This window comes from Schistocerca nitens, chromosome 1 (assembly GCF_023898315.1).
Source record: "Schistocerca nitens isolate TAMUIC-IGC-003100 chromosome 1, iqSchNite1.1, whole genome shotgun sequence".
NCBI lineage: Eukaryota > Metazoa > Arthropoda > Insecta > Orthoptera > Acrididae > Schistocerca > Schistocerca nitens.
Window position 1 is genome coordinate 116,961,705 of NC_064614.1, and position 72,089 is coordinate 117,033,793.

General features: G+C 42.9%; 1 protein-coding gene across 1 annotated transcript; it reads left to right on the forward strand.

Annotated features, from left to right (window-relative positions):
- Positions 1-4,765: 4,765 nt before the first annotated feature.
- On the forward strand, positions 4,766-48,316 carry LOC126191594 (mite allergen Eur m 3-like). Its single transcript, XM_049932579.1, has 5 exons — positions 4,766-4,836; positions 26,942-27,077; positions 32,667-32,783; positions 36,623-36,778; positions 48,170-48,316. Exons 1-5 carry the CDS (start codon positions 4,766-4,768, stop codon positions 48,314-48,316), a joined length of 627 nt encoding a protein of 208 aa, XP_049788536.1.
- Positions 48,317-72,089: the final 23,773 nt, after the last annotated feature.

The window sequence follows — 72,089 nt, forward strand, 5'->3', positions numbered from 1 at the left end:
ACATTTTCGGGCGTTGACATTACTGCAGGTAGGTTGGACTGTTCGTGCAGTGTGTACAGAGCTTAATGTGGCTTCATACATTGTTGGGGGAGGGGGGTTTGGAAACGATATTGTGAAACTGGTACGTACAAATGAAAGCCAGGGCAAGGAAAAAACCGGAAAATATTTGCCAGAGACGCCCGACATTAAACTTTTCACTGCGCTAACTCACTGCGACTGTCCGTGACCTATAAGATGATCTAAGAGCAGCAACTGGTTGCAGTGTCAGTAACAACAATACGCAACAGGCTCCGAAAAGACGGTTTAAGACCAAGAAGACCTCATCACGTCCCTCGATTAACTGCTCGGCACAAGAAAGATCGACTCCGAGTTTCTGAGGAACATAGGGTCTGGCAGCTACATCACTGGCGCAACGTATTGTCTGCAGACGAGTCGCGCTTTCGTCTAACACGGTGTGACGGACGTCTATATCTATATTATTGCGGTGGCGAACGTTATGACGAAGCAGCTGTCCACGAAATGAACAGATCTGGCTGCGGCTCATTCGTGGTGTGGTGTGGTATCACAATTGATCGGACTTTCTAATACTCAGAGGCCGACTTGATGCTCAGAGGTACATCAACGAGATTCTACTGGGTCATGTTATGCCCGTTGCACCTCAGACTTGAATAACTTGCAGAGGTCATTATTGAGGGGTGGGAAAAAATTTCACACGAAAATGTTCGTATACGTCTCAGGAGAATCCCTCGAAGATGCAAGGCAGTAGTACAGGCGCATGGAGGGCCTATCACATACTTATATGTTTCTTTCTGTGCCTTATGTGACTTGAGTGATGGCATTCGACTTTAGTTTATGACATTGTGTTGATTTACTGGTTGTAGCACCAACATGTATGGTGAGAATGGAACAGGATTACTGTTAAATGAAGGTTTGTTTCCCGGAACAAAAGTCTGTTACACTCCATACGTTCCTGAAAAAATAATGTAGGTGTTTAGAATGTCGTTCCTCTAATTTTTTCGGACAGTGTGTGAAAGTAAACAGCCTGACTCATCCACATCATTGCCCAGCCGAAACCTCTGAAGACAGAAACTTGCAATTAGGAGAGGGTGTTGATCTTATACTGTAGGCATCGTTTAAGAAGTGTGAAGTGGAAGATTGTAAGTTTTATGAAAATATTTCATTATGAAAGCTTTTTTTGAATCTAAATCAATGAAAATTTGTATTTTGATTCTCGCTTGGAAATTAAAAAAATATTCGTTTCAGTGTTTTTGAAAATTCAACCTCTAAGGGGGGGTGGGGGTATAATAGGGGCTCCAAACAGTACAACCACCAATATGGTGTACGAAGAAATGCTTTAATAAACTCCAACTTCCTGTCTGCAGTTTTTAACATGAAGAATGTGTGTAAGATTATGTAAATTCAATGATATTTTTAAGAATATGTGTAAATCTTATACGAATTGCTTTATCAAATGTTAATACCCGGTTTACAGCTCAGTTTTCGTAGGCTAGATACACTGTGTGTAGATTTACACATGAGCAACCGGCATAACAACATAAAAATCGTGCTACCTAGGCATCAAAATAACCCATGGCGAAAGGAGTAAGGGGGACGTAAAATGAAGACTAATATTGGCAAAAGGCATTCCTGACCAAGAGAAGTCTGTTAGTATCAAACATAGGCCTGAATTTGAGGGATAAATATCTGAGAATGTACGGTTAGAGCACAGCGTTGTATGGTAGTTAAACATGGAAGGCAATCGAAGCATCTGAGATGGGTGGCACAGAGGAATGTTGAAAATTTGGTAGACTGACAAAGTAAGGAATGAGGAGGTTCTCTGGAGAATCGGTAAGGAAAACAAAATGGGGGAAACACTTACAAAAAGAAGGAATAGGGTGGTAGGATATCTGTTAAGACATCACGGTACTAGAGGGACCTGTAGAGGATAAAAATTGTAGAGGAAAACAGAGATTGGAATATATCCACCAAATAATTCTACCGACAACCAGAAATCTAGGGGATTCAGAACAGGTGCTAGTGGAGCCCCTCGACCAGCCTGTCATTCATTAAACGTTTGTGTTATGCACTGTCGCACGAGACCTTTAGTGCTCTCAGCAGCTTCAGTTGTTTTCAGACTTGTTTCTGGATAATCTTTTTCTCGTTCCAACACTCCCTTTTACATATCCGGAATAAGAACTGTGCGAGTACTACCGCGATCGCTTGCGCTTTTTGATCAAATGACAAGAGTCCCTATAAATTAAACAGTGGTTTGTTGTTTGTAGGAAACGGGCAATAGGCGTATTAATTTGACCAGCGCTAGGTCTAGATCTGCGAAAATTTTGTAATCGTTTGAAGAGAATTAGAATAAATGACAATAACAGTATTTGCGATTTGAAGGAAAATTGAAACATTTCACGAAGACTTGGTACTAGCCATGTCAGCCAAAAGCTCATCTCTTTAAGATCGAGCTATTAAGTAACAAAAAGTAACATTGGTCTGATATGTAGCTCTCAAGAACGCTTTCTTGGTTCAAATGGCTCTGAGCACTATGGGACTCAACATCTTTGGTCATCAGTCCCCTAGAACTTAGAACTACTTAAACCTAACTAACCTAAGGACGTCACACAACACACGAGGCAGAGAAAATCCCTGACCCCGCCGGGAATCGAACCCGGGAACCCGGGCGCGGGAAGCGAGAACGCTACCGCACGACCACGAGCCGCGAATCAAGTACTACATTTAGAATATTTGAAGGACAGAAGACTCTAGGTAGGCTAATGAGATGTCAAGAGGTTCATATCTTTAAGGCGTAGCTCTTTTGTGTACAAAAAGTTGCATTAATGAGATATTTGATTTTTAAAATGGCTTCTTTCAAATCAAGTATTGAATTTAAGACATTTAGAGAACAGCAGACGCTGGGAAGACAAATGATGTTTATCTTTTCAAGGTGTAGTCATGTTGTGCATAAAAAGTTACACTGCAAAAATGATTTCCTCCGAACGAAGGAATAAATTCAGGACATTTCGAAAACATAAGACGCTAGGAAAGCAAATGTTGTGTCACTAGGGACAGGCTGTCACAACTTGAAAATAAAGAAAAGTTGAAAAACCGGTCAAATCCTTATTGAAATGATTTATCTAAAAGTAAGACGTAAAATAAATTAAAGAAACATTTGACGCGCCTTTGAATGGTGCTCGAAATAGTGATGTGCGTCAAACGTTTGTCTGATCTATTTCAAGTCACTAAACATTTGACGGATTTTTCTTCAGTTTTTTTTTTTTTTAATATTAAGAGTGATTTCATGTCTGCAAGTCACTGGAGCGACCAGCGGAAGTTTTATTCAGTTGGAACGCAGATTGCGGATGTCATTCTGTGCAAAAGGCACATGCCTCTCGGTAAACGGCTTTGGTCAAACATTGCATAATACCATTTCTGTCACTTACAGAGTGGAATCATAGGACTCCCATCTCACTTTTTCTCATTGTTCCCACTCCACAGAATCCCTAGCCTTATTTTGATACCAACGTCACTGCGGCATCTAGAGAATGACTGATGTAGGCGAGAGTGTCATATCTGATAATTGCATCACTGTTAGAGAAGTAATTACAGAACAATAACACATGAGCAATGAACGTCAACTGGAAAATAATCTACAACACAGAATACTGATCGTTCTCGACACAAATCAAATGTCCCATAACGTTGCATGTATCTGTTTCCAGATATGCAGTAATAGGTCTTGTTTTCTAGTTCTGACCACAACCATTCCCTGAAGAACATGACGCATTTTGTTTTAAACATTCCGTCTACGCGGAGTTCCTTGTGTGTCTTGTATTGTTCAAGACATCGAAACGAGGTTTTTCACAATATGATAGTACGCAGAGGGGCACGTAATTGTGTTCATATGGGTAATGCTTTTTACTGTCGCATCCACGGAGCTATTGAAAATTTTTTTAATGGAAAGGTGTACTTTTGTTAACGGCATGAAAAAATTTTGAAAATCAATAGCAGCGACATATTGCTTGATAAGTTGTTGATTGTTGAAACTTCTCGCAAGATAACAGCGAAAACTGATATGGATGGAAGTATACGATACGAGCCAGTAAGCATGGTCGTAAAGTAAGAATTCGCTTCAGTTCTAATAAAAATGTATTTGTTTAACTGCATGATCTTTTTAAGGGCTTTGGATCTCCATCTTCAGGTGCTACCAAGTGAAAGACAGAGGGCAAAGCTGCCTGTAAAGTTCATGCAAGGAGTTACGAAAACTAGGTAATCCGCAGAAAGCTATCTAAAGCATTCCCTTGTGGGTGGTGCTCACAGAAGATGAGAAAGGTGCTCAGATAGCGAAAAAGAACAGAACGTTATTATTATAGAGAAATACACAATAATGTGAGCAGCAGAAAAAAAAACGATGCCAAGAAAAAACAATGTAAAGATCGTAATGATCCCATGAAAGAAAGTAACGAATACAATAGATGAGCACTCAGTCGGTCACTACCGAAAAACATTGCCACAAACACGGTAGGTGTAGGCTGCACTGTCGATGTTCATGGTATCGATAACATGGACTGCACTTGGAGGAATACGCTCGCAGCACTTCTCTGAAATGAAGCGTCAGTGTCCAGGCTGTGACTCACACTGGCTGGTGGTCGCAGGCCGCCCGGCGGAGGAGTTCCGGGAAGATGTCTCGTGTGTAGACGCAAGCTGTTACTGGCTATAGCCGGTGAATGTCACGCCCTCAGTACAGCAGCGGTTGTCGTAGGCAATGACGGGCCGCGCGGGCTTACAGGAGCCTGATAGGGCGGCGACCCGCAGCACTCCGTTGCGTGGCGTGTGGTACGATCAGGAGGCAACAGCCGTACGCTATACTAAATTGACGTGACACAATCATGGGATACGTCCAAATATCGCGTCGGACCTCTTTTACCCGGCATACTGCGGCAACTCGACGTGGCATAGGCTCAACAAGTCGTTGAAAGGCCCCTGGAGAAATACCGAGGCATGCTGCCTCTAGAGCCGTTGATAACTGCGAAGGTTTTGCTGGTGCAGGATGTTTTACACTGACTGACCTCTCGCCCATGTTCCATAAACGTTCGAAAGGATTCATGCCGGGCGATCTGTGTAGCCAAGTCATTCGCTCTAACTGTCCAGAATGTTCTTCAAATCAGTCGCGAACATTTGTGGCCCAATGACATGGTGCAGTGTCATCCATAAAAATTCCATCGTTATTTGGGAACATTAAGTCCATGAATGGTTGCAAACAATCTCCAAGTAGCCGAACATAACCAATCAGTGATCAGTTCCATTTGATCAGAGGACACAGTTCATTCCATAAAAACACAGCCCACGTCATTATGGAGCGACCACCAGCTTACGCAGTGCTTAGTTGACACTTTGGGTCCATAGTTTCTAGTGGCCAGCGTCACGCTCCAACCCTACATCAGTTCTTGCCAAATCTTGACCTGTCTCTCCAGGCCATGGATTTCCAGTCGTCTAAGGTCAAACCGATGTGGTCACAAGCCCAGCGTCGGTCGTCTGCTGCCGTAGCCTTTTAGAGCCGAATTTCACCGTTCTATCGTAACGAATACGTTCGCCGTACGTCCCACATTGATTTCTGCCGGTATTTCACGCAGTGTTGCTTGTATTTTAGCACTGAATACTCTACGGAAACGTCGATGCCCTGGGTCGCTCAGTGAAGGCCGTTGGCCACTGCGTTGTCCATGGCGACAGGTAAAGCCTGAAATTTGGTATTCTCGACACACTCTTGACACTGTGGATCTCGGAATATTGAAATGCCTAAAGATTTCCGAATGTCGCACGCGTCTAGTCCAAGTACCATTTCACCTTCCGAGACGGATGATTGCCGTTGTGCGACCTTAATCACGTTGGAAACCTTTTCACTGAGTACAAATGACAGCTCCGCCAATGGACTGCCCTTTTACACCTTGTGTACGTGATATTGCCAGCATCTGTGTATGTGCATATCGCTGTCCCACGATTTTTGCACCCTCAGAGTATCGTACTTAATGAAAAACAATCATACATGCACTGCGGTCATGTCGGTAAATAACTGAAAAATTTGAGGTTATGAGCCGCAGCTGAATTCAATTGTATATCAAATGCAAGCTTTTCCGTTAGTTCGACATCTACTGCGCAAATATAGTCCAAGAAGACCTCCAGATCCTAATCCCAATGACCTGGGTTTTTCTGTCTAGTGTTATCTCAAAAGCGAAATGTACAGCACTCTCGTTTATAGAATGGGGAACTTCATTGGTGATTTCTGTTGCCAACATTTACGAGATCATGAAGGGGTGTTTGAAAGAATTCATAGCTGACTGCAGGGACGAGAACAGTAGTGTATCCAAATGTGAGGACGACAGTTAGCGGATCTCCTTTAAGAAGAAATTGTGTACAGCATACTGTAAACACGTAAAGTGGTAACAAAGTACTGTAATTCTATTTTAAGTAGGCTATGGATGAAATTTGAGCCACATTGTATGTGGACTTAATGGAAAAGTTTACATTTGAAATATTACGTTGGAACATAACTTCATATCGTTTTTCCATACGTTTAATAGACACAAACATGACAGGGACTTCAGTCATCAATAAAACACACATAAAAAAGTTTTGCGTCACCCCGGTTCCTAGAACTCCTGAAGATATACGTTGACTGTGGATATTGTATCACAGACACAGTCCCTTTGACTGTTCAGAGATGTCACTAAACCCGCCCAAAGATGTAAACATGAGCAGCACCTATTGGACGGAGGGGTCCGACGGCCGATCAGTTCCACATTCCACCAGGAAGAAGGTACACGGCTCGTGTTGTCTGTAGTTCAGCCATGCCTAAACGGTCAATACCGCGGTTCGATCGCGTCCGCACTGCTACTTTGTGCCAGGAAGGGTTCTCAAAAAGGGAAGTGTACAGGCGTCTCGGAGTGTACCAAAACGATGTTGTTCGGATGTGGAGGAGAGACAGACAGACAGAAACTGTCGATGACATGCTCCGCTGAGGCCACCCAAGGGCTACTACTGCAGTGGATGACCGCTACCTACGAATTATGCCTCGGAGGAACCCTAACAGCAACGCCACCATGTTGAATAATGCTTATCGTGCAGCCACAGGACGTCGTGTTACGACCCAAACTGTGCACAATACGCTTCGTGATGCGCAACTACACTCCCGACGTTCATGGCGGGGCCCATCTTTGCAACGACGACGACATCCAGTTTGGTACAGATGGGCCCAACAACATTCCGAACGGACCGCTCAGGATTGGCATCACGTTCTCTTCACCGATGAGTGTCGCATATGCCTTCAACCAGACAATCGTCGGAGACGTGTTTGGAGGCAACCCGGTCAGGCTGAACGCCTTAGACACATTGTCCACCAAGTGGAGCAAGGTGGAGATTCCCTGCTATTTTGGTGTGGCATAATGTGGGGCCGACATACGCCGCTGGTGGTCTTGGAAGGCGCCTTAACGGTGTAAGATATGTGAATGCCATCCTCCGACCGATAGTGAAACCATATCGGCAGCATATTGGCGAGGTAGTCGCCTTCATGGACGACAATTCGCATCCACATCGTGCACATCTTGTGAATGACTCCTTCAGGATAAAGACATCGTTCGACTAGAGTGGCCATCATGTTCTCCTGACATGAACCCTATCGAACATGCTTAGGATACACAGAAAAGGGCTGTTTATGGACGACGTGACTCACCAACCACTCTGGGAGATCTACACCGAATGGCCGTTGAGGAGTGAGACAATCTGGATCAGCAGTGCCTTGATAAAGTTGTGGATAGTGTGCCACGACGAATACAGGCATGCATCAAAGCAAGAGGACATGCTACTTGGTTTTAAAGGTACTTGTGTATACAGCAGTCTGGACCACGACCTCTGAAGGCCTCGCTGTATGGTGGTACAACATGCAATGTGTGGTTTTCATGAGCAATAAAAAGGGCGGAAATGATATTTATGTTTATCTCTATTCCAATTTTCTGTACAGGTTCTGTAACTCTCGGAACCGAGATGATAAAAACTTTTTTTGATGTGTGTATTTTCTCATTCATGACAACTTTTCGAATCCTATAGTAATCACGTGGTTTTTAGGAAGATAACTCGTCAGACCATGTTCGGAGTGCATTTTCATCTGGAAAGGAAGTTCCTACAGGTTGTTCTATAGAGAGTGGAAAAGGAGAAAATCTGAGCAAGATCTGGTGAAGAAGCTGTGCGCGGAATAACATCCCAGTCAACTCCTGTATAGTGTTTTTGACAATGTAGCAGAAAGTGTGCGAGCGTTATCGTGGAGTAGCATCAGTTCATGCATTCTTCCTGGTCGTTGTCCTTGGACTTCGTCTGCAACACGGCTCAGTTGTTGACAATAAATATCAGCAGTGATGGTTACATCTCAACGAAGCAATTCGTAATACTGCACACCGTCGCTGTTCCACCAAATGCATAACACTATCTATTGTTGATGCGTACAGGTCTTTGTATGGGAGTTGCTGCTTTGTTTGGGCGCAACCATTCCCTCCTTTTTCTTGTGTTAGCATAAAGACACCATTTATCGCCACCAATGAAGATACAGCATAGGAATACTCAATGTTGTTCACGAGCCAAATGATGACGAGCTAGCGGATATGCACATATTACCACCCACTGGTTTGAGTGATTTTGTCTTATAGCACCCGCGTTTTGAACCTTTCCCATTGCCTGCAAATGTCCTACGATGGTGGAGTGTTCAGATTTCATCACATCTGCAAGTTATCGAGTACAATGTGTGGGTGATAATGGATTAGTACGTTCAAACGATCTTCAAGAAATCCTGAAGGTTTTCCTATATGTGGAGAGTCACTAACGCCAAAGCGATACTCATTAAAGCGAGAAGACGATTTTCTTGCCGTACTGTGTCCAGTGACATTATCTGAATACACGGCGCAAGTGTTTCTGGCTGCTTCCGCTGCTGTCACCCCTCTACTGTACTCATACAGTAGAATATTTCAGAAATGTTTCGTTTCTCCACTTTGCACTCCATTTTCAGGCGTCCACAGATCCAGTCACTATCTGCAGCTACAAAACGACAATATGTGAACTCAAGTAGCAAGACTGAACTAAAAACAAAAAAAAAATCACAGTCGGTTATCAAACCCATAGCAACCGGAATACCAACATGCAGAACAAAATCGCCTCGAACTTATCCACCAACCTAAGCACATTCCTACTATGACAACACTTTGTACTTAAGCCATTGGTGACTAGCGGCCATACACTCGTAATTATCTTACAAATGGCTCCTCTGTGGATCAATATCTACTTGAAACATTTTGCGCTTATAAAAAAAACTGTTCGAAAACTACAAGACATGAGGAAAATAGACACATTTCAGTGAATGGGGCACTCAAGTTTCCAGCAGGTATTTCAGGTGCTCAATATGGGCACAGTCTGTGAGCTGGCGAACGTCAATACGTGTATGCAACCCAAAAAAGTCACTGCTGTTCGAGAGGGCGCAACGGCAGCAGCCCGCTTTGGGACTCTGTTCACTGGCTTGCCTATCTGTACACACGAATTAATATACAGGGTGAGCACAAAGTCTTGCCCTGATTATATAACCTTACAACAGAATAACCATTTGACATAATAAGTTACATTTGATGCCGTTACATAGGTTAGTGTTACTGGCTTTTTTAAGACCACTTAGGTTAGTAAACCTCAACGTGTGCTCCCTTGGTAGCTCGGAGAACGTCGAGGCGGTATTACAGTTCCCGCCAGGTGTTTCGTAACGTGTGTTCTGTCACAGCACCCACAGTATCTTCTATCCTAGCCTTCAGTTCGTCGGCGTCAGCAACTGGTGTGACGAAGACTCTGTCCTTGATGTAGCCCCAGAAAAAGAAGTCAAGGGGCGCAATGTCTGGAGAGCTGGGTGGCCAGGGTGTTCGACCGTTCCTTCCAATTCACCGATTGGACATTACTCCCCTCTCCAGACGTTACGTCCCTTGACTTTTTTTCTGGGGCTATATCAAGGACAGTGTCTTCGTCACACCAGTTGATGACGTCGACGAACTGAAGGTTAGGATACAAGCTGGTGTGGGTACTGTGACAGAACACATGTTACGAAACACCTGGCGGGAACTGGAATACCGCCTCGACGTTCTCCGAGCTACCAAGGGAGCACACGTTGAGGTTTACTAACCTAAGTGGTCTTAAAAAAACCAGTAACACTAACCTATGTAACGGCATCAAATGTAACTTATTATGTCAAATGGTTATTCTGTTGTAAGGTTATATAATCAGGGCAAGACTTTGTGCTCCAAATACAAGTACAGGCGGTTGCAACACACCGAAATAACTTGTACATGGACAATCTCCAGTGATCGTGCCGACATAGAATATCATGTAACCTGTTCCGACTAAATTTCCAAATGGAGCAGCGAGCCGAGTATTTTACAAGACACGGCGTCACGGCGCTTAATACTGACGTCGCCACACAATACGCTAGACACCCGATCACTGAGAGAGTGAGAGATAGAGCAATCGTCCCCATTGTTGCGCTTAAATCGATATAAACGTCACTGCGCTTCCCTCTGACGGTGGAAAATCGCCCTGACTCTGCCACCGCCAGTGATGCTGCCAACCGGGATCTATCGATACTGAATCGCGTCAGGTTATAGCCGCATGGCACAGACAGCAAAACAGTTCCCAAGCGGAGAAAAAGTAATCTCCATCAGGGCTGGGAATCGAACACTTCATTGAGCAATCCGCCGCGCCAACCGCGCAGCTACTGAGACGATTGTAGGACCTAATTATACGCGACAGTAAGGAGCGGATAATTTATGTGTTGTTCAGACACGCCTGCCTCCTATACCCGGGCCGCTGAAACATTGCACTTGACGTTTGAGTCTGAAGTTGGCAGTGTAACAGAGTAACAAGTGAAGAACGAGAGGTGCTAGGCGTTCAGCGTGGGGCGCCAGCCAATCACAGCGCAGTGAGCACTGCTGTTACTCACGTGCTGTGACGTCAAAGTTCCCGCGTTGCCGGCTTTGTTTAGTGAATGTGTATACAACGTGAATTGTGTGTTGTTTACCGCGTGTTTTCGTTGTACTGTGTGCTATATCGTTGTGACTTTTGTTACTTTGTGAGTGTATATACTTGGAAAATGCCACCGAAAAGACTTCGTTCACCTAGTGACAATCCTTTGCGTCAAGGGGTGCCGCTAAACAGCCAGGCACTGGAGTTACTACGCAGAACTCGTGAGTTTTACGAGCAGGAGAAAAACTACGTAAGCATTCATGGACAGCCATCAATTCCTGCCGACAAAGTGGTGGAACGTACGTCGAAAACTCTTGGTATTAGTGCAAGAACTGTAGTAAGTAAGGGAGTCTTACTACAAAACTTGGAAGATACTGAAGTGAGCCGTAATGATTCCGAGCTGTCTGGATCAAATAATACATTTTTATCAACCCCTGGAAAGAAGAAAAAGCGGCCTAGTCCTATCACAGATTCTGATTATTTCCAGACTGATGCAATTCGTAGGCATATTTATGCTTACTACAGCAGAAAAGAGTATCCGACTGTAGCTAAGTTATTAATCTCTTTAAAAGAAAGTGAACTCTTCATGGGTGGTAAAACGTCACTAAAAAGTGTGCTAAAAATATGGGTTTCCGTTACAAAAAGCTAGACGGACGCAAAGTACTGTTAGAGAGGGCACATATTGTTACCGCTGTAGCATTTTCTTGCACAAAATTGAGGGCAGAGACATTCATTCCATAATTTGGCTAGACGAAACGTGGGTTAATGCCGGGGAAGCTGTCAGTAAATGTTGGACGGATAACACACCCAGCAGAAGCGGCCATCAGCCGACGGGAAGAGGAGCTAGATTAATTGTGGTCCATGCAGGCTCCCCCAGTGGTTTTGTCCCTGACGCACTTTTAGTTTTTAGATCAAAAAAGACTGGTGATTACCATGAAGATATGGATCACACACGATTTGTTGAGTGGTTCAGCAACCTTTTAAAACAATTTCCTGTCCCTACAACAATTCTAATGGACAATGCTCCATATCATTCGGTGATACAGAACAAAGCCCCAACCACAAATGATCGGAAAGAAGTTATGGTGCAGTGGTTACAGGCTCGAAATATTGCAGCGGATATGAGTATGACAAAGGTTCTGTTATATTCTCTTGTTAAAGAAAAAGCCTACGACACCTACATATGTAGTAGACGAAATTGCCAAGGAGCAGGGTCATACTGTAATAAAGGCTGCCACCATATCACTGCCATTTCAACCCTATCGAGTTAATATGGAGTGATGTAAAAATGTATGTAAAGAACAACAACAAGTCCTTACCATAACAGAGGTGGAAAAGCTGTTGCGTGAAGCTCTTGTGACTGTGGATGCAGCCTCATGGAGAAAAAAAGTAGAGCACGTCGAGAAGCTTATACGAGCAGCACAGACAATAGAAGGCATTATCAGTGACCGTGAACAATTAATGATTTGTCTTGCTGATGACAACGATGAAGACGGTTTTGGCGATGAATCGCACAACAGTGACGATGGCGAGCTGGATGGAATTGCGCCATTATCGCTGTAAATTGGTGAGTGAAATATTACTAATATTGGTTATTTATTGCAATCTCGGTTATTATTTATTTTGTAAACTACGTACATTATTGATTTTAAAGTACCAGTCGTCAGATGCTTGTTTTTTGTATTTCTTTGCCCCGTTATCGAAAGGGTGCGCATTGTTATGCTTTTACATGCATTATTATGCGGTTGTCTACTTCCTGTCATTGTAGTACAACTAAAAACGAGTTTTTATATACACTGTAATTGCTCAATCGCTTGCATTTACGAGACGGGACGGAAAACTGTATCGTCTGCTGCGTGTATAGAGGCTGCTGTTGCAACATCGCTATTACAGTATAGCCAACCTAACTAGACAAAAAGCGAACTGTCAAGTGCAATGTTTCGCCGGCGGGGGTATAGTGGTGCTTTCTGCAACTATGCCAAGCGGCGCACTACGAATCGAAGGGAGTGATCCTCCACCCACTTATGTGTATGCCTTGTAGTTCTCGAAAAGTAGTCTTCTGAAACCTCAGAGGTACTTGAGGATAACCCTGTATATGCATTATGTGATCAAAAGTATCCGGACATTGAGCTGCCACCTACTGCCACGTTTTTCATATCAGCGACCACAGTAGTCATTAGACATCGTGAGAGAGCAGAATGGGGCGCTCCACGGAACTCACGCACTTCGAACGTGGTCAGGTGATTGGATGTCACTTGTGTCATACGTCTGTACGCGAGATTTCCACACTCCTAAACATCCCTAGGTCCACTGGTTCCGATGTGATAGTGAAGTGGAAACGTGAAGGGACACGTACAGCACACAAGCGTACAGGCCGACCTCGGCTGTTGACTGACAGAGACGCCGACAGTTGAAGAGGGTGACACGTCCCCTTAGAAGAATTATACATGACTGTGCTTAAACTGACACACAGTATTTTTAGCGCAACGCAATCTGACTTTCAATAATCCCTAAAAAAGAATGGCCCTGACTAACATTAACCTATACCTTTCACAAATCACTTACCTCACAAAAATCTTCGTTACTCGAACTACTGCAATACAGCGAGCGCCACTACTGCCAGCTAAATAAAAGATTCAAACTACGGAAGGCACTAACTACTAATAGGCATAGTTAGCAAATGAAAGATTTTGATAGAGAACAAACAATGTATTTACCTCAATAGTGTTCAAAAGTCATAATGTATATAGCAGTTCATGATATCCAGTGTTACAAATTTCAAAACTCCGCCATCTCTCTCCCCACATCCACCACTGCTGGCGGCTCACCTCCAACTGCGCAACGCTACGCGCTGTTCACATCCAGCTGCCCAACACTACAATGGCAGACAACAATGCAAACTAGCCACAGATTGCACACAGCACATACAGAGCGCTACGTGGCATTACCAATGTAAAAACTTAAACAGCCTACTTACATAGCCCCCATGCTCCCCACAAAAAATTTTACAAATTTTTTTGGGCACTGGCCAATACAGATTTGAAAAAAAATTCATAATTACAATAACAAAGAAATCAAATGGACACACTTATTGATACAATGTTGGTCAAAAGCTAAAATTTTCTCACAGTCCATGAAGACAGTCCTGATCGTTCATCACAGTAAAATAGCAGTGTTTTTCTCAAAGTCTGAGCAGTAAAAGAAAATGCACACGGAAGTAGTGGATTTCCATGCGGTCTTGAAGAAGTAGTGTTGTCCTTCCAACGGAAAGACAGTGCTGACTCTTGACATGCAGACAGGGAATGGGCCACAACAGAGCAAACCCACCGCAGAGTCAGTCGAAGTTTTGAAGAATATTGGTAGGTAGGTCATCACAGAGTAGACCCACTGTAGTCCTGGTAGAGAGTATGGTGTTGGTGGGCCACCAGAGGTGCAGACCCACTGCAGTCCTTGTAGAAATAATGGTACTGGTGAGTCAGCAAAGGTGTAGACCCACTGTAGTCCTTGTAGAAATAATGGTATTGGTGGGCCATCAAAGATGCAGACCCACTGTAGTCCTTGTAGAGATGGCCAGCAGCCATCTATTTGACTGTGCAGGTGCACAATCACCATTGAAGAGTCTTGCGGATAATATAGCAAGTCCATAACCACCACTTGTGCACTTACAAAGTTTTTGGAATTGTCCTTAGAACCAGCAATGCTGTTATCCAGTCCCTTGCTGAATTATTAACACACGTGCAAACACTATCAGTCCCTACTTCTCACATATTGTCCATATACTATGACCAACAGAAACGTGTGCAGTGAAATGGAACTTACAAGTTACTTAATTTGATGAACTGCTGTCAATTACAATTTTATAACATAAGAATACAATAAGAAAGGTACAAAATACATCATTAAAGAACATAACAATACAGATAACATTTGTAGTAATATGGGCTTTACAAAGGAATCGAAATAACATATACATCAGTGTTACAAGAATTATGACATAAGTACATATATAAAATAATGAGAATAGTTTTCGAAACATTAATTTCACACATGAGCATTAAAACAAAACAGAATAAATAATGTCTAAACATCTTTACAAAGTAAATAACATATTATCAGTAAAATTCTACAACGTAACTCTCATCAGATAAACACATAAAGACAGGAAAAACACAAATATACAAGAGTACACAAACACATAGCAGAATAACACAAGAGAAAAGGGCAGGGTTTGTTTTCAGTGTAACACTTGGTACTGCAGTCCAACCTAAAAACTTCATTCCATAGATCTTTCGTCTTATTTCAACATTTGTTTCCACCAAAAAAATCCTATCCAAGCATGCTTTCTGTATTTATATGTTCACATATTTCTTACCTCATTATTTATTTTCCATTATCTTACCTCATCATTTATTTCCAAGAAAATCCTACCTAAACCTGTTGTCCCTAAACCCTACTTTTTTGGTTCATATCTTCTTTCAAAATACTTTTTTGGCCAAACCATTTTCATACAGCTTCTCGATGCATTTCTTCCAATTCACCACAACTCGTTCTCTCATATAGCCTACCCCATCTTAAGCTAACTTAAATCTACTGAGCTCAGATGCTAAACTAAGGAACTAGGCAATGCAGCAGCACAAAACAATTAACACAAACAGCAATGATAAAAAAAAAAATGGCAAAGCAAGCAGCATAAATTAGCAAAGCAAATGCAATATTACAATTAATATAAGGCAATGCACAGCAAACAAGAAAAATAAATTCGTAGTAAAACTGGCTTAACAGAGTAATGTAAAGTGAAATTTAGTAGCACTATGCCTGGTAAACAGCAGCAGCAAATGCAATAACTTATATCTAAACATGACATAGCTCAAGCAGAAAAAATATTACACTAAAAATTGCCATGTCTAATACCTATGTCACATCTTAACACTAGAGTGATGCATCACTGGAACTTGCTCTAGCAGACAAGTTACCAAGTCACTGACAAAAATTATGTATGCAATTCCTGTGAAGTGAAAACGTCTTTTTGTGCTCCCTCATTTTTTGGGAGTACATCCATCATAAAGTTATTTTTTTTACTGGATCTGTAGGCATAAAATATTTATATTAGTACATCTACAAAATTTTATTTTAACCAATGCTGCATTGCAGCTAGGAACTAGATATTAAACAAAATAGGCAAAGCAAGGCGTGAAACGTCATTCACTAGCCATATGGCATTTCATAATGCAGTAAACAATCTTTCAACTAGCAAGACAATAGACATGAAATGTTTCTCATCATTTCATTTCAGTCAATAACATAAATTAAGAACACTACAGTGTAATCATGTTTTCAAGTTTGAGGGTGTCATATTTACGATGCTTTCTACAAAGGAATGTCAATAGCGAGGATAATGGCCACCCTTTTTTTTTCTTCTTCACCTGTGCCTCTGAAAGGCACACGCTAATGGCTTTTTTCCAGGCGTCTGTCATGCAGCTGGGTGCCCACGACACATTACGTGAAGGTGGTCACTTAACTTTCTTACCAAAATATTTATGACAGCAGTTTCCGCTACAGTGACAGTCTCATATAAAAATATTTCACAGGTCAAGAATTTGCGTTACAAATCTGTAGAAACAAAATCCTATTGATATCACAGTGTCCAAAAAATTTTCGTCAGCATTGTAATACATTCACGCATTTACATACATTTCATAACTCTTAAAGTACGATTCTTGGTTTCCAACAACCTTTTTCACAAACCAAAGTCCCTAACCACTACTCATTATTCCTTACCTTATTACACGTATACATATTCGTCGACACTTCTTCAATATTTCATCATAACAGATACGTAGCATAATCAAATAACTCATATAGCATCAGCTTATTAATCATAAACATACCTCAGCAGCATAGTACACATCGTCGTCGTAATAATATCATCATAACACCTCAGTCAAATCTCAAAAACGTCGTAGCTTTCTGCAATAATTTCAAAACCTAAAGAAAATTCTCTGCTCATTTCAATAGTGTCATCTACCTCAAACGTACTTTAAAAATCATGATCTCATACCAAATACATCATTCAAAGCTCTCATAGTATCGCAATGGTTCCGAAAAAATATGAACAGTTCACACAGCACAGACAAAATACAATTTCGTAAGTGTGAAGTTACCCAACTGTGTAATTGCGTAAACATGTGTCACTGATGTAGTAAAAAAATGTTTGTTTCTCTGTTAAATAATCAGGTAGCTGTGTAATTATGTGTTGGAGAAATATGGTACCGATGTGTAAAGTTGTATAAGCACATACCATATTAGCTAGGGCTCCTTGTGGTTGCCACACACATGGTACACAAAGTAAGCGTGTACCCCCCTGAGGATTAATGTAATTATGCACTCAGGTGTTCCAGATTAGTCGCAGGTTCGAATCCTGCCTCAGGCATGGATGTGTGTGATGTATTTAGGTTAGTTAGGTTTAAGTAGTTCTAAGTTCTAGGGGACTGATGACCACAGATGTTAAGTCCCATAGTGCTCAGAACCATTTGAACCATTTTTTTGTTACAGATTACAACAATGGAATGAAATGTATCACGGAAAACCTTTGTATCATTGTACTTCAAAAATCTTTAAAAATAAATGTTTTAAGTACAAAATTAATCACTCAAATACGTGTACTGTAGCGCTAAACTGTTCATCTTGTTGTAAGATAATCTCTGTGGAAGTGTCGTAGTTATCGTCCTCCGAAAGCTAAGTTCTGCAGAAGCCAATGTACTTACCTCATGATAAACAAAAGTGAAATGCTTTGCGTATAGATATCTTAGTTATTACGCATATTGCCGTGATGAAGATAGTACTGGTGCTGTAACGTATTGTTGTGCTACGGAAAAAGCTGTCTCATTGTAGCTATACCACAAAGTTACTACTAAAACATGTTTTACTTTCCAGAATAATACAGAAAAACTGTGCAGATTTAAAACAGAAACACTGCAAAGGCAACATTGTAAATTGTCACTCATTAGTAGCGTCGTGATAAAATCGTGTAGCTGTCACATAAACTAACCATCTGGTAGCTCACAGAAAGTACTTTAAATCCAGAATGTATTTTCAAGTAAACCAAAATGTTACATTAAAATCACATTAGCAGTACCAGTATATGTTCTAAGTATGTGAGCCTTATAATCGTTACATAATCATGCAACTAACAAGCAAGAATGTACACACACAATAACACTGTGTCGTCTGTTCACTATAACAATGCATTTGTAATTACTGTTTAAATAAGTTCTCTTGGTTCTTGATTGGATATTTAACTTCAAACATTGTTGCATGGTAACAGTTTCTAAGTCTGACAATGCATACTAGAAATGCGAAGTGAAAAGTTTTATGGCAAAGACAAAGTTAAAAAGCAGATTATCTTTCAATAAACGGTTTTACATGTGCAATGTGGTGTAAACCTTTACTCTTCCTAGTACGCAGAGTTTCAACTTCAACGCAATTATCATGTGGTATACGTCGGATCCTGTAAGGTCCAGTGTAAACTAGAAAGAATTTGTGACTCAAGTGTTTCTTCTTATGTGACAATGAATGAGCTTTAATGAGAACTTTCTGACCAATATACAATTTCTTTGCATTTGCTTTACCGTGTAGTTTTCTCCTTTTGTCTGCTGCAGATTTTATATTTATAATAGCCAAATCAATTATGTCTTTGTGTCGACGTTTACGTGTATTCGGGAAAGGTACAAGCTCTCTGATTCTGTTCGGTGGTTCTTCATTCTTCAGTACAAGATTAGGTGGTAAAGCAGTGGAGTCATGAGGCATTTCATTCAGCACGTTTTGAAATAAGTGTAAATATCTGTCCCAATGCTGATGCTTTCTGTGACAATAATGTCTGGAAAGCTTATTGATTTCTTTCATAATCCGTTCAGACGGGTTACAGTGTGGTGAGTACAATGAAATAAAAACAGGTTTGATTTTATGATTCCGAAGCATGTGTGACCAAACAGTAGATCTGAATTGCGGCCCGTTATCTGAAATGACTTTACTAACGTGTCCAACTTCACGTAAGAAATTTTTAACAAAGGCGTTGGATACAGACCGTCCAGTGGCTTTACGTAACGGTGTGAAAGAAACAAATTTTGAAGCAAGTTCGACAGCGACTAGAACGTACGAAAATCCATTAGATGTTCTGACAAGCGGTCCCAAGAGATCAACAGCAGCAAATTCTTTTAATTTAGAAGGAATAATAGGAAACAATGGAGCACGATGTGAGATAGTAGATGGTTTCGCCTTTTGAGATTCTTCGAATTCTCTTTTCCATATTGTTAAAATAACAAGTCGTTCGAAGAATATGATAACATTTTCGTGGACCAAAATGTGCGTAGCTGAAATGAATGTACCAAATGAGCTTATTAACAAAATCGTCTGGAATGCAAAGTACCCATAGCTTGTCATCAACAGCGCAGCGTTTGAAGAGTATGTTGTTTCTAACCAGGTAATGATGCCGAATCTGAGTGTGTGTCTTTTCATGCCATTTACTTTTGATGTCTTTCCAAATCGGATCTTTATCTTGTTCATGAGCAATGTCCTTTAAAGATGTGGAGGTGAAGTTTTCAAAGGCGACTTTCTGAATGTAAAGAATACTGAAATTTTTCTCGATGTTGCCTTCAGTGTTACTTTTCTCAAGCCCAGCCGGTGCGCGTGACAGTGCGTCCGCAACAATGTTCTCCTTGCCGGGAATGTAGACTATTGTGAAGTGGAATTCTTGCAGAAATAATGCCCAACGTTTTAACCTGTCATGATTTAATTTTGAAGACATAAGAAATTGTAATGCACGATGATCACTGTATACTTTTACGTGCTTACCAGTAAGAAAGAAACGGAATTTGTTAAATGCCCAAACGATAGCTAAAGCTTCTAATTCAGTAACGGAATAATTTTTTTCAGATTTTGTTAGCACTCGGCTAGCAAAAGCAATGGTTTTCTGAACGGTAGTGTCATTTTCTATGGCTTCTTGAAATAAATGGGCACCAAGACCGACTTTAGAAGAATCCGTACTAAGGCAGAAATCTTGTGACAGATCTGGATAAGCTAGTATTGGCGCGTTAAGTAGCGATTCTTTCAAAGAATTGAATTTCAACTGTGCTTGTTCGTCCCAGTTCCAAATAATATTTTTTCCAGTGAGAGAACAAAGTTTTGGTGTAACAAGAATTTGCATATTCAGAAAACGACGGTAAAAATTTACGAGACCTAGAAAACTGTGGACTTGTTTTTTTGTGGATGGAACTGGAATGGCTCTGATTGCTTCTAACTTTTCAGGATCCGGCTGAATGCCTTCAGAAGAAATAATATGTCCCAAAAACTTCACCTTTGTCCTACCGAATTCAGACTTTTCCAAGTTAACTGTAATTCCAGATTCTGCAAAAATATGTAACACGCTGTTGAGGATGCGATTGTGTTGTTCCCATGAGGCTTCTGCTATCGAATATCGTCCACATATAAGGTGATGTGACGTTTTAAGAACTCAGGTAATATGGAATTTAGCCCGCGAATGAATGCTGCCGAAGAAATGTTCAAACCAAAAGGAAGTTTCCGAAACTGATAACAAACGCTGAAACAAAGGAAAGCTGTGTATTTTCTACATTCTGGATGAAGTTCGATCTGATAAAAGCTGGATCTGAGATCAGTAGAAGACAACACATTTACGCCATTAAAATTTTGAAGACGTTCTTCCATCGTTTGCGGCCTGTCTGTTTCAGGAATGATGATAGTATTGATTTGTCTCGAATCTAAGACAAGTCTGATCGACCCATTTTTCTTCTCAACAACATGTAATGGATTGTTGTATGAGCTTACTGCAGGCTCAATAATGCCTTCGTCAAGCATAGATTGTATTTCTGTTCTAACACGGTCCCTATAATGTGCTGGAATTACGTATGGTCTAACACAAAATTTAGTATGCTCACGAACACGAAATTGGTATTGAAATCCCTTGATTGTTCCTGTTTTGTGAGTAAAAACTGTGGAATGTGCTTGTAAAATCTCAAAAAGGTCCTGCCTATCAATGTCATTACAGTTCTCAGTTGTTTGAATTTTATTCTGAATTAACTCATCAGTATCAAATACGCCGTCGATATCATCCCTGTCAGTAATTGCAGAGTGATTGTTAGTGTCAAGTTTCGTCGAAAATTCCGAACTGTTGTCTAGCAGAAGGTAAAGCCGATTAATTTCCTCGTCATGGTTTGAGAGCCGATCTTCAAATTTCAAACCAATTGACTTACCTTCTTTCTCTAAACTTATTTCAGCATCGTGAAAGCTTAAGATTGCTTTGTATTCATTCAAAAAGTCTACTCCCAGTATAATTTCCGTCGACAATAATGGAACAATAAGAAAGTTCATAGAGAAGCTGTGGCTTTGACAAAAGAATTCTAAGTGGGTTTGTTGGCGTACATCTAAACTTTTTCCAAAGATTGCACCTTGTAATTTAATCCTACGTAACGGAAGTGTGGGACAATCGTTCGATTTATTGCATTTGCTAAAAGCTGTTTCACTAATTACTGAAATGGGACTACCAGAGTCAAGTACTGCCGTAAATTTTAAGTCATTTACAGTAATGTGAATCACAGGATATGCAATGTTGTTATGTTTTACATCGTGCTCCTGGAGTAAGATGTCCCTAATGTCTTCCATTTTTACGTAATTACTAGCTACGGCAGCTGCGTCGTCTGTTTCAGAAGTACGTTTTGTGGCTGCCAGCGGTATGAGCCATTGCCTATTGTCTCTTTGTTGGCGCGCGTCGTTATTGGGATTTGGAGACCTAACTTCTACAAATTCACCTTGTCGAGAGGGCCCTGCTCTGTTTGAATCCCGCCAGTTCTGATGCAATTCAGGTCTGCCGTTACGATCATATCGTCTGTTGTCGTGTCGGTAGATTCCATAGTTTCTTTCTTGTCGGTCACGTGGTGGAGGATTTCTCCCTGAATCGTAACTGCGCGCTGGACCGTTGCGTCTAAAGTTATTCTGTCTCCCTTGATAATTATTTTGGTTCCCAAATTGTCTGTTTCTCTGATTGTCTCTGTGATAGTTACTACCACGGAGAGGTGATCTTTCCCTATAATTATTACTACTCTACCAACGGTTGTCATACGGGTGGTGTTTGTTTTGGTCACGATTTACGTTGTAAGAATAGCCTTGTCGTGTATTATTTCTGTCATCGCGGAATTGCGACGGATGTGACCTGTAATTGTTGTGTTCCTGTTTTCGCATTCCGCGATTGTCAGTGTCAATTTCCAGTTCTTGTAACAGTCCCTGAAAAGCTTCAATGTCGTCTTTGCAACGTCCTGCCAAAATAATATTTCTTAAATGTTCAGGCAATTTCATTAAGCAAATGCGGATGAGTTCTGAAGGGCTGTATGGGTTTGAAAGATATTGATTCTTATGCAACATGTCTTCAAAATATTTGACAAGACTGGAAAATTCAGATTGTTCAAAGTGTTTCATCATCATGATGCTATGTTTTACTCGGTCTTGTGTAGCTTGAGACCAATATGCTGAGAGGAAGGCATGATAAAATTCTCCTTCACTGTGGCAATCGTGAATGACCGATCGCATTCTTACAGCTGGTTCATCCTCTAAATAGCCACACATAAATTCTAATCTGTGCTCTAATGACCAGTTGGGAGGAAAACAATGAGAGAATTGATGGAGCCACGCTTGTGAATGAATGTCGTTGCCAGAATTCTTAAATGTTTTAAATTTACGTGTAGTAATGAACAGCTTATAGTCAAAATCATGGTGTCGGTGAGTCACACATCGCTCATTGTTACTTCGTTTCGGCGGTTCCATCTCAAAATCCAATGCGCCTTGCCAATTTCTTTCATAATTTCCGAAGTGTCCTGTGTTATTATTTTGTGGTTGTTCCGTATTTCTATGTCCCTCTTCCCGTACTGGAGCGCGAGTGTCCTCTGAAATACGTAATTCTTGTATTACTTGTGCCAACTGATCTTGTACTTCCCGGATTTCTCTTTTATACTGTGTATTGATTTGATTTTGATTTTGTTTGAATTTTCTAATTTGTTCATACTCTTCAGTGTCAGTGAAGGCTACAGGTCTTGTGTCATTCAGATCATCATCTACCTTTGTAGATAAGTTAGTGAACTGATCTGAAAGTTCGGCTACTTTATCCGATAGTGAAATTATTTCCTCTGTGTGTTTTTCTGAACCAAGTTTCAGAGTGTACATTTGTGTTGAAATCGTATCTACTGTGTCCTTTAAGTTTTCCTGAGTTTTTGCAAGTTGCGTAACCGAATCGGTAGATGCAACTGAGTCAATTTTAGCTTGCAAGGTATCGTGATTTTCATGAACAATAGTTTGCAGTTCTTTTATGGCTGCTTCGTGATTCTGTAATGCATTTTCATGACGCGAAAAGATAGGTTGGAAATGCTCACAAATTTGTGTTTTTACGTCATTACAGACTTTTTGACATTTCGATTCGATGTTATGTAACTCAGTAGTTAAATCTTCACGTGTTTGTTCAAGCGTGGTGTCTAACTTTTGAAGATTTTGTTCCATTGTGTCTAACTTTTTAAGATTTTGTTCCACTGTGTATAACTTTTGAAGATTTTGTTCCATTGTGTCTAACTTTTTAAGATTTTGTTCCACTGTGTCTAAATTTTGAAGATTTTGTTCCATTGTGTCTAACTGTTGCTGTGTTTGTCTCTGATTTTGTTTCATTTGTTGCATTAATTGCAATAATAATGTATTTGTGTCTGGAATCTGTTCCTCTATGCTTTTCGGCAGTGAATTTGCACCGGCAACATTCACATTTTGACAAGCGGAAAATGTGTCTTGACTCATTTGAGAAAACGGTGAGAACCCAAAACCTGGGTCTACAGTATTTGCAATATTGTGTTCTGTCATTCCCGATTCCTGAGGCGAGCTGTTGCCGACCGATCGATCTATAATGCTTCCCTGTTCACTACCTGTTTCACTGTCTACACCATTATTTGACGCCGGTCCATTTCCCTACGCACAGTTACCAAATTACTACTTTGAATGTCTGTTAATTCATTACACAGTGGTACTGGTAAGCTACGCTCGTCGTCACTATTATTTCTCTGTTTACTTTGGAGCCTAGTGTTACGTTTTTCACACGCCATTATTGTCACACTATTTCACACGATAACACAGAAAAGCACAATTTGAAGAGCAAAAATAAGGAAACACATTAACATAGCACTGAAAATAATATCTAGTTAATTGCAAGCGCAGCTGCGAAATACTTGGTGCAAATTTACATACGTGCCACATCTGTTTTACTGTACAACAATGAAAGACTGCAACTACAAAGGAGATTCTCCCTACAATTACGCACTAGCAATAAACAAAATCTACACTAATCACACAAACTACAAGAAAAAATCAGAAGATTCCAGTGAGGTATCCTCGGCTAAGGGTCGACATATGGAACGTCCCCTTTGAACAATTCTACATGACTGTGCTTAAACTGACACACAATATTTTTAGCGCAACTCAATCTGACTTTCAATAATCCCTACAAAAGAATGGCCCTGACTAACATTAACCTATATCTTTCACAAATCACTTACCTCACAAAAATCTTCGTTACTCGAACTACTGCAATACAGCGAGCGCCACTACTGCCAGCTAAATAAAAGATTCAAACTACGGAAGGCACTAACTACTAATAGGCATAGTTAGCAAATGAAAGATTTTGATAGAGAACAAACAATGTATTTACCTCAATAGTGTTCAAAAGTCATAATGTATATAGCAGTTCATGATATCCAGTGTTACAAATTTCAAAACTCCGCCATCTCTCTCCCCACATCCACCACTGCTGGCGGCTCACCTCCAACTGCGCAACGCTACGCGCTGTTCACATCCAGCTGCCCAACACTACAATGGCAGACAACAATGCAAACTAGCCACAGACTGCACACAGCACATACAGAGCGCTACGTGGCATTACCAATGTAAAAAATTAAACAGCCTACTTACAAGGGTCGTAATGTGTAATGGCCAGGCAACTATCCAGACCATTACACAGGAATCCCAAACTGGATCTGGATCCACTGCAAGTACTATGACAGTTAGGCGGGATGGGTCATGGTCGAGCGGGTCCTCATAATCGACACATCACGCCGGTAAGTGCCAAAAGAGTACTCGCTCGGTGTAAGGAGCGTAAACATTGGATGATTGAACAATGGAAAAACGTTGCACTGAGTGACGAATCACTGTGCACAATGTGGCGATCCGATGGCACGGTGTGGATATGGCCAATGCCTGGTGAACGTCATCTGCCAGTGTATGTTGTAGTGCCAACAGTAAAATTCGGAGGCGGTGGTGTTATGGCGTGGTCGTGTTTTCATGGAGGGGGATTGTACCTCTTGTTGTTTTGCGTGGCACTACCACAGCTCAGGGCTACATTCATGTTTAAAGCACCTTCTTGCTTCCCACTGTTGAAGAGCAATTCGGGGATGGCGATTGCATCTTTCAACACGATCGAGCACCTGTTCATAATGCACGGCCTGTGGCAGAGTGCTTACACGACAGTATTGTCTCTGTAATGGACTGGCCTGCACAGAGTCCTGACCTGAACCCTATAGAACACCTTTGGGATGTATTGGAACGCCGACTTCGTGCCAGGCCTCACACACCGACACCGATACCTCTCCTCAGTGCAGCACTCCGTGAAGAATGGGCTGCCATCTCCCAAGAAACGTTCCAGCACTTGATTGAACGTATGCCTGTGATAGTGGAAGCTGTCATCAAGGCTAGTGTGGGCCAACACTATATTGAATTCCGCATTACCGATGGAGGGCGGATACTTTTGATCACGTAGCGTACGTGTTGTGTCACGTAAGACGAAACAATCCTTTTATTTCATGAGGAGGTCAAGATATCGAAACGAGGTTTTCGGCAAGTAATAATTCATAGTGAGGCGCGTAAGTTTAGTCCTGACTTCCGTATGAATCGAGATATTGAGGCAGTTATGGGTTTTTTGTGGAAAGATGTATTATTTTTAGCTGTATGTGAAAGCTCTTGAAAGGTCGAGTACAGTGACATAACGTAATGTTGATTATTCATGAAAGCCAAAGCACCCAGAACGGCTGTAATTACCGTCAAGAGCCGTTCCGCCGTTATCTGTAGCGAGGAGATAAGCTTACGCTACTGAGATAAACTGTTATTTCCCCTTGGTCCTTCTATATACGACATCGATATGGGTTAGTTACGATTTTTGTAAATGGAGCTATACGCTAACTTGAAGTTTACGCAAACCGTTTCAGATATGTGGAAGCTCTCCTGTTTAATAGAGCAACTGTTGTGGAAATGATTAAAAAGATAAAACGATGGAATTGGTATCAGATCCGCACTTGCCGGTATATAAACAGCCTTGTAACTTCAACACGATTCTCCGCTAATTTTGGAAATGGTTGCAATCGTGCCATTATATGCCACTGTATTCTTTACAAGCGCTTTCCTCTACCGGCGTATTGTCACAACTTGCCTACGGCAACGAGCACTATAAAGCTGGAGTACTGGTTATTATTCGTGTTTTACTCCCCCAATTAACAAATATCGATAAAACGAATAGCGATCTAGAAAAATATGGAACATCTCTATCGAATGGACACTTAAAATTTCGATTTAAAAATAATTTTGCTTCTAATGGGACACCAAACGACGCTATCCGCCGACGCTCGGTGTCCTATAAAATTCTTCATGAACGGGATTTGTTTGGAGCTAACTCCAGCTACACCTTGTGAAAATGAAATTCCGAATATCTGCCGAAACACCAGAAAAGATTCGTCTGACGGCCCATAGGAGAGAGCCTTCGCAGGCTTCTCCGTGTTTGCACCGTAACTTTACGTACAATGTTACTGCATTTTTTTGCCTGCAGTGGCACCGTTCTGGAGTTGCTATCAGGCACCATCACTCTGGACGAGGGAGGCACCCGCCACTCCGGAACGTCCATCGTCATCCACCCGCAGTACGATGAGTCCGACTCCTGGGTCAACGATGTCGCAGTGCTTAGGGTGAGTATCTAGTAGATCAATATGTCGAAAAGAAACCTAAAAATCAGGGGTTACGGCTCCGCAATCTTGAGCCAATGTTATCACATCTAAAGTTGTAAAGTGAAACTTATACCGAACGCCCCATAGCATTGTTACAAACACCAGCTACCATCAGCATTAATTTCAGATATAGACCAACTTTAGACTTTTCCATACATTACGATGTTTTGTTGCTGCGTGTTTCCTGATATAATCTATCCACCTTCCTCTAAGTTGCCATAGTGATTTTTTTTCTTTTCTTGTCTTTTGGAAGCTAGTTAAGAATTTAGTTGTTCCACCTATCTTTTATTCGCGTTCTTTCCTGTCCAACTCCAATTTCAACACAGCTAACAGATTATATTAGATGCACTTTTCGTTCCAATAAATCTATAGTGACGAGACCATCCAGGATGTAGAACATGTAAGGAAAACAAGAATACACAGTAAATATTTACAAATAAAAATAAATATTCTAATGTAGCTTCGACAAATGCCAAGAGAAATGGTCCTCATACGTCAAAATAAACCTAAACAAATTCTCTTTCAGAAGGTAGTAAATAAGTTGTCACAAAGCGTTTGAGGTTCTAACTCATCGCAAAGCTGTTCATTTGTTTCCGTTTCGGAACCCTGGGCAGGTCCCTACATTCCAGGAATGTTACTCTCCACTGCGCCTGCTTTGTGACAGGGTGCATTGTGCTGCTGATACGACCAACCATCGTTGGTCATCCAGGATGTAGAAGCTTACGGTACTGAGATAAACTGTTATTTACCCTTGGTCCTTCTATATACGACATCCATATGGGTCAGTTACGATTTTTGTAAATGGAGCTATACGCTAACTTGAAGCTTACGCAAACCGTTTCAGATATTCAGAGAAAAAGAAATCTCCGGCATGGCTGGGAATCGAACACTTCACTGAGCAATCCGCCGCACCCACCGCGCAGCTACTGAGGCGATTGTACGAACTAATTATACGCGACAGTAAGGAGCGGGTAACTCATGTGCTGTTCAGACACGCCTGCATGCTAGTGGTGCTTTCTGCAACTACGCCAAGCGGCGCATTACGAATCGAAGGGAGTGATCCTCCATCCACTTATGTGTATGCCTTGTAGTTCTCGAAAAGTAGTCTTCTGAAACCTCAGAGGTACTTGAGGATAACCCTGTATATACATTTTGTGATCAAAAGTATCCGGACATCGAGCTGCCACCTACTGCCACAGTAGTCATTAGACACCGTGAGAGAGCAGAATACGCAGTACACATTCCTGTAAAATGTGTTCGTATCCTTTCACATTAATCGTCTTCCTAATGGTACCACACCCTAACCACGAAAAACAATCCCATTATCCTAGCACTACATCTTCCGTATTGGTACTTCAAAAACTGGTTTAAATGGCTCTCAGCACTATGGGACTTAACATCTGTGGTCATCAGTCCCTTGACTTAGAGAACGACTTAAACCTAACTAACCTAAGGATATCACACACAGCCATGCCCGAGGGAGGATTCGAACCTTCGACCGCAGCAGCAGCGCGGTTCCGGACTAAAGCGCCTAGAACCGCTCGACCGCAGCGGCCGGCGCTGGTATCTTACTGCTAGCATTACACATGATGGTAGGTAACACTTCGATCGGATTGGTGGCCAGCCGGTGTGGCCGAGCGGTTCTAGGCGCTTCAGTCTGGAACCGCGCGACCGCTACGGTCTCAGGTTCGAATCCTGCCTCGGGCATGGATGTGTGTGATGTCCGTAGGTTACTAGGTTTAAGTAGTTCTAAGTTACAGGGGACTGATGACCACAGATGTTACGTCACATAGTGCTGAGAGCCATTTAAACCATTTTTTTCGGATTGGATGGCGGGACAGTGTGTATCATCACTCTGTATCACTCGTCTCGAGTCATTCAGCGTCCAGTGGCATCGCTCTTTACACAACCTCAGGTACTGCTCAGCTTTGACGACAGAAGTGTGCGGCTTAGGAGGTGGTACTGGAGCATTGCACACCATTCTTTTTAACATCTTATACACAGTTATTTTGGATTGCTGATAGCGCTATGGAACTCACCAGACTTACTAGCTTTCCTTCCGTTAATTTCAACCGATTTTTTATAACCCCCCCTCCGGAATGTCGGTGGATCTTCTCCATCTGAGCATGATGTCTGCCTGCTCTAGGTTCAGCTACGATTCCTCGTTACCTTTTCCACTTCACAAGCACTTCACCGGCAGTCGACTTCGACATTTTTAGAAGGGTTGGAATTCCCGCGGTGAATTTGTTACCAAGGTAAGATCCAATGACAAGTCCGTATGTGAAGTCACTGAGCTCTCTTGTCTGATCCACTCTGCTGTTACTGCTTATCTACTGGTAACACAATATTCTCCGCCTCCTTTTATACCGGCGGTTCCGTTTCTTGTGACATCTGGTGCTCACATCCGTATTACATAATGATGTCCAGATGTTTATGGTTGAATAATAATAATGTTCCGATATTGTGACAATGCGAAAAAGAGAAAAAAATATACCACTCAGAATTAGCAATTTCTTCACACTGTTAAGGGGACTTTGTATGTCCTATGCCGCCAATGTTAAGTTATCGAATTATTTGACCCATTAGCTTGGAAACTTTTTAAGAGACCAACTTACAATTCTCCTTAATTATTGAATGTACCTTTCTACACACACTGAACTAGGATTATTATAAAAATTGTATAGTGGGACATGTTATCTTTTTTTTTTTCAAACACTCAATTGCTTGACAGAATTTTGTAAATAAATGAACATAAAAACAAAACAACTTGGGATATTTTAACTATTCTAGTGCCATATGTGTTGAGTCTCACATTTGGCATGCTATGAAAATTTCATGTCTCTACCATTAGTACTTCTTTGGAAAATTTGTCATTTATTGCAAATAATGTTGTTCAGAGATATTGAGGTTTAAAACTTTTTTTATTACAAATTCTTATACAGACTTACATTTCTGCGTCTCTTATGCACTAGAATTGCCCTGGCCCATAGTCTGTGTCTTCTTCCGTGTCACAACGGCCCAGTGCTTGCCTCCTCCTTTTCTTTCTTGCTTCTTTTGTCATTTGCTGAGCAGCTAACTCTGCTTCGTGTACCCGAAGCTCATCCACTTCCCGCAGTCCTTTAGCTGTGTTATGTCTAAATCTTATCCCTTAACTTCTCCCACCATTTAAAGTTATTACAGCATCAGACCCTACTAACTTTAGAGTCATAAGGCCAACAAATACAGTTTTAGGCCCACAGCACCACTCGACATTACTGAAGGAGTCATCCGCATTCTGGGTCTTCCCATGTAAACGCTTCTTTAGTAGCTCAGGATTTGCAGGTCAATAATGACGTTGTCCATAATATCATTACTTTTACCACTGCCACCCGTTTCTAAAGTTACTTTCCTTCTTGATGCACTAGGGGCGTGGCCACTTCCGAAACATTATCGTGGTTTCCTTCACTGCTAGCACATGTCTTTTCTTGATAAGAAAATGCAGGTCCAACATATCTGTTACTCGCAAATTTGATTACTTCTAGTTACTTTTATGCTTAGTCATTTTATTTACGTATAGAAAACAATAGAAGTTAGCTTACTACAAAAATAGCTGAAAATCGCACTACTTTCAACTAGTATCAGAAACAAAGGACTAATTTGTTAATTCATAATGCCAACATCTGAGACGTAGCAGTAGGCACAAAACAAAGCAATTCACAGCGTTCTAGACTGCGCTGTGTACTTCCCAAGAAGTGACTGCTCAACTGTCGCAGTCACACGTCAACGTTCAATATATTTTTTGAAGGTCTCAGAATTGTCTGATTTTAATGTATTATATACCAAAATGTTCAGAAAAGTCCAAAGTACATTATGGAGTAGAAAACAGAAAATAACGAATTTCACGTACAATGTCCCCTTCGTAACTTATACACCCTACTTATGCCTTGTTGTCTATACACTCTGAGGAAAAAAAGAACGGGATGGAGAGAGACAGAGACAAATGACGCACCAATAAGGAGTTATCGGTATGGAATGGAAATCAGTAGATGTGATGAACATGAACAGACAAATAAATGATCACTATTTCACGAAAATTGGATGATTTATTCAAGGGAAAGAGTGTCACAAACTGGGCATTGGTCGACCTCTGGCCCTTATGCAAGCAGGTCTACTCCATAATGTACTTTGGACTTTCCTGAGCATTTTGGTATATAATACATTAAAATCAGACAATTGTGAGACCTTCAAATAATATTTTGAATGTTGACGTGTGAATGTCAAATTTCGCGGCTCTGCATATACTGCCACAGTTGAGCAGTCATACCTTGGGGACTACACAGTCTAGAAGGCTGTGAATTGCTTTGCGTTAAGCCTACTGCTACGTCTCAGAAGCTGGCATTACGAATAAACAAATCAGTCCTTTGTTTCTGATACTAATTTTCGTTGAAAGTAGTGTGATTTAGGCTATTTTTGTAGTAAGCTAACTGCTATTACTTTCTATACGTAAATAAAATGACTAAGCGTAAAAGTAACTTCGCCTTGCATTGATTGATGGAGTTGCTGGATGTCGTCCTGAGGGATATCGTACCAAATTCTGTCCAATTGGCGCGTTATATCGTCAAAATTCCGAGATGGTTGGAGGTCTATGCCAGTTGGAGAGAGATCTGGTGACCTCGCTGACCAAGGTAGGGTTGGACAAGCAGTAGAAACTCACACCGTGTGCAGGCGGGCGTTATCTTGCTGAAATGTAAGCCAAAGATGGCTTGCCTTGAAGAACAACAAAACAGGACGTAGCATATCGTCGATGTACCGCTGTACTGTAAGGCTGCCGCAGATGAGAACTAAATGGATCCTGCAATGAAATGAAATGAAATGAAATGACACCCCAGATGATCAATCCTGGTTGTCGGGCTGCATGGCGGGCAGTCATGTTGGTATCCTGCCACTGTCCGGGGCATTTATAGACACGTATTCGCTGATCCGTTGAGCTCAGTTCGAAGCAGGAGTCATCACTGAAGACTATTCTAGTCCAGTCAATGAGACTGCAGGCCGAATGTGGCGACAGCACTGCAAACGGCCATATTGGTGTACAGAGGTCAATGGTAGCCGCCGCAAGGGTTGCCGTGAGCTCAGCGACCTTTCAGTGAGCCGCTTATTAATGGCCCTTGTGGTCACTGATGCCCGTCTGCGAGGCATGGTTACTGCCCAGCTTAGTGCACGGGATGAAATTCGCAAAGACTTTATGTGCTGGTATCGACATGTTCCCTGTCTACTATCCTTGCTTGGTGAAATTGCGCGGCACTGTCTGTCATTCATCTGTCAGCAGCGAAAATTTACACTTTCCTATTTTCCGTCGATATCTTTATGAATATCAGTTTGTGACCAGTTTGCATCACTCCTTCGTGGAGCGTCGTTTCTTTTGCCTTAGAATGTTATAATGCAAAATTGGTCACTGTCACTGGAGTTTTGACTACGAAAAATTGTAAAGTATGGTATTATGTCGTCCGCAAGAGTAAAGAGTATACATTTATAGGTTATCTACATTTTTACTGTATCTTGGTGTAACTGCAGGTGTGGATGCCGTTCCCGCTGAACGGTGAGACAGTGGCGCCGATCCAGCTGCCTGCGCAGGGAGAGGACACACCTGCCGGATCGCCAGTCACGGTGGTCGGTTGGGGGCGCCTCTCGGTGAGTACTTCCTTACTCTGCTCCTCTCTGTACTGGAAAATACTGGTGAAAGTGAGCTCCTTGTTCGTGGGTCCACAGTAGACATGTAAGGCTATGCAATTTCTTCTTCCACAACAACAGGCCAACGGCCTTGCTGCAGTGGCTACACCGGTTCCCGTCAAATCACCGAAGTTAAGCGCTGTCGGGCTAGGCTGGCACTTGGTGGGAAGAGCATTCAGTCTGCCGACTGCTGTTGGGAATCGGGGTGCACTCAGCCCTTGTGAGGCAAACTGAGGAGTACTTGATTGAGAAGTAGCGGCTCCGGTCTCGTAAACTGACATACGGCCGGGAGAGCGGCGTGCTCATTATATGGCCCTCTATATCCGCATCCAGTGACGCCTGTGGGCTGAGGATGACACGGCGGCCGATCGATACCGTTGGGCCTTCATGGGCTGTTCGGGCGGAGGTTTTAACAACGACAGAAATAAAAGAACCCACGGATACGAAGGCGAAAAGATTAAAAACAAAGACTAGCTCTCGTGCACTCTCACGAATCAGGTACGCTATTACATCTACATCATAGTTCCCAATCCACCTACTGGTGTGTGATGGAGGGTACTTCGGATACCACTAACTGATCCTGCCTTCCCTGTTCCATTCGTGAATGCTGCTTAGGACGAATGACTGTCCGTAAGGCGCTGTATTAGCTCTAATTTCTCGGATTTTCTCGTCTTGGTTATTTCGTGGAAAGTAAAGCTGACTGAACGATTCCGTGGTGATACGCGCCGCTTTTCGTTGGATCTTCTCTACGTCCTGTATCAGTCCTGTCTGGAAAGGATACCGGATTAATGAATAAAGCTTTTTTTTTTTTGGTGGGCCATTCATTCAGAATAGTTTTACCCCCACCCCCCCCCCACCCCCCACTCTCATGATCGTTCTCGTAAATGAGTGGATAGTCAATATATTTAAACTAGTAATTTTATACAAGAACAGGTTTATAAGGATAGGAGAAATGAGTGAATACTTATGGTGTAGTGATGATATAAATGTTAGACTTAAGTCGTCCAAGTAAGTTGGTGATTAGGCGTTTCAATGATTGTTGTTGACATATATTAATCCTTGACTAGATTACGTATAACAATACGAGAGTTCTACTTTGTATATCTTACTGTGTACTCTTCTTTAGTAATTAGTTACTAGAGGAACTAAAAGTATTTTACATATGTGACGAACTGTTTTTACTGACACAACCCTGTTTACTTTAATTTTTTTAGCAGTGTTATGTACTCGATCGTTCTTTTACTAATGCAGGCCTATTAGAATTACATTATTTTAGACCTGTGTTACGACCATAAACGAGGCACCGACATTGAAACGGTACATTTTGGTGGCATGTTAGTTACATTTCTCTTGTTGGAATGAGTAGATTCACGAATTGACTCATATGTATTTATTTTACACCATTGACTACCTTTTAATATATTAACTGGGTTCCATACCATTCTTCCAGTTCCTCCTCGCTTGTGTTTCGTGTCTTTATGAATGATGTTGTTTAAGTAACCTATTTCACTTAGTTACTTGAGAGTGATGGCGGTACAGTGTTATGCAAACGTAACTCCTTTCCATCTTTCCCACCTTTCACTATTTATAAACAATGGAAGCATACCTTACATATGTCTGATTGGCAATGCATATTTTCCTTCCTGTTAGTTAAATTGTGCACACAAAGAAGGGTTTAGGGTATTATTATTTGCTTTTAACACAATTTTAGTACTGTTTCATGCCTATATTATTATCGCTAAGAGTAACGGTTTGTCACCTAGACTTATATATACCCGTATTTTATTCAAATGTCTTGTATTGATCTGTAATGGAAATAACCGTGTATATATAACCTCATTTGTACTTGTTTGTACCATATAAATTGCTAATTTCAAGGTAAACTGCATCTTAACGAAAATGAGCGAAATGTAACTACTTTTAATCAAGTCATCCTTTATATAATATGTTTATAATGTATTTATTTTGTACAATAGCTCACAGACTACTGATGTCTCACATTTTTTGTTTTATGTGTAGTGTGTTATATAGGGCCTGAAGATAGCGTTGATGCAACGTCGAAACTAGTAGCCAAATAAAAATGAAATCTTAAGTACAGCTGGAGGAGTTTCATTTTTAATAAAAAAATAAAAATAATGAATAAAGGAAACGATCGAACAAGCGGCTTGTATGCCACTTTCTTCGTGGATAAGTTACACTTTTTTATCATTCTTCCCATGAATTTCAACTCTGACATCTTATTTTCATACTTAAGGTCGCTCTGGATGATTACTCCTAGATATTTTACCGCAGTTACTGTTTTCAGCTGTTTATCATCAGTAGTGGCTTTCTTTTCCTATGCACGAGCAATATGTTACATTTGTGCACGTTCAGGATCGACTGCCAAATCATGCATCATTCATTAATCCTCTGAAGATCATTCTGGGAATCGACACCGTCTTCTGGCGTTGGTGCTTTGTTAGAGACAACGGCTTTATCTGCGTACAGTCTTAGAGAGCACGTGACGCTTTCTGTTAGATCATTTATATAGATTACAACCTATAACGGTAGTATCATACTTCCTTGGGATACTCTGGAAATTACCTTTGCACCTACCGATGATGATGATGATGATGTTTGATTTGTGTGGTGCTTAACTGTGCGGTAATCAGCGCCCGTACAAAGTCCCAATTGTTACGCAGTCCAATTTTTACACAGTCCAATCTAGCTAGTGTCACGAATGGTGATAACGAGGATGAAATGATGAGGACAACACAAACACCCAGTCCCCGCGCAGAGAAAATTCCCAACCCGGCCGGGAATCGAACTCGGGACCCCGTGATCCAGAGGCAGCAACGTTAGCCACTAGACCACGAGCTGCGGACTATAACTGTCGGCTTTATGCTATTAAGAGCGACGTGTCGAGTTGTATTTGATCCAGTCGTAAATCTTGTCCAATACTTGGTAAGCTCGTACTTCCTCCACTAAAGAGCAGTGTAGGCGACGTTAGATCCCTTCTTGAAGTCAAGAGACACGGCATCAACATGAGCGCCGTTATCTACAGTGCTTCGAATCTCTTGGAGCAACGGAGAGGGCTGAGATTCTCAAGACCTTTGTTTGCGGAATCCAAGTTGATTTTTATAGCGGAGATTTTCGTTCTCCAACATCGTCATAGTTCTTGAGCATAACATATGTTCCATAATTTTACAACAGATTGACGTCAACGATATAGGAATTACGTGCATCTGCCCTTCATGAAAACGTGAATCAACTGCGTTCTATTCCAGTCGCTACGTAGATTATTATTGCTACATAATCACAGACAAGAATCAACATGACAGAAATTCTATTATTGTCCATATTTTTATAAAGGTTCAAATGGCTCTGAGCACTATGGGACTTAACATCGGAGGTCATCAGTCCCCTAGAACTTAGAACTACTTAAACCTAACTAACCTAAGCACATCCCACACATCCATACCCGAGGCAGGATTCGAACCTGCGACCGTAGCAGTCGCGCGGTTCCGGACTGAAGCGCCTAGAACCGCTCGGCCACCGCGTCCGGCTCATTTTTGTTATAAGGGGGTTCTTTCATTGCACCTGTAATGACACCAAAACAATTGCATAGTTTAATCCACCCGATAACAGCTGGTGCGACAAAATGTTATCACTCAGACAGTTTGTGGTTAATATGATCGCAGCTGAAATTATAATGTGTTAAGATCTTGTTCGGTCGCTAAAGATAAGACAGTAAATTTAAGCAGTTGGAAATATGGTAACTACGATAGAGTGATGTCCTGATGGGAAACTTTCTTCCGTAGTTCGACGGGAACATCTCAAACAGCCTGCAGAAGGTGGACATCGAGGTGTGGGACCGGGACCTGTGCTCGTCGCTCTTCGAGGACGGCTTTCAGTCTCCGGTCTACCCCACGCAGATCTGCGCTGCTAGCGTCGACGAACGGGGGTCGTCTTGTGACGTGAGTACAGTTCCAATCCAGTTTCAGGCAATCGTAGACGTGTGCAGGGTTTTCAGCTGCGTGCCTTGTACAGGCGATGGTATTCGCGTTGAGAACATTCAACCAGTGAACCTGATCGTAGAAGTATTGCACATACTGAAACTTCCTGGCAGATTAAAACTGTGTGCCCGACCGAGACTCGAACTCGGGACCTTTGCCTTTCGCGGGCAAGTGCTCTACCATCTGAGCTACCGAAGCACGACTCACGCCCGGTCCTCACAGCTTTACTTCTGCCAGTATCTCGTCTCCTACCTTCCAAACTTTACAGAAGCTCTCCTGCGAACCATGCAGAACTAGCACTCCTGAAAGAAAGGATATTGTGGAGACATGGCTTAGCCACAGCCTGGGGGATGTTTCCAGAATGAGATTTTCACTCTGCAGCGGAGTGTGCGCTGATATGAAACTTCCTGGCAGATTAAAACTGTGTGCCCGACCGAGACTCGAACTCGGGACCTTTGCCTTTCGCGGGCAAGTGCTCTACCATCTGAGCTACCGAAGCACGACTCACGCCCGGTCCTCACAGCTTTACTTCTGCCAGTATCTCGTCTCCTACCTTCCAAACTTTACAGAAGCTCTCCTGCGAACCATGCAGAACTAGCACTCCTGAAAGAAAGGATATTGTGGAGACATGGCTTAGCCACAGCCTGGGGGATGTTTCCAGAATGAGATTTTCACTCTGCAGCGGAGTGTGCGCTGATATGAAACTTCCTGGCAGATTAAAACTGTGTGCCCGACCGAGACTCGAACTCGGGACCTTTGCCTTTCGCGGGCAAGTGCTCTACCATCTGAGCTACCGAAGCACGACTCACGCCCGGTCCTCACAGCTTTACTTCTGCCAGTATCTCGTCTCCTACCTTCCAAACTTTACAGAAGCTCTCCTGCGAACCATGCAGAACTAGCACTCCTGAAAGAAAGGATATTGTGGAGACATGGCTTAGCCACAGCCTGGGGGATGTTTCCAGAATGAGATTTTCACTCTGCAGCGGAGTGTGCGCTGATATGAAACTTCCTGGCAGATTATAACTGTGTGCCCGACCGAGACTCGAACTCGGGACCTTTGCCTTTCGCGGGCAAGTGCTCTACCATCTGAGCTACCGAAGCACGACTCACGCCCGGTCCTCACAGCTTTACTTCTGCCAGACGAGATACTGGCAGAAGTAAAGCTGTGAGGACCGGGCGTGAGTCGTGCTTCGGTAGCTCAGATGGTAGAGCACTTGCCCGCGAAAGGCAAAGGTCCCGAGTTCGAGTCTCGGTCGGGCACACAGTTTTAATCTGCCAGGAAGTTTCATATCAGCGCACACTCCGCTGCAGAGTGAAAATCTCATTCTGGAAACATCCCCCAGGCTGTGGCTAAGCCATGTCTCCACAATATCCTTTCTTTCAGGAGTGCTAGTTCTGCATGGTTCGCAGGAGAGCTTCTGTAAAGTTTGGAAGGTAGGAGACGAGATACTGGCAGAAGTAAAGCTGTGAGGACCGGGCGTGAGTCGTGCTTCGGTAGCTCAGATGGTAGAGCACTTGCCCGCGAAAGGCAAAGGTCCCGAGTTCGAGTCTCGGTCGGGCACACAGTTTTAATCTGCCAGGAAGTTTCATATCAGCGCACACTCCGCTGCAGAGTGAAAATCTCATTCTGGAAACATCCCCCAGGCTGTGGCTAAGCCATGTCTCCACAATATCCTTTCTTTCAGGAGTGCTAGTTCTGCATGGTTCGCAGGAGAGCTTCTGTAAAGTTTGGAAGGTAGGAGACGAGATACTGGCAGAAGTAAAGCTGTGAGGACCGGGCGTGAGTCGTGCTTCGGTAGCTCAGATGGTAGAGCACTTGCCCGCGAAAGGCAAAGGTCCCGAGTTCGAGTCTCGGTCGGGCACACAGTTTTAATCTGCCAGGAAGTTTCATATCAGCGCACACTCCGCTGCAGAGTGAAAATCTCATTCTGGAAACATCCCCCAGGCTGTGGCTAAGCCATGTCTCCACAATATCCTTTCTTTCAGGAGTGCTAGTTCTGCATGGTTCGCAGGAGAGCTTCTGTAAAGTTTGGAAGGTAGGAGACGAGATACTGGCAGAAGTAAAGCTGTGAGGACCGGGCGTGAGTCGTGCTTCGGTAGCTCAGATGGTAGAGCACTTGCCCGCGAAAGGCAAAGGTCCCGAGTTCGAGTCTCGGTCGGGCACACAGTTTTAATCTGCCAGGAAGTTTCATATCAGCGCACACTCCGCTGCAGAGTGAAAATCTCATTCTGGAAACATCCCCCAGGCTGTGGCTAAGCCATGTCTCCACAATATCCTTTCTTTCAGGAGTGCTAGTTCTGCATGGTTCGCAGGAGAGCTTCTGTAAAGTTTGGAAGGTAGGAGACGAGATACTGGCAGAAGTAAAGCTGTGAGGACCGGGCGTGAGTCGTGCTTCGGTAGCTCAGATGGTAGAGCACTTGCCCGCGAAAGGCAAAGGTCCCGAGTTCGAGTCTCGGTCGGGCACACAGTTTTAATCTGCCAGGAAGTTTCATATCAGCGCACACTCCGCTGCAGAGTGAAAATCTCATTCTGGAAACATCCCCCAGGCTGTGGCTAAGCCATGTCTCCACAATATCCTTTCTTTCAGGAGTGCTAGTTCTGCATGGTTCGCAGGAGAGCTTCTGTAAAGTTTGGAAGGTAGGAGACGAGATACTGGCAGAAGTAAAGCTGTGAGGACCGGGCGTGAGTCGTGCTTCGGTAGCTCAGATGGTAGAGCACTTGCCCGCGAAAGGCAAAGGTCCCGAGTTCGAGTCTCGGTCGGGCACACAGTTTTAATCTGCCAGGAAGTTTCATATCAGCGCACACTCCGCTGCAGAGTGAAAATCTCATTCTGGAAACATCCCCCAGGCTGTGGCTAAGCCATGTCTCCACAATATCCTTTCTTTCAGGAGTGCTAGTTCTGCATGGTTCGCAGGAGAGCTTCTGTAAAGTTTGGAAGGTAGGAGACGAGATACTGGCAGAAGTAAAGCTGTGAGGACCGGGCGTGAGTCGTGCTTCGGTAGCTCAGATGGTAGAGCACTTGCCCGCGAAAGGCAAAGGTCCCGAGTTCGAGTCTCGGTCGGGCACACAGTTTTAATCTGCCAGGAAGTTTCATATCAGCGCACACTCCGCTGCAGAGTGAAAATCTCATTCTGGAAACATCCCCCAGGCTGTGGCTAAGCCATGTCTCCACAATATCCTTTCTTTCAGGAGTGCTAGTTCTGCATGGTTCGCAGGAGAGCTTCTGTAAAGTTTGGAAGGTAGGAGACGAGATACTGGCAGAAGTAAAGCTGTGAGGACCGGGCGTGAGTCGTGCTTCGGTAGCTCAGATGGTAGAGCACTTGCCCGCGAAAGGCAAAGGTCCCGAGTTCGAGTCTCGGTCGGGCACACAGTTTTAATCTGCCAGGAAGTTTCATATCAGCGCACACTCCGCTGCAGAGTGAAAATCTCATTCTGGAAACATCCCCCAGGCTGTGGCTAAGCCATGTCTCCACAATATCCTTTCTTTCAGGAGTGCTAGTTCTGCATGGTTCGCAGGAGAGCTTCTGTAAAGTTTGGAAGGTAGGAGACGAGATACTGGCAGAAGTAAAGCTGTGAGGACCGGGCGTGAGTCGTGCTTCGGTAGCTCAGATGGTAGAGCACTTGCCCGCGAAAGGCAAAGGTCCCGAGTTCGAGTCTCGGTCGGGCACACAGTTTTAATCTGCCAGGAAGTTTTATATCAGCGCACACTCCGCTGCAGAGTGAAAACCTCATTCTGGATTGCACATACTGACTGGAGATCTGCCTGGATTGTGTACATTAACCTAGGACAATATACCCGGTGTCCGTCCTAAGAGCCGCCAGGCAGATACTTTCATTTTTGTTTTTGCAATGTGCTGCAGGAGTCAGCTCAGTTAAATGCTGCTCATCACGCCTTCCATGCGACGCCTAGTGGCAACAGAAAGCGTCGATTGTTTTCCTGTTAAAAACGAAATGTTTTTTAAAGCGTTATTTTACGTGCCCATTTGATAGATCTGTCCCAAATTAGTCTAGTGCGATATTTGTTTCATCTGTTTGTATTAACAGGGACAGTAAAACACAATGGATGACGAGTACGACAGCAACGACTGAGTAGCACTGCTGCATGGCGATAGGTCAGCATGGGGCGGGGCGATTACTGTCGTTGCTGGAGTTCTCGTCATTCATCGTGTTTTCTTGTCCCAGTTAATGCAGACAGATGAAACGAATATCGTACTAGACTAATTTGGGAGCGATCTTTCGAATGGGCGCTTAAAAGTCCGCTTTAACCTTTATTTGTGACAGGAAACAAACCGACGATTTGGCGTGCACTGGTCGTTTTATTATATTTTAATTAATTAATTAATTTACTTAAGAAATTTGCTTAAGAAAATTCCCTGCTTCTTATTTATTTTTGGTATTTTTAGGTATGATTTCCAGGGTTTTTATTTAGGTTTTAGCTTCAGTCTTTTAAAAGTTAAAGAATATAAACCTTTGGTTTTTAATATCACAGGAGAGCTAGATATGTGTCCCACAGCGTCGATCTCGCTGATACTCTTCGTCGGATCTGCTCCACCTGAAATCTCTAAAATGTTTATTTCGCTACGAAGATCGTGCTATGTTGTATGATGCTTATGGATTCATGTGTCTAACTTTTTTTATCAACGAAAAGTTTATTGCTTCTGAGATATTCTCTCGAAGAATATTGACCGTGAAAAGATGCAGGCTCGCGCCATCATTCCACACTGCACTTCGATCTACGTCTCGTGATATTTGAAGAATGTTTGTCAAATCTTTTATAAATTGATAAATAAACACCTTGAATGAGCATTATTTTCTTGAATTTGTTTATTGTGCCATCGACTAACTAAACATTTACAATGGAGCTTAACAGCGAAGCGCAACAATAGCAAAATCTCTCAAAAATTAAACATTTCCGAGCTCTGTAATCGCTTCACAAAGAGTCCTTCAATATATAGGGTGAGTCACCTAACATTACCGCTGGATATATTTCGTAAACCACATCAAATACTGACGAATCGATTCCACAGACCGAACGTGAGGAGAGGGGCTAGTGTAAAAAATGGTTCAAATGGCTCTGAGAACTATGGGACTTAACATCAATGGTCATCAGTCCCCTAGAACTTAGAACTACTTAAACCTAACTAACCTAAGGACATCACACAACACCCAGCCATCACGAGGCAGAGAAAATCCCTGACCCCGCCGGGAATCGAACCCGGGAACCCGGGCGTGGGAAGCGAGAACGCTACCGCACGACCACGAGATGCGGGCGGGGGCTAGTGTAACTGGTTAATACAAACCATAAAAAATGCACGGAAGTAAGTTTATTAACACAAACCTACGTTTTTTTTAAATGGAACCCCGTTAGTTTTGTTAGCACATCTGAACATATAAACAAATACGTAATCAGTGCCGTTTGTTGCATTGTAACATGTTAATTACATCCGGAGATATTGTAACCTAAAGTTGACGCTTGAGTACCACTCCTCCGCTGTTCGATCGTGTGTATCGGAGAGCACCGAATTACGTAGGGATCCAAAGGGAACGGTGATGGACCTTAGGTACAGAAGAGACTGGAACGGCACATTACGTCCACATGCTAGCACCTTTTTATTGGTCTTTTTCACTGACGCACATGTACGTTAGCATGATGGGTGAGGTACACGTACACACGTGGTTTCCGTTTTCAATTACGGAGTGGAATAGAGTGTGTCCCGACATGTCAGGAAAATAGATGTTCAATGTGGTGGCCATCATTTGCTGCACACAATTGCAATCTCTGGCGTAATGGATGTCGTACTCGCCGCAGTACATCTGGTGTAATGTCGCCGCAGGCTGCCACAATACGTTTTTTCATATCCTCTGGGGTTGTAGGCACATCACGGTACTCATTCTCCTTTAACGTACCCCACAGAAAGAAGTCCAGAGGTATAAGATCAGGAGAACGGGCTGGCCAATTTATGCGTCCTCCACGTCCTACGAAACGCCCGTCGAACATCCTGTCAAGGGTCAGCCTAATGTTAATTGCGGAATGTGCAGGTGCACCATCATGCTGATACCACATACGTCGACGCGTTTCCAGTGGGACATTTTCGAGCAACGTTGGCAGATCATTCTGTAGAAACGCGATGTATGTTGCAGTTGTTTCGGCCCCTGCAATGAAGTGAGGACCAATGAGGTGGTCGCCAATGATTCCGCACCATACATTTACAGTCCACTGTCGCTGTCGCTCTACCTGTCTGAGCCTGCGAGGATTGTCCACGGACCAGTAATGCATGTTCCGTAGATTCACTGCCCCGTGGTTTGTGAAACCCGCTTCATCGGTAAACACGTAGAACCGCAACGCATTCTCTGTTAATGTCCATTGACAGAATTGCACTCGATGATTAAAGTCATCACCATGTAATTGCTGATGTAGCGACACATGAAACGGGTGAAAGCGGTGACGATGCAGTATGCGCATGACACTACTTTGACTCAGTCCACCGGCTCTCGCAATGTCCCGTGTACTCATGTGTGGGTTCATGGAAACAGCAGCTAACACACCAACTGTACCCGCTTCTCCTGTGACGGGCCTGTTACGGACCCGTTTGCGTGCTACGACCATACCTGTTGCATACAGTTGGCGGTAGATGTTTTGCAATGTGCGGCACGTTGGATGCTCTCTGTCCGGGTACCGTTCTGCATATACGCTGCAGGCTTCAGCTGCATTTCGTCGACACTCGCCATAGATGAGTATCATCTCCGCCTTTTCAGAGTTCGAATACAGCATGGTCACAGTTCCTACAACACTACACTATCACAGACGTGTGGTAACAGGGTGTACTAAAGTTGGTCTGCGTGCGTGCGTGCGTGCGTGGTAACAGGGTGTACTAAAGTTGGTCTGCGTGCGGAGACGAATGCAGAATAACAATAGCAGCAAGCGCTACATGCGGACACTGCGACAGCTAAACCAAACCACAACAGTGCACTACAGCCACACTCGTAAACACGGTCGTCATCGTAAACATGTCCCTGCAGATGCTGCTCGCCGACCGTGGCCCGTGTTTGTTACAACACGCAACTGAACGTCGGAGGTTTCAAGCGTCAACTTTAGGTTACAATATCTCCGGATGTAATTAACATTTTACAATGCAACAAACGGCACTGATTACGGATTTGTTTATATGTTCAGTCCGCCCCCGGTAGCTGAGTGGTTGCCGGCACGGTAACTCAGCGTGTTCGGTCAGAGGGTTAGTTGACCTCTGTAATAAAAAAACTGAGATAATGGATCAACTACGAACTGAAACGGGTGTCTTGCGACGTCCGCACCGAGCAGATACAACGAACGAAAACGAACAAAATGAGACAAAAAAAAGTGGTCAGCGCGACAGAATGTCAATCCAAAGGGCCAGGGTTCGATTCCCGGCTGGGTCGGAGATTTTCTCCGCTCAGGGACTGGGTGTTGTGTTGTCCTAATCATCATCATTTCACCCCCATCGACGCGCAAGTCGCCGAAGTGGCGTCAAATCGAAAGACTTGCACCAGGCGAACGGTCTACCCGACGGGAGGCCCTCGTCACACGACATTTCATTTCATTTTGTTTATATGTTCAGATGTGCTAACAAAAATAACGTGGTTCCATTTAAAAAACGTAGGTTTGTGTTAAAAAACATACTTCCGTGCAGTTTTGTATGGTTTGTATTAAACAATTACACTAGCCCCTCTCCTCACGTTCGGTCTGTGGAATCGGTTCGTCAGTATTTGATGTGGTTTACGAAATATATCCAGCGGTAACGTTAGGTGACTCACCCTGTATATCTTTGGTTACTTATTCCAGGTGCCCATTCGTTAGATCGGTCCCGAATTAGTGTAGTACGATATTTGTTTCATCTGTTTGTATTAACAGGGACGGTAAAACACGATGGTTGACGGGTACTCCAACAACGACTGAGCAGCGACGCTGCTTGGCGACAGGTCAGCATGGGTCGAGCCGGCTACTGTCGTTGCTGGAGCTCTTTCGAATGGGCACGTAAAAGTCCGCTTTTAACTTTATTTGTGACGGGACACAAATCGACGATTTGGCGTCGCACTGGCCATCGCATGAAAGACGTGATGAGCAACTCTGCTGGGTTCTCACAGGATTCTGTGGACGCTGTGGAGTTTCGTCTCGAGTTACGGCTGGAACGCACCTTTTGAAAACCTTAATCATCATGTTATCTCAAGAGATTTCAGCCGGAACACTTCAGGAAATGCCCCTCCCGTCTCGTAGGAGAGACACCCTGTGTATTACTAAATGCCTAACCCGGGGCACAATCCCAGGTGCAGGTTGCCTACGTAATGGCTTACACGGACCACAAGCACTTTGTTATCAATAATTCTTACAGTTATTGACCGAATTTAAAAATTTAAAACTCTGTCATAATCTTTTCATTAAAAGATAATAATATTTTGTAAAGGTTTAACACCATGTAATGAATTTCAGTTATAAAATGCGTACATGTCTTGAAACAACACAGTTCATGGCACGCGAATTGCTAGAGTGTATTCATCGAGTATTTGAGATCTCTTAGCGACTTAAAACGAACTTAACACACTATTTCACAAATTTACGAAAGTTTTTGTCGCTGACACTCACCCACAAAACGAGGAAAGGTAAAAAAGTTTTTATTGCTTACTATGGTTTCGCTGTTTATGTAATAAAACTGCACCGTTCGAAATGACCATTAAGTTTACTACTTCTCCGCTATTATCTCTACACGCAACATACACTGAGGTGAAAAAAGTCATGGGATAGCGATACGCACATATACAGATGGCGGTAGTACCGAGAACATAAGATATGAAAAGGCTAGCGTCATTGGCGGAGGTGTCATTTGTACTGATGTGATTCATGTGAAAAGGTTTTCGGCATGGTTATGGCCGCACGACGGGAACTAACATACTTTGAACGTGGAATGGTAGCTGAAGCTAGACGCATCGGATATTTCATTTGGGAAATCATTAGGGAACTCAGTATTCCGAGATCCACAGTGTCAAGAGTGTGCCTAGAGAATCATATTCCAGGCATTACCTCGCACCACGGACAACGCGGTGGCCGACAGCCTTCACTTAACGACCGAAAGCAGTGGCGTTTGCGTAGAGTTGTCGGTGCTAACAGACAAGTAATACTGTCTGAAAAATAACCACAGAAATCAATGTGAAATGTACGACGAACGTATCCGTTACGACAATAAGGGTGAAATATGGCGATAATGGGCCACGGCAGAAGACCACCGACGCGAGTGTCTTTGCTAACTGCAAGACATCGCTTCCAGCGCGTCTCCAGGGGCTTGTCATCATATCCATTGGACCCTAGACGACTGGAAAACCGTGGTCTGGTCAGATGACTTCCGATTTCAGTTGGTAAACGCTGAAGATAGGATTCGAGTGTGTCGCAGACTCCATAAGCCATAGAATCAAGTTGTCAACAAGGCACTGTGTAAGCTAGTGGTGGCTCCATAATGTAGGCTGTGTTTACATGAAACTGTGTCCCCTGGTGCAACTGAAACGATCATTGACTGGAAATGGTTATGTTCGGCTACTTGGAAACCATTCATGGACTTGAAGAACATTCAGGACGATTCGAGCGAATAATATGGTCACCCAGATCGCACGACGTGAGTCCCATCGAACATTTATGGTAATCGAGAGGTCAGTTCGTCCACAAAATCCTGCACCGGCAACACTTCCGCGATTATGGAGGGCTATAAGGGCAGCATGGCTTAATGTATCTACAGGAGACTTATACCAGTGACTTGTTGAGTCCATTGCACGTCGAGCTGCTGCACTACGCTGCGTAAAACGAGGCCCGGCACGATATTACGTGGTCTTCTCTCACCTCAATGTATTTTGCGAGGAGTAGCCGCACATACCACTGAATCTACCTGCACGATTTGGGATATATGACGTTTTACGCGTAGGAGTTGGATACTTTAAAGAATAAAGGGTGGGGGTGTACTGCAAAGATCTAATAGACAGACCAGAAAAATATTTAGTCTCTTTCATCCTAGCGTCATGGAACGCCACTAGAAGCTTTCGGAACAACAGCGATTCGTTGTGAATGGACTGTAGAGTATTTTGGATGTAGGACGCTTTGTCAAACTATTCATGCAACAATTTGCCTGGGTCAGCCGAATTAACACACTGCCCAGCGTTTCTTAATTCTTTAGTACGTAATATCCTTTATAACGTCCACTTTCATCGTCGAACTCAAGGTATTCTTCAACAGTATACTTGTTACGCAACAGTCTGTAAATGGACTATTCGCGACAAATTAAGTTTATTTACCCCTCAAAAAGTTATTTCAGAATTCATCCACAAGATGTTGAAACAAATTTAAATAATAATATGATCAAATAGTATTTTTTAAATTTAAAGTTTAAGTACGTGAATGGTACTGGTTATTATTTTCGCAGATATACTTAATATCAGGCTTTATCGATGAATTTTTAGATATCATGACAGGTTCAGCATCAGATCTGTTGCATTATTTATTTTTTATCGACACCTACGTTGAGAACCCTGTTTCGCACGTAGTTGTAGTTGAAAATCCTAGAAGCACCAACAGCTGGTTTTGCTACAATTGACGATATTCATCTTATAAACGACCTCAGAATGTCGATAGCAACAGTAATTCAAGTTCTTCTTCTTCAACGAATAAGATTTCAGTTCAATAAAGTTCTGTATTCCTACACTGATATGACAAAGTAATGTATTGACAATAAATGAGTTTTAAATTAACACTCTATTTTGTTCTGCATTCCTACACTGACATGACAAAGTAGTGTATTGACAATAAATGAGTTTTAAATTAACACTGTATTTTGATATTTAATCCGCCGACCGTTTGGTAAATAAGGGTTTAAAATTTCCTCCAAACCTTTCAAATAGTTCAAATGGTTCTGAACACTATGGGACTTAACTTCTGAGGTCATCAGTCCCCTAGAACTTAGAACTACTTACACCTAATTAACCTAAGGACATCACAAACATCCATGCCCGAGGCAGGATTCGAACCTGCGACCGTAGCATGGCTCTGAGCACTATGGCTCTGAGCACTATGGGACTCAACATCTGAGGCCATAAGTCCCCTAGAACTTAGAACTACTTAAACCTAACTAACCTAAGGACATCACACACATCCATGCCCGAGGCTGGATTCGAACCTGCGACCGTAGCGGTTGCGCGGTTCCAGACTGTAGCGCCTAGTACCGCTCGGCCACCTCGGCCGGCCAAACCTCTCAGTTGCTAAATAATTGCATTAATGTTTCTGTCACTTCAACCCATTCCTCTTCTAAGAATAGTGGTGTTGTACGTACTGTTGCTTCCAGGGCGACTCTGGAGACCCCTTGCTGCACGACGGCGTCGTCGTGGGTCTGGTGTCGTGGTCCTACCGCTGCGCCACCCCTCCCTACCCCACAGTCTACACCAGGGTCTCCAGCTACGTCGACTGGATCAGCCAGCAGATCGGCGTCTGACGGGCGGCTACAGGCCTTCACTGGGCGAGATAACACAGATAATGTCAGTGCCCAGCGCATCTGAAACAAATACAAAAATCAACAAGAGTATTAGCTGGTTGGAGCAACAATAAACTACAATTTTTACAGAAGATAAAGAACCGTTTGAATTTTCCTGAGTAACTGCTCTTACTGAATCTGCGTAGAAGCATTCCGTTAGAAATGTGTAGAGCAAGTTTACGTATGTTCCTGCTTCATACCTACTACACTCACACACACAGTTCTGGTAACTTGTCGGTTCATAGCGGTGTCAGTTGACGACGCTCTAGCAAACACATTATTTCAGTTTTGCCAAGCCAAGCCTGTCTTGAACAAAATGAAGGGTTAAGTGCTGTACAGAATGGCGGGAGGAAAAGGAAAGTTATTCTGTATTAGTTCGTTGCAAGAAATGAGGAACAGGTTAATGAGTGTCATATTTATTTACTAATGGATGATTTGAAATTTCTTTCATTACTTCAGCAAATGACCAAGAAGTAAGTGACGATTATGAGAAAACGCATGATAGACTAATCTGAGTTATGAAGACCTAGTATTTTCTGGTCCAGTACCAGACAATTGCTTGTGATATTGTTTATTTTGGACTCTACTATTTGTTTATCGGCAGCGGATTCAATCTACTTCATTGTCTCTATTAACTTATCATACACCGCTTGTTTGTTTTCGCAATCGTAATAATTTATGCGACTAACAGGATGTTCCCAAACACCTTAATCCTATCTCATAAGACTACATCTGCTACATGGACGAATACAGAAACTTGGGGTAGTTCGTAACTTACTACAAAGCTTTATATTTTCAAAAGAACCATCGGCTTTTACAAGGGTATGTCTTTCACATGCATGCGTATAGAACCTTTGGGTATTTTTTACAATGTCGTTTAGAATCAGTTTTCATTGAAAGTCCCTCCATCAGCATAACGACCAACAACCAGGCATGTCTGGGTTGCTGTTGCTATGTGGTATTGCAGTTCACTCTTAGCTGTTGGAAGGGGAGGCACACAGACAGGACAGTGTCTTTCACAAGCCGCCACAAATAAACACCCACCTTGAGATCAGGCGACTGTAGAGGGCAACAGTGCACTGCGTTAACTGTACGGCCTTTATGACTGACCAAGTTTTTTATTTTTTTTTTTTTTTTATCGTTGCGTTTAGTCGTTGAGGACGTCACATGACATCCGTTCAAGTTCGTTTTGTTGATCCTTCCACTCAGTTTTTTTATTACAGAGGCCAACCAGCTCTCTGACCGAACACGCTGAGCTACCGTGCCGGCAGTTAGAGGCAGCTCACTGCTAAAGGCACCAACACACGCACCAGCTGACCGGTCGACAAATTGGATGTGTGCAGACGCTTTGGCCAACTAACCGACCAACTTTTGTTGTCGGGATGTCGGTCGGGAAGGACCATTCGACAGTCGCCAACCACCACTCCAGCCAGCTCAGACAACCACTCCACCCAACAAATTTTCGAATGAAACAAGTTTACTGTTACTAATCACTGTTTGTTTATGTCCACGACGCGTTTCGAAGCTTTTTAAACCTCCATCATCAGGTTGGAATACACTTCTTAGTATGGAATATGTGTCTTTTGTTACGATTTTGGAGGAACTTGTGGCACTGCCTCAAGCAGTAAACATCACATGTGAACTCTCATATTTTGTAAACAAATATGGCATGAACTAGTAGCAGTAGTTCCAGAAGCCAACTTTCTTTACAAAATATGACCGTTTACATGTGATGTGTTACGACAGTGAAAGAAACCTGTGACCACTGGAGACAGTGAAACAAGTTACTCCAGAATCGTAACAAAAGACACACATGTCATACTAAGAAGTGTATTCCAACCTGATGATGGACGTTAAAAACCTTCGAAACGTTTCGTGAACATAAATAAACAGTGACTGGTAACAGTAAATTTGTTGTTCCATTCGATATCAATAACGATCACGGTAAAGCCTAGCCTAAAATGTTCGCATTTAACGCCAACAAATTTTGCCGTGTGTAACGCTGTCCTACCAACCATCCGACAGACGGTCGTCTTTTGTCACTGCGACGCTGTAATCGCTGAGTAACATCGGTGGGGACCTGTGTAGTGCCACGAAACTGATCGGTCGGTCGGTTAGTCGACCCTAAATTTGTGCGTGTGTAGAGGGCTTGAAGAAGTGTTCCTGCACTCCACGCCAGGTATCTGAAGGCTTCGCAGCCATTAAAATGTAACTGCCGGAGGGCATGAGCGGAGAGGTACTGTTCACCGCTAATGTAAGTGGCTGCCTTCAGGTCGCCACGTGTGTCCGTGTGTGTTTTTCTGTGTTTGTTTTAGTAGTGCGCAGTGATTCGAGATTGAAATTATTCCGCCTGTTAGTACATACGTCAACAAAATTGAAAGGCCGGAATTTGACTAGTCAGTTTCGGGAGATTATATATAAAATTTTAATGATTATGGAAGGTGAGTGCACTCAGGGAAGTTCAACTGAGAGACAAAGTGCCCACAGGTGTTTCGTGTAACCAGAAAATTAAAGGGGAAGCCAAGTTATCGGAATCTGGTGGAAGACGGAAATTTGTAACTTCAAATAAAAAACGCAAATGCAAAAGAATTATAGACCTTGATACTTTTGATGAGGCCACTGTTAAGAGAACGGTTTACAACTTTTATTTGTCTGAGAAACGAGTGGCTACAGAGGATGGAGTTAAAACCTCTTAATTTTTTCACTGTGTTCCTGTTTCCTTTGCTCTGTCCATATTTTGTCGGTTTCCTTCCTTTCTTTTACTTCAGATTTCGTGTTCATAATTTTGTTCTTGACTTTGTCTCTGCCGTCTGCTGTGGCCGAGCGGCTCTAGACGCTTCAGTCCGGAACCGCGCGACTGCTACGGTCGCAGGTTCTAATCCTGCCTCGGGCATGGATGTGTGTGATGTCCTTAGGTTAGTTAGGTTTGTAGCTCTAAGTTCTAGGGGACTGATGACCTCAGATGTTAAGTCCCATAGTGCTCAGAGCCATTTGAACCATTTTTTAATTTGTCTCTTTCATGTATCATTTCAATCCTGATCCCTGCTTGATTTAGGTCTTCTTCTATTTCTTGAAAGCAATTGGTTTATTTTATTGAACTGTTTACTATGTCAAAAATCCTCTTTGTAAGTCTGTTGCTGTTCACTTTACGTATGTGTCCATAGAATGTTAGTCCATATTTTCTGATCGTGTCTGTGTATTCATATAATTCTTTGGTTGGTGTCTTCATCCATATACCATCTTTGTGTACTGCTTCAATACGTTTTTGGAGAATTTTACGTTCTGTTTTTTCTGTCTCTGTGTACACTTTCTTAAGTTTTTCTGTTCTTTTTGTATACTGGATGCCTTGTTTGATCTTCCTACTTGTATATATTCTCCAAGATATTTGAATTTTTCCACTCTGTTAAACTTTCCATATTTTGTGTACATGACTTGGTTGTTGTTGTTCTTTCTCTCCATGTATTGCGTCTTCTTATACGATATCTGTAGAGTTATTTTCGCAGAGACTTCTTGTAAGTATGTATTCCAGTGCTTCTTCTTCAAACGTTTTAATTTTTTACTTCTTTACTACTAACTTAACTCTATTCACCACACAGTTTGTATACAGTACCCACATACACCATTGACTGTGCCTGCGTAATTTTGTCATTGTACGTGACATAGTTCAGGGGATATAATGTGATAAACGTTTAGATTTGTGCAAAACTAGCTTTTGCTCGAAATGACACGCAGTAAAATCACAACAACAGTCATAACGTTTCAGTTTATTGCATCGTTACTACTAACTCCATAGTATCTACATATATCACAGGATGTACCTGCAAGCTATATCATTTTGCGATACATAGTTCGGGACATATCACGTTATAAATCCTGATGTGTGAAGAACTAGCTTGTACCGAAAATGCAGCACAAAATACGGTGTTCATATTCGTCCAGTGTTGCATAATGAGAGCACTTAGTGACTTCGAAAAAACTTCAAGCATAATTTTAAATATTTCCTAAACCTTTTCTCGCTTACATGCTCAAAGGCAAATATTTATCACATTAACTCATTTGTAATTAGACGTTTGAAGCTGTTTTATACATGGGAATTCAACTCTGTAAACAATTGAACACTAAACGTGAAAGGAACTTTTTATCTTCCATCTCCATGTACAAAATTAATTCGTTTGAAAGACAGACGTCGCCGTAAAACACGCCATACAGACAAACGAGAAATGGATGTCGGCACGAATTCTGTTCACTGTATACGAACATTAGCATAAACGCTAACGCATTGTGTGGCATGTGCTGGACATAAATATACACTCCTGGAAATTGAAATAAGAACACCGTGAATTCATTGTCCCAGGAAGGGGAAACTTTATTGACACATTCCTGGGGTCAGATACATCACATGATCACACTGACAGAACCACAGGCACATAGACACAGGCAACAGAGCATGCACAATGTCGGCACTAGTACAGTGTATATCCACCTTTCGCAGCAATGCAGGCTGCTATTCTCCCATGGAGACGATCGTAGAGATGCTGGATGTAGTCCTGTGGAACAGCTTGCCATGACATTTCCACCTGGCGCCTCAGTTGGACCAGCGTTCGTGCTGGACGTGCAGACCACGTGAGACGATGCTTCATCCAGTCCCAAACATGCTCAATGGGGGACGGATCCGGAGATCTTGCTGGCCAGGGTAGTTGACTTACACCTTCTAGAGCACGTTGGGTGGCACGGGATACATGCGGACGTGCATTGTCCTGTTGGAACAGCAAGTTCCCTTGCCGGTCTAGGAATGGTAGAACGATGGGTTCGATGACGGTTTGGATGTACCGTGCACTATTCAGTGTCCCCTCGACGATCACCAGTGGTGTACGGCCAGTGTAGGAGATCGCTCCCCACACCATGATGCCGGGTGTTGGCCCTGTGTGCCTCGGTCGTATGCAGTCCTGATTGTGGCGCTCACCTGCACGGCGCCAAACACGCATACGACCATCATTGGCACCAAGGCAGAAGCGACTCTCATCGTTGAAGACGACACGTCTCCATTCGTCCCTCCATTCACGCCTGTCGCGACACCACTGGAGGCGGGCTGCACGATGTTGGGGCGTGAGCGGAAGACGGCCTAACGGTGTGCGGGACCGTAGCCCAGCTTCATGGAGACGGTTGCGAATGGTCCTCGCCGATACCCCAGGAGCAACAGTGTCCCTAATTTGCTGGGAAGTGGCGGTGCGGTCCCCTACGGCACTGCGTAGGATCCTACGGTCTTGGCGTGCATCCGTGCGTCGCTGCGGTCCGGTCCCAGGTCGACGGGCACGTGCACCTTCCGCCGACCACTGGCGACAACATCGGTGTACTGTGGAGACCTCACGCCCCACGTGTTGAGCAATTCGGCGGTACGTCCACCCGGCCTCCCGCATGCCCACTATACGCCCTCGCTCAAAGTCCGTCAACTGCACATACGGTTCACGTCCACGCAGTCGCGGCATGCTGCCAGTGTTAAAGACTGCGATGGAGCTCCGTATGCCACGGCAAACTGGCTGACACTGACGGCGGCGGTGCACAAATGCTGCGCAGCTAGCGCCATTCGACGGCCAACACCACGGTTCCTGGTGTGTCCGCTGTGCCGTGCGTGTGATCATTGCTTGTACAGCCCTCTCGCAGTGTCCGGAGCAAGTATGGTGGGTCTGACACACCGGTGTCAATGTGTTCTTTTTTCCATTTCCAGGAGTGTATGTTAGGTTTTGTATGTCCATCCTACTGATGGAAGGTTTGTGGCACTTCAGCCGTTCAGTTTGTAACAAAATGAAACACCTGCAGCCGTCCTTTCGATGTCATTTACCTTCAGGCCTTCAGCCCCTCAGTGTCAGTTAAGGCCTGAAGATATGTGCTGAGTCACCGAAACTGTCTGCTGTATAATAAAATAACATCGAAAGGACGGCAACAGGTGTTTCATTTTATTATACATACATTAGGTTGGTGCACAAGTTCGTAGCGTTTTTGTTTTGTTTTTTCTTATTCCGATTACTATGGGTTTCTTCATTGATCGACATTTTTTAATTTTAGTTATCTCTTGCTATTTGAGTTTATACACTCCTGGAAATGGAAAAAAGAACACATTGACACCGGTGTGTCAGACCCACCATACTTGCTCCGGACACTGCGAGAGGGCTGTACAAGCAATGATCACACGCACGGCACAGCGGACACACCAGGAACCGCGGTGTTGGCCGTCGAATGGCGCTAGCTGCGCAGCATTTGTGCACCGCCGCCGTCAGTGTCAGCTAGTTTGCCGTGGCATACGGAGCTCCATCGCAGTCTTTAACACTGGTAGCATGCCGCGACAGCGTGGACGTGAACCGTATGTGCAGTTGACGGACTTTGAGCGAGGGCGTATAGTGGGCATGCGGGAGGCCGGGTGGACGTACCGCCGAATTGCTCAACACGTGGGGCGTGAGGTCTCCACAGTACATCGATGTTGTCGCCAGTGGTCGGCGGAAGGTGCACGTGCCCGTCGACCTGGGACCGGACCGCAGCGACGCACGGATGCACGCCAAGACCGTAGGATCCTACGCAGTGCCGTAGGGGACCGCACCGCCACTTCCCAGCAAATTAGGGACACTGTTGCTCCTGGGGTATCGGCGAGGACCATTCGCAACCGTCTCCATGAAGCTGGGCTACGGTCCCGCACACCGTTAGGCCGTCTTCCGCTCACGCCCCAACATCGTGCAGCCCGCCTCCAGTGGTGTCGCGACAGGCGTGAATGGAGGGACGAATGGAGACGTGTCGTCTTCAGCGATGAGAGTCGCTTCTGCCTTGGTGCCAATGATGGTCGTATGCGTGTTTGGCGCCGTGCAGGTGAGCGCCACAATCAGGACTGCATACGACCGAGGCACACAGGGCCAACACCCGGCATCATGGTGTGGGGAGCGATCTCCTACACTGGCCGTACACCACTGGTGATCGTCGAGGGGACACTGAATAGTGCACGGTACATCCAAACCGTCATCGAACCCATCGTTCTACCATTCCTAGACCGGCAAGGGAACTTGCTGTTCCAACAGGACAATGCACGTCCGCATGTATCCCGTGCCACCCAACGTGCTCTAGAAGGTGTAAGCCAACTACCCTGGCCAGCAAGATCTCCGGATCTGTCCCCCATTGAGCATGTTTGGGACTGGATGAAGCGTCGTCTCACGCGGTCTGCACGTCCAGCACGAACGCTGGTCCAACTGAGGCGCCAGGTGGAAATGTCATGGCAAGCCGTTCCACAGGACTACATCCAGCATCTCTACGATCGTCTCCATGGGAGAATAGCAGCCTGCATTGCTGCGAAAGGTGGATATACACTGTACTAGTGCCGACATTGTGCATGCTCTGTTGCCTGTGTCTATGTGCCTGTGGTTCTGTCAGTGTGATCATGTGATGTATCTGACCCCAGGAATGTGTCAATAAAGTTTCCCCTTCCTGGGACAATGAATTCACGGTGTTCTTATTTCAATTTCCAGGAGTGTATATTGTCATTTTGTAATCTGCAGACAGTGATGGAGCTGTGTACGCTAGCAAAATGCCAAGTGGAGAAATCAGAACATTTCGACATATTCTTCTGTCTGAGTTCAAAACAGGGGTTCCAGCAGCAGGGACAGGCAGAAACATTTGCGTCGTGTATTCGGATAATGTCACTGGACAAAGCAAGACAAGAAAATCATTTTCTCGCTATAAGGAGGATCGTTTTGACACTAGTGACTCTCCACGTTCAGAAAGACCTTCGGAGTGTGATGAAGACAGTTTAAACGCATTAATCCACAATGATCCAGTCCACTTTACCCGAGAGCTGGCAAATGTGATGAAATGTGATCATTCCACCATCGTGTGGCGTTTACATGCAATGGGGAATATTAAAAGATCTGGTGTATGGGTAATGGATGCTCTAAGCCAAAATCACAAAAATCAATAAATCAATGTGTGGAGCGTGAACAACACCGACCATTGCAATGCTGTATCGTTACTGGTGACAAGAAATGATGTCTTTATGCTAACATAGGGAAAAGAAAGGAATGGTTGAGCCCCAAAAAAAGTAGCAATTCCCCATTCAAAGACTTGCGCGCACCCCAAAAGATAACGTTATGCATCTGGTGGAAGACCGCCGACGGGGTGCACTCGAATTGCCTTCCTGCGGTGTAACCATCACTGTTGGCGTTTATTGTCAACAACTGAGACGTCTTGCAGATTCAATCCAAGAACAACGACCAAGAAGACTGCGTGAAGTGATGCTACTCCACCATAATACTCGGCCACATTCTGCTAGATTGACAAAAAGCGCTATACAGGAGTTGGGTTGGGAAGTCATTCCACACCTGATCTTGCGCCGTGAGATTTTCACCTTTTACGCTCTCTAACGAACATCCTTCAAGGAACTTCCTTTCCACATGAAAATGCGTTACGAACACAGCTCGACGTGTTCTTCGCCTGAAAACCATGTGATTTCTGAAGTCGCGGAATGGAAAAATTACGCCAGAGGTGGCAGACTGTTGTAAATAGTGAAGGAGCATATTCTCGTATGTGTATCCGTCGTTTTTATTAAACTTACGGAAAAACTCTACGACCTTATGCACCAACCTAATACAACATTTTTTTGTTTCTTGGACTATGTATAAAACCCAAATTTGTAAATGATTATCTAAACAGGTTTTCTTTAATGTTGAAGATTATGTTCTCATATTGTATTACATTAGAAAATGATTTGTTTATAGGGACGATTTTATAAATAGTATTGCGGTATATACACCCATGATCTAGGAGTAGCGTATTTACTAGCAATCAAAATCTCTTGGCCTGCGATTTCGATCGCAGCCAGTGCTTAATTTCTGAATAAAAACCATGAGAGATTGCGACCCAAAACTCCTGGTATAAGGAGTCACCCTCGTTCTGCCAACTGCCTTGTGAAAGAGGGTGGACCGGCGGACAGAGGTTCATGGCACTCTCCTGCTCTCAGACTGGGAAACTGCCTCAAAGGCAGGTGAATCAGCAGTGATTGACGTCATGAAGATACAAAATGCAACGGAAACAATTGCATTAAAGACACAAGACATGTGACCTGTAGCAGGAAAAGTGACACGGTGATCATTTCATTGCCAAAAGACTGCGCATTAGTCCACCGTTCGGAACTCTAGGAAAGGACTGCCACGTTCATGTGATGTGGCGACCCAGAAATAGCTTTTCACAGGGTTCCATGGTCAAGCTGTTTATAAATATGAGAAAAAATTGTGTCTAAGCTTTGGGGAAAGACGGATAGTAGTATATGAAGGCGTTCAAAGGTAATGCCTCCGATTTTTTTATGTGAAAACCCTTAAAGATTTTTAAATACAACAAACATTATTAACGTTTTATATCTTTATTCTTCATGTATACGTATTTATTCCTCAACACAGTCAACCTGGCGACGAACACATTTCTCCAAACGAGAGATCAGTTTGTTGACACCATCACTGTAGAATGTTTGACTTTTTAACTGAACCACAACCTCATCCCTGCTTGCATTGCTTCATCACTATCGAAGTAAAGTACTCAAAGCTGCTCTTTAAGTTTTGTAAACAGATGAAAATGATCGATGACATTGAACACAAGCCTTTGCAGATGTCGCAGTTCTCGTGTGTGGTCTAGCTTTGCTACACTAAAGGAGAGGCCTCTCCATGTGTGGGCGAACTCCTCTGCGGTTTGAAATTTTATTACGGCGTACTGCTTCTCACGCACCACATAGTTACGTTACACACCGACGTTTTACAAGCTACAATTTGGAGCTCTCTAGCGGCAAAGAGCTGCAAACCTGTAGGTACGATGAATAGAGATGTACGGTGTTAATAACATTTCTTCTATTTAAGAAGCTCTAACGTTTTGACATAAGAAATTCAGAGACATTACTTTTAAGCACGCCCTCGTACAACACACACTGCTCTCAGAAACAATCTGAAAAGCTTGTGAGGGTATTGCATAGTAGGTTGTGCTGAGAAATAATTGTTAAGAAAAAAAATTCGATAAGTTGCGCTGTTTACAAGTTAATTGGCATTGAAGCTAGCCAATCTGGCGGTTGCGCGTGTAAATTTAAGCGTTCCGCCAACTACGATTAGTTTCAGTTGTTCTCATAGCGTAGACGATAGAGTACGACACTGTTCAGAACGTGGCTCGGGTTCGATCCTTATTACTGCCCCATATTCAGTTTATGAATCGCTCTTTTTTCGCTTTTAGGAAACCAAACGCTGAACACGTTTGGCGACACCGTCTCTGGCATTCAATTTAAATTTGCGAGCACAACGGTCTGATTGGCTAACTTCTGGGCTAATTAACTCGGAAACGGCACAACTTACCGAATTTTTGTGTTAACTATTACATCTCTGCACAATCTGCTCCAGAACAACCGTTACAAGCTTTTCAGACTCTTTCTGACAACTCTGTATATAAGAACCTAGCACGAAAAATAAGAATGGAAGACCAAGAGCGAACTATTCGATTGAGAAAGGATGCAGTTTTTCTCGCCAACAGTTAAATGTATGCATCGAAGAAGCAATGAAGGAAATAAAAGAAGGTTTAAAGAGTGGGTTAAAATTCATGGCGAGAGCACATCAGTGACAAGATTTGCTGGTGACTTGGCTATATTCATTGAGAGTTAGTTCTATGTTCGATAAACAATGTGAACGACACTTTTATCGTGATAATGTACATTGAGTCAGTTTACAGTTTACAGTAATTAGTGTCAACATTAATGAACACGTTATTTTTAGCCCTACTCATGAAGCTATACTTAAAACCAACTTTTTTGTTACCTTCGAATATGACCTTTTCAAAGAAGGAAGTAAAAAGCACAAACAATGTTTGAAAAATTGAAAACTATCAGAATACCAACAGCACACTCAGAAAATATCTAACAATCATCATCTAAGAAAAACAAAAACTCCACAGATGTACACACAACAAAAATAGATAACTATCACGCACATCACTGGACAGGGACGTAAAACATGATCATGGTAAACGAAACATGCTAGAATATGAGGAAATTGAGGCAAAACTTCGTCCAAGCTGGCTTGAAAATATAAACGTATAACAAACAGGTCTACGCTTAGTGGTACAATTCATTCATCCAAATACATACAAAATATGCTACCCGACTGTTTAGCAGACGGATTGTACGATCCTCCGGACCGAAAATCTACCATCTGACGAAAGCGAACCCTCCAGTCTCCTTATAGTGGCAAGTACGCGCAAGGGATAGGGCTTAAATGTGGGAAAAGGTTACAAGCACCTAAGGAGACCACACGGATGTGTCTACTGCGACCCCAAAGGCACTACACCGAAATACATTGCACATACTAGATATCCACTATGAAGGTCGTACGATTAAACTGTACGAGGAGTACTATACTTAATTCAGAACTTGGCAGGCTGATGAACGAAGTACAGACGGACTTCACCTGTCTACAGGAAGCCTGTAAGCGTAGGGGTAGAATACCTTATCTCCCAGGGATCTATACGATAATCACAGGGGGAAGAGGTGTCAAAGCAGTAATCTTCGTGGCCAACACACACATCACCGAGCCAAAGACTGCACAGCTCCGCCCAGAATACATTGAACTAACTGAAATCACACTGGGACGGGAAGCATGAGTGATTTTATCAATTTATACACATTACTCTATGATATCGACCCATTTACAGACTGAACAAGGGAGGAAGAACGTTTCTCTAGGGGAAAGAATTACTCTTACTCACGGATACAGACGTCCGCTCAACACTGCGGTATGCTGACAGGCAAGATGCCAAAAGAAAAAGTATAGACGATGTAATAAACGAGTGTAACATTTTGGTGTAAACATGGCAGGGGAATCACCGACATACGAGGGTTGAACGAAAAGTAATGCCTCCACCTTCGTTAATTGGGTTTGGATGGGAATATTTTAATAAATAAAACGCAGAAATAAACCTTAGAATGTGATCTTTAGTTACCAATATTCACTTTTCCACATAATCACCATTCAATTGGTAACATTTCTGCCAACTATGAACAAGTTTTTTGAAAACATCACGGAAGAAGTCGCCACTCGGTTTCCGCGATCAAAGTCTCACAGTTCTCTCAGCGTCTTCATCAGAAGCATTATGATGTCACCGCAGATATTCTTTCATTATCGGGAACAAATTGAAGTCAGGCGGTGCTAAATCTGGACTGTATTGAGGAGTTCCTTACAAATTTCAAGTGTGTGCGCTTTCATTTCAGGAGTCAGCATGCGGGGTACCCATCGTGCACAGACCTTCCGATAGCCAAGCAAAGCAATAATGTGACCCACACGTTCTTGTGAAATGCCGATTGTGCTTACAGTTTCTCTCTGTCAGCATTTTGTTTGTGAAAATCGGTGTTTGCTGTCACAAAGTCTTTGTTCTCACACAGGTCAGATGTTCTCGCCTCAACATCTTTAAACTAACTCGCCCAACGATGCACAGTACTCACATCAACACAATCACCACAAAAATTCAATGACTGCACGCTGCTTAAATCGCATTGACCAACCGTCTGCGCAGGGTTCCATACTGTAACAACACAACCGTTCAATGCTAAGGCTTCCCGCCAACTGGAGCTGTAGAAAAGAGGATACAGAACCTGCCAGTACCTGCCACATGCCAATGCTGCCAACTGTTCAAGAGCTACGAAGGTGGAGGAATGTACGTTTCAGTCAACCCTCGTACATTAAGGTGACATAAAGCATGGAATAGCGATATGCGCATATACATATGACGGTAGTATCGCGAACACAAGGTACAAAAGGGCAGTGCATTGGTGGAACTGTCATCTGTATTCAGGTGATTCGTGTGAAACGGTTCCGACGTGATTATGGCCCCAAGGCGGGAATTATCAGACTTTGAACGCGGAATGGTAGCTAGAGCTAGACACATGATACACTGCATTGCGGAAATCGTCAGGGAATTCAGTATTTAGAGATCTACAGTCTCAAGAGTATGCCGAGAATACCAAAACTGAGGCACGGACAACGCAGTGGTCGACGGCTTTCACTTAACGACTCACAACAGCGGCGCTTGCGTAGAGTTCACACTGCTAACAGACAAACAACACTGCTTAAGGAAATAATCACAGTGACCATTGTGGGCCATACGACGACGTCTCCGTTTGGACAGTGCGACGAAATATGGCGTTAATGGGGTTGTGGCAGTAGACGACCGATGAGAGCGCCTTTGCTAACAGCACGACATGGACTGCAGCGCGTCTCCTAGGTTCGTGACCACATCAATTGGACCCTAGACGATCTGTCAACCGTGGCATGGCAGATGAATCCTGATTTCAGTAGGTAAGGACTGATGGTATGGTTCAAGAGTGGCGGAGAAACCAACGAAACCATTGACCCAAAAAGTCGAAAAGGCAATGTGGAAGCTGGTGGTGGCTCCATAATGGTGTGGGCTGTGTTTTCTTGGAATGGACTGGGTCCTCTGTTCCAGCTGAAACGATCAGTGACTGGGAATGGTTAGGCTACTTGGAGTTTATTTGCAGCCATTGATGGTGTTTCATATTCCCGACCAATGACGGAATTTTTATGGACGACAGTGCGCAATGTCAGGACATACTCGACAATCCGAACGAATGATTTGGCCACCCAGGTCGCCCGATGTGAATCGCATCGAACATTTATGGGACGCAATCGAGTGGTCAGTTCGTGAATAAAATCTTGCACCGGTAACTCTTTCGCAATTATGGAGGGCTATTAGAGGCAGCTTGGCTCAATATTTCTGCAGGGGATATCCAACGGCTTGTTGATTCTATGCTACGCCGAGTCGATGCACTACGCCAGACAAATGGAGGTCCGACAAAATATTAGGAGGTATCGCTTTTCACCTCAGTGTGTTGTGGAAATGCAGGATGATATCCTTTAGCTAATGGATACATGATTAGTGAAATACACGTCACTAATTGGTAAGTTTTGGACAATGCAACCCACAATGATCACAATGCAATAATAATAGAGTAAGTCGCATAAAAATACACCAACAGACGCACTTAACAACACCAGTGATTGATACTAAGTAGAGATAACTGACAAACGTTAAATGGCACGATTTAAGACTTCTCATTAGTTACACTGAAGCGCGAAAGAAACTGGCATATATACTATGCATATTCAAATATAGAGATATGTAAACAAGCAGAATACGGCGCAGTGGTCGGCAACGCATACATAAGACAACAAGTGTGTAGCGCAGTTGTTAGATCGGTTACTGTTGCTACAATGGCAGGTTGTCAAGTTTGAACATTGTGTTATAGTCAGCGCACGAGCAATGGGACACAGCATCACCGAGGTAGCGATGAAGTGGGGATTTTCCCATACGACCATTTCATGAGTGTACCGCGAATATCAGGAATTGAGCAAAACATCAGATCTCCGACATCGCTGCGGCCGGAAAAAGATCCTGCAAGAACTGGAATAACGACGACTGAAGAGAATAGTTCAACGTGACAGAAGTACAACCTTACGGAAATTGCTGCAGATTTCAATGCTGGGCCATCGGTAAGTGTCAGCGTGCGAATCATTCATCGAAACATCATCGATATGGGCTTTCGGAGCCCAAGGCCCACTCGTGTACCCTTGATGACTGCACGGCACAGAGCTTTACACCTCACCTGGACCCGTCAACACCGACATTGGACTGTTGATGACTGAAAACGTGTTGCCTGGTCGGACGAGTATCGTTTCAAATTTGATCGAGCGGACGGAATTGTATGGGTGTGGAGACAACCTTATGAATCCATGGGCCCTGCATGACAGCACGGGACTGTAGAAGCTGGTAGAGGCTCTGTAATGGTGTAGAGCGTGTGCAGTTGGACTGGATAGGTACGAGTCTGACAGGTGACACGTACGTAAGCATACTGTCTGAACACCTGCATCCATTCATGTCTATTGTGCATTCCGACAGACTTGGGCAATTTCAGCAGGACAATTCGACACCTCACACGTCCAGAATTGCTACAGAGTGGTTCCAGCAACACTCTTCTGAGTTTAAACACTTCCGCTGGTCACCAAACTCCTCAGACATGAACATTATTCAGCATATCTGAGATGCCTCGTAACGTGCTGCTCAGAAGGAATCTCCATCCTTTCGTACTCTTACGGATTTATGGACAGCCCTGCAGGATTCATGGTGTCAGTTTTCTCCAGCACTACTTCAAACATTAGTCGAGCCCATGCCATGGCGTGTTCCGACACTTCTGCGTGCTCTCGGGGGCCGTAAATGATGTTAGGGAGGTGTACCAGTCTCTCTGGCGTTTCAGTGTACTACCCATGGTGCACACGTAGGAACTAACGTACTACAAGGGCTCAAACTGCTGCAGTCCCACAAAATAACAATAGAAGAAAATAGGAGCTACTGCGGTCTCCATCGCTTGTGAGACTAAAAAGGTCTTACGTAAAAATAGACAATACTATCAGAGACAGAATACAGCGCAAACAACGATGCAAAAATGACAAGGAAGACGGAAGACGACTGGGACAATTTTGTCGGAACGAATCTTCAAAATGAGACCAACGGTAACGTCAGCACTAAAGCGGCCAGGCGATGCAACAATACGGGACTGGAGGTGAGCGGCTGAACATCTACTCATATTGAGCAAGCTCTTTCCGGAAGATGACCATACATACGCCCAATAACATCACGCGGACATTCGTAGACAAATGAATAATATTTAATAAAACGATGAAGTCACCAACCCGTTCGCTCCGAAGCAGGTTGCGCTGGCAGTCGTGAAACTTAAAGACAGGAAAGCTCCGAGGTCAAATGATGCACACTTTGAAAACATAAAAGATGCCGCACCACAGATTATCCCTTTTTTTACGGACTCACTTAACGATGCATTGCAACAAGGAATAATACGCACCAGTGGGAGTCAGAAAATGCAGTGATCTTTAAAAATTCCGAGGATAGAGACCCAACTGACCCCACGACGTACAGACCCATCTGCCTTCTAAACATGCTGACTAAGGTTCAAGAGAGGCTGCTGTGTGTCAGACTACAAACACACAGGCGGCGCCATGGCCCCAGGTCACACCAGTATGATTTCAAGCCACGGAAATCAATAAACGAAGCAGACAATCGAGTATTAGAGATAATTCAAAACGTGCAAGACATATGTGCTGTTGCAGTGTTACCTGATATCACTGGCGCTTTCGACAATAATTGGTGGCCTGCGCTATTCGCAAGGTTAAGAGACATGCAAGTTCCAGCTGCACTATGTATCAGCCTACTTGTTTGGTTGTTGTAAACATAGGGTTGTGAGCAGCCACCCAAAGGCTATACACAATAACACCAAAGGCTACCCGCAGGGATCGATATGTGGGCCCATATTCTGGGATACTGTCATCGAGCCGCTCTTAAACAACTTAGACGGAGATGAAAGAGTAAATGGGGTAGTAGCATATGCTGACAAGCTACTGGTCATGGTGTCTGTAAACTCCATAGCACAATTAAAGAATAAAACCACATAACTCCTCGAGAGAGTGAGTAACCACGAACTCACGATCGCAGCATATAAAACAGTAACTTATTACTTAAACAAAAATACAAAAAAAAACAGCCTAACAAGATACGTGGGTATCCATATCGATGAAAAACTGACATTTAAGGAGCGCACAAGACTTATTATGCACAACGGAACGAAACTGATGCATAAATTGGCAAGACCGAATGCTACACAATGCGGACTACTGCTAAAGATATTATGCGCCCTGTTCTCGTCTATCGTATGTTTCGCGGCGAGTGCCTGGGGGCATCGACTGTGCCTGACGACATACTACAGTTTTGTGAGGCGCGGGCAAAGAAGCATACCACTTAGGATATCGGAGGCGTTTGGCACACGGTCGGTTCATGCACTATACGTGCTGTTGCCATCGTGTCCCACTGACGTCACCATCTGTCAAAGAGTGGCAGCATACTGACTGCAAAGGGTGAAACGAAACTGCTACTCATAAAAGAAAAATTAATTAATTAATTAACTTGCTTTTTGACTTTTTTGTCTTTGACACAGATGAGACAGGTACTGCATACAAAAAGCTCTCTTTTGAATTTTTTGCCTAGATGCATACATTATAAATTTTTTACCCGTCTAAAATAAAAGAAATCTGTGCAAAAAATTGACTATCGATAAATGTGTTTTCGTTGTGGCTGCTGTAAGGAGAGAACGGGTTAGGTACAGGACGAGTTGGCGGTCTGAGGTTTCCGCTTCTCCAGTTCTCAGAGAACGCCAGGCAAGGTTAGAGAAAACTGCTACAACTCCTAATGAAGACTCCGTCTCTCTCTTGGCCACAAAGGTACTCACAGTTGCCGTTAAGATTTTCTGGAAAACGCTTTCAAGTTAAGAAGGTTGAACAAACGGTGGCAGTGTGGTATCTTCTGACTGACAAACTGCTCACATAAGCTGACAGCGAAAATTGCGCGTCGCTCAGACCGTGATAGTAGCAGATTCTCCCAGTATTGCTAATTCGCAAAGAAATCACTGTGCACTGCATTTCAAAACACACTAACAGTTTTTTGAAGGTCCGGGGATCCAACATCGAATAAAACGATGTTTACCTTTTTCACAAATTCAATTTTTATTCTTGATAATCGCGATTACATGTTGACCTCTGCACTTCACATTAATTCTATGTGCGAACTTATCTCCAACAAAAAAACACAATGTCCAATCGGCATTACTTATTTCCAACAATTACAAGAAAACATAGATGCTCCTCTTTTTTTCAGCAAAGATCCTTATCGTCAGAAGAAAGAGCGTTGTATCAAATTCCGGAGCGCATCGTCGCTAGTACTCGCAGCCGGAATATTACAATCGTATTACATTACGTAGGAACATTACAAGGGTTGGCGTAAGTAAATATTACAGGCAAGCGTAATTTTAAAGGGTTGGTGGGATGACATGTGCCAAAGAAGCGTAACTAAAATGGTTGGTGGAATTGACACTTGGTTAAGAGAAAAGGATATTATTGATACGCGATGGGCAAACTGAAATACAGAACTCTTTCGAAACAAATGAAACAGTACAGTGTAATGTTTCAAAACAGTTTGTGTTTTATAATCGTAAAGGCCTTCACATTATATAATCTTGAATGTGTAATGTTTAAATATTATAAGAACACAAATGCTGCTCGAGAGCTTCAGCCATCTCGCAAAAGTATTAAACTTTCGCTTAGCGTCTTGGCAGTTCCGTATTTCCTGTAGCAAATGCGCTGTTTTCGTGTCACGTGACTTTCGCACTTTACAATTGGCTGAGGACAGACTTCATATGTTTGACATAACAGATTTTGCCAAACTCGTTTCCCTGTATTCTACAGCCTAATTTTGAAATGTTTTATGAGTGATAATCTGTATGTGCTTTTGGAAAGGCATATCATGAGATATAATTTATTGAGATAGCATTGTGGGAAGCGAGGCACTGAACTAACCTTTATGAGTGTACCACTCACACTTTTCTTACTCACAGTTAAATTTTCCGTTGTTTGTCACACAGAGCAGGATGCACACAGATCAAAAAGCTACCATAATAGACTGGAGCATGTAGCACAATGGTCAAGTGTGACAGTTTTTCATCAAACATTCAGAAGTTAGTTGGATACAGCTCATAATATTTACACATCATAGAACTGAAAAACATGTTAAAACATTTCAAGGTAACTGAAATGCAGACATCGGTATGTTTCCATGAAGTATAAAATCCAGACTAAAATTTAAAACAATTCATACAGTGTAATGCCTTTGTAGTACCTGTACCATGGCAGATCTTGCTCTGCACCGCTTACACTTATGGTGTTCTCTTGAGTACTCACAGCAAGCAGATTGTAACTTTGACGCAGTCTGTCCAGCCGTGGCTGGTGAGCGACGAAGACCTAGTAATAAATGGTAATAAATGATATATTATCATTTTACTATAAACTTCCCCAGGAAATTAGAGATGAAGTTAAGATGCTGTTGAAATGCAATTTTTATCACAGTATCTGAACGCCAAAAACAAAAGTATCGAAGAACCATTGTTGATTTGCCTGAGAATTACTCATGGTACACAAGTATTAAGATGTCTGTAGTGTAATAACCAAACATAGCACATTTAGAAAAATAAACACACAAACATAAATCAGTTAATTATTCTCAAATACGTAAATATATAACATATTCAAAAAGATTAAACTCACTGAATGGTGAGGAAAAACGTAAGTGTCTTGTGTGTGCAACAAATTTAAGAAAAATGTTCTTGTAATGAAGCTACTTCTACGATTTAGTGGACGAAACAAAGTACAGTCAAATACAAATTCAGTGCACACTGTCCAGAGAAGAACAAAATCAAATGAAATTTTACTGTTTCATTTCTGAGCGGATCTACTGTACCTATTCTACGTTTTAGTTTAGAAATATCATTTTTCATGCTTTTTCACTTGAAAGACGGGATAGTCTGTCAGTTATTGTTTGACCCTGCTTTGAAAATATGCGCTCACATGGGACAGAGGTGACCATAATACAAAGACGTCATTTCATTATTTCAAACAGCGTAGAAAACAATACATGATTTTCTTTCCACAACAGCAATGGATCTTGTGATTCGTGTATCAGTGGCATCTTCATATATTTATCAAGCTCGACTATATTTGCAGCACGTGGATTATCTAGACTTTGGATCAAGCTTCATACAGCTTGGGCAAAATCTTGCCAAATATTGCCACTGCTAGAGTTGAATGTGCTCACAACAACTGGTTTGGCTGGTGGTGGATTGTTTGTAGAACACTGAGTGGTTTCCTGTTGTATTGCACAGCACTTGTTAATTATGGCGTATTTTGTTTCTTTTAATTGATGCACAGTTTTTGGAAATCCATGCTCCCTGAAGCGCGGATCCAATAATGTTGCTTCACAAGCAATTGCTTTATCTGCAAACTTTTGAACGAGATGGGTACAGATTCCATACTCAAGTTTAGCAACTACTGTATTAGTGGCTTGATTGCTGTAATCTGAGTTTTTCGGTCTCAGACAATGACTTTGTAAACTTTTGCTTAATAAGACAACTTTTGACAAGGTTACATTTCTTTCTCTGCTAATTTTTGTTACGACTTCCTCGAAAGGAGATAGTATTTCACAAGATTTTTCAGTAACTGAATAGTCTTCAATGGACAGTTTTGTTTGTGAATCCACACTGAGGATGGTGAGGGTGCTTTGCAAAGGCTCTTTGATTTTCAAAAGCCTGTCAAACATTTCATAAGTGGAATTTCATCTTGTTTCGGTGTTAAAATAGGGAAGCCCATTTGTATGTGAAGTGCTTGAGGAGTTCTTTTGAAAAAGTCCACTATTGACTTCACTTTTGCCCTTGTGTCTGTAAATGGTTCGAGGTGTGTTTGGACAATTAAATTCAGGTACATGCCACCATTTCCACATCATCACTGCCTTCACCATATTATGTGCATTATCTGTAGTGCAAGCTAAAGTTTTATTGGAAATACCCCAAGTTGAAATCACATTTTTTTAATTCACGGGAAATGTTTTCTGCTGTATGCTTGTCATAGAATATAAAACTAAATAACAGATATGACTTCAGATTGTAGTTTTCATCAATGAAGTGAGCAGTCACTGCAATTTAATTCTCATTTTTGACAGATGTCCATCCATCAGTTGTAATGCAGATGTAGGATGCAGCTTGCAAAGATCTTACTCACACTAGTGTGTTGTCGAACACTTGAGAGAGTAAAATGTTGGAGAGTGTTTTTCTACTGGGAGGTACATAGTTTTCATTTAATAAATAAGTCATTGTTCTAAACCCTACACTCTCAGCTACATTAAATGGAAGATATTCTTTAACAACAAGTCACAAAATCTGTTCGTCTATTTTGGCTGATTTGGATGAAGGCACTGGTCTCGATGCAAATCCGCTAATCTTTGTTTGTCTAACGCACCTACCCAGAATTGAACCGGTGAAGTGCTGGCTTGCACAGATTGTTCATCTTGGCTCACTGGCGCTGAAATGGCAGATTCCTAAACAGTTGCTGTGGAAACTGAACTGGCTTCGTCACTGCCCAGATTCATAAAAACTGGTTTCGAACGAGTTCCACTTAAAGTAACTGTTGGATGCTTGTGTCCCAAGTGTCTGTTTAAGCAAGAAGTTGAACTGCTTTTAAACGACAACACTGCTGAGCACAAATTACATTTAATGTTCTCAGAATTCATCTTCATAAAATAATCCCACTCTGGGCTTCTTAACGCCATAGCATCAGAGAAGAACCAACACGAACGGAACTGGAGGCGGGAACAAACTGCAGAAACAACAGATACGCTACTGGGATGCCACATTTCGTTACTATGGATAATATACCCGTCCTGCTAAGTTCCATGCACACAAAAGGAATCTAGTTTCACTAATAAGGCCACGTAATTCGAATAAATAACAATATACAAAAGAAAAAAATGTCCCTCAAGGTGTTTTGAACCATTAATATAAATCCACCATACTTCCCAACCCTTCTCGTTCACCATTTCTTTAATATAAACAGCGCCCGTACGAAGCCCCAATTTTTACACAGTCCAGTTTTTACGCAAGGTCATTTCATGGGGAAAGATTCTCTTTTTAAATCACCCTCTTCAAAATGTTTTGTTGTCGGTTGCATTATCGCCGTCTTTTTTTGTTCTTGAGTCTTATTGACCCACGTGGTTTCCTAGACCGCGCCTCGTGAACTTCGTACCAGTTTCCTCCAGTACAGTACAAAATGTGTTCGCTGGAACGTGTCAGTTTTAACGATCCAAAGTTTTGGTAGATTGTTAGTCGACGGCTGGAGGAAGACGTCAGGCATAAAAATCAAGAAATAGTCGAAAAAGACGACGATTTTACAATAACCAATGATCACAACAGGAAGATTTTCAGGACAATTCTGGTTGGGATCTTACTGCTACTCCAATAAAATATATAAAGTGTTAATTAAAATAAAATGTGTTGTGAATGGTGATAAAGCGAATCGTAGATTCCATCACAGACTTTGTTTTCGCACCTGTCAAGGACAGCTTGTAAGTGTAATTTTAAACACTGTAATTCAATTTTATGTGAGTATTAACTTGCTACAGAGATACTACAATTTTTATGAATGTGAAATTCAGTTCCATAACAGTAACTTTATGAGCACTAATTAAAAAACCAGACAAAAGTATGTTAGTTTGTGTGGTAAAAAGTAAAGTACGGGAGACTTTATTAAGCGCAATACGACCAACAAGACGTATTTGATCAACACTTAAATAATTGTGAAAATAAATTTTAAATAAATTGAGTGAAAAATTTCAAGTGATTTTTCTCCTTACATCTCGGCTTAAACGTGTGGGTCCCAGAGACCATACCTCATGGCATGTGTGAAAGTAAAGTCACCTCGTGAGTTAAGGAATACTGCAACACAGTTACAATCAGAGGCCTAAGACCAAGGTCTGAGTGTGACGACAACGGACAAATAATACGACAACCGGATAAATGGTATTAACTGAACAATATACTTGACGATGTGTCACAAACCTTATACGGGGCATGTAGAAAGGCGACCATACACAGTCATTTGAGTAGACACACAAGAAACTTGATGACGGAACCCATGGAATGACAAACAAAGTCACAGACTCAGACGCCAGTGCCGATAGAAAAAAGGAAATACATATCAATACATAAGATAATATTAACAATTATAGATTTAGAACTATCATTACTGATCCGTATAGCTACCATCTGCATAACTCTTGCACAAAATAAGATAAAAAGGTACAGGTAGTTTTAGTAACAGTTAACAGATAGTAGAAACACACACACAAATAAGTTCACATTATTTTAAGATAGTAACTATAAAAGGTAACTAACCTAGATGTAGGATCACGCCATCTGAGGGCGAGAGGCTAACAGCATCGCTGAGGTCCTCGGCCTTGGATAGCGAGTAGGAGAAGGTAATGTGATGGCTGCCCAGGAGGCAGGAATAGGCCATCCATCGGTCATGGCATTCTATAAATCGAAACTTATCCCTGTCTTCCTATAGTCTTAATACATAAATTGTTGATTTTAAGCATTTCCATTTCCTAATTTGTTTTGAGTTTATGAGTATTTAAAGCTGTAACAAGGTTGAATCTTTATTATGAGCGCGGAGCCGTCAGCATGGACTGGCAGGAAGGCGGAAGCCACTTGTTTGTTTGCGTGGATGGGCTTGGCGGATTGATGGGCAACTTGAGAGGTGGTTTGCATGTGGGGTTAACTTCCAAAGAACTTTAAAACTAAAAATATGACAATGACTAAATTGCTTGCTGGTGAAGTGGTGAGCATGGGGCCACTGCTATTCCTGTCTGTGGAATAGGCAGGCAAACAACTGTCCGCTAGTACTGTGTCAGAACGACAGCATTCGGTGACTGTATTGTGTTTAATGGTTTAATGTGATTTAGCATTCTGATTAATCTTGAGTGTTGCCGATCACGCAGGCCATTCTACCTCGTTATTAAGTAGTGTAGTTAGTGTTCTTGTAACCTTCTTCTTTGAACAACTTTTCTTCTAAGGCGGGTCGCTTAACTGCTAGGCAAGTAACTAACATTTAATGTGATTAAGTTGCTAATCCTCCCCCCATGAACCATGGACTTTGCTGGTGGTGGGGAGGCTTGAGTGCCTCAGCGATACAGATAGCCGTACTGTAGGTGCAACCGCAACGGA

Coding starts and splice junctions, on each gene's coding strand:
- LOC126191594 (XM_049932579.1), top strand. CDS start 4,766: ATGACGGGCCGCGCGGGCTTACAGGAGCCTGATAGGGCGGCGACCCGC. Junction 27,078..32,666: donor ACGATGTCGCAGTGCTTAGG/GTGAGTATCTAG, acceptor GTGTAACTGCAG/GTGTGGATGCCGTTCCCGCT. Junction 36,779..48,169: donor AACGGGGGTCGTCTTGTGAC/GTGAGTACAGTT, acceptor TGTTGCTTCCAG/GGCGACTCTGGAGACCCCTT.